The sequence below is a fragment of the Onychostoma macrolepis genome, chromosome 01 (genome assembly GCF_012432095.1).
Source record: "Onychostoma macrolepis isolate SWU-2019 chromosome 01, ASM1243209v1, whole genome shotgun sequence".
In the NCBI taxonomy this organism is placed as follows: domain Eukaryota; kingdom Metazoa; phylum Chordata; class Actinopteri; order Cypriniformes; family Cyprinidae; genus Onychostoma; species Onychostoma macrolepis.
The window spans coordinates 19,684,010-19,735,900 of record NC_081155.1 but is presented as its reverse complement, the minus strand read 5'-3'; the positions used below and the strand labels follow the sequence as shown (position 1 = coordinate 19,735,900).

The window sequence follows — 51,891 nt, the reverse complement described above, 5'->3', positions numbered from 1 at the left end:
TTTCAGATCGCCAACCACCCTCTCCAAGTTTCCGAGTTCTCCATTCCGACCACCAAGGTCATCACATCGGATCCCGTCCACATCAAGAGCACCTCGCACACGGAGAGGAGCCCGCTTGCTGCCCCCTCTGACCCTGCGTGGGGGAGGTGGAGGTGGAGGAGCAGGAGCGGGCGGTGGGGCGGAGGGTGCCCTCCTGTGGGAATATTTGGAAACACTGGTCCTCTCTCTCTGACGTCTTTCATTTTTCACTAAGGAGAGATAGTCCAAAAGGGGAGAAGAGGAAATATTAAGATATTAATTGACAGAGCACAGTTTTTGCAGAAATGCAATGACATGTTCAATATAGACTTGACTTATTTAGCACAAATAATCTGATGCGGCAGATCTGACATCAATGATGTCAAATGCCGGCTCTTCCGTGTCTTGTGACCAGACAGACAGTATTACTGATGTGTCTTTTGCAATGGCATTTTATAGCCATGGCAGACAGTGTGTTTTTATTGAATAACACATTTTGCCCTGTTTGCTAGACAAAAATTGGAATATAATGCCATGTGGAGTCATAAGGGCTAGTTTTATGGTGTTTTCTTTGTCATTTCTACTTAAATTAATATGACTTTACACCCACATCCACGTGTTGCATTATTCAAAGTCATGACAATATTTAAAGGTTGCTGAGACATTGAAAGAATCGTCTAAACTGAAAGGGCAACATGTGAGAGTGCTGAGGTTTTTAGTTTATCATACTAAAATTTCAGATTTCATCTGATTTATGCATAACTTGGTAAGATTTTTTAAATTAAACAAGTCTATATGCTCACTAAGGGTGTATTTATTTGATCAGAAATACTATAAAACTGTAATATTATAAAGTACTATTACAATTTAAAACAATTATTTTCTATTTTAATGTATTATAAAATGTAATTTATTCCTGTGATGCAAAGCTGAATTTTCAGCAGTCATTAGTCTTCAGTGTCACACGAGTCTTCAGAAAAGAATAATTTCTTATTATTATCAGTGCTCAAAACAGTTGTGCATCTTAGTATGTTTATGTTTATGGAAACCGTAACCATTTTTTATGATTCTTTGAGGAGTAGAAAGTTAAGAAAGAACAGCTTTTATATGAAACAAAAACATTGTAACATTCTAAACATCTTTACTTTCACTTTTGATCACATTTAATGCATTCTTGCACATAAAAAGTATAAATTTCTTATTGAATGGTATTGTACTGTAAAGAATACACTATGTAATACTTAGAGAATTCAGTTCATAAGACACTTGAAGGTTTGTTTTATGAAAGTGAGCATTTCCACACACCATTTCACAAAATAGACATGCTAGTGTAATCCATCTTTATACTCAAGCACATCCAACTCTAGACTTGATTAATAAGAGCAGCAGTCGTGTTTTAGACATTCCTGTCTAACAAAATTAAGACAGAACAATGTCTTCTACTGACAAATAGAGTTACCGAGCTATACAGGTTGTAATAAAACTTGAATTTCTGTCAATTTAATTTTTTTTTTTTCATTTAAATCTTTAATTTAAATTTTACATGTCAAACATTATTTTCGTCCATCTAAATTAATTTGACATGCTCATGCACAAAATCAGGCTTGTTTTTTATAGGTCAATACAGCTGATAGCTTTTATGAGATTTAAAAGCAACCCTTAATTGTTCCCCATGCTCTGCTGATTGTCCTAATCGCAATTTATGGGCTACTTATCTTGTGTGTTTCACCAATTAAAACTGGTTCAAGACTGAGATGTTGGCTTCTGCTCTTCTGCACACATTAACCAGTCTCCCAGGCTAACCAGTTTAAAACGGTCTAAAACCCTTAAACCCTTTTTTTCAGCAGGATAGATACAAAACACATTTAGCTCATCATCGGGTTCCTTAGAGACATGCAGTCGAATTGGACTATAAGACGTTGCAGCACATGAGATGAGTGGCTATTGTCAGCCTGATTTTAAGCTGCTAATGTCCTCTAAAAAGAGACTCCTTCTGACCAAATGCAAACTCATTTCCATGCTAATAATCATCCTCTCAAGTGTGTCCACTGGTTTTCATTAGTCGCTGTCTGATACAGGTCAATTTTAAAGGCTATTGTTGCCAATACACAATGCTAAGCGTTATCGATATGTGCTAGAGGAAAATGTTAGAGAAAAAGTGAGGCTGATGAAGACAGAACTGAGTTTGGCTGTGCACATCATGGTGTATTGAATTTGAGCTGCTTTGTGTTGTTGTTGAGTGATTAGAGTTACAGACACACTGCCCCCTTGTGGCACCAGATAAAACTACTTGCCTGAACAGAAGCGGATTTCGTTGGTAAACCCTGTATCTAGTCTCCATATAGAGGTATGAGGTATTGATCAAGTCTTCAAGAGAGTCTTGAAGATGATCAAACATATGCACTTCTCTTTAGTAATCTAACTATCCCAGGTCTAATCTCTAATGACAAAAAGCTGTTTGCATATAACTGGCATGCTTTTCAAATGCAATAATTCGATAATCACTTATCTGCCATGGCCACTAGATGGAGCACCATCTCTTTTCAGAATCTCACTTATTCAGACTCGAGTTGCCCTCTTAACATCGTGCTGAATGTCTGATAAATTGTCTTGGCCGTTTAAATTTTTGCAGTTTACAAGCCTCCTAAGACTTGCTTTCTCACATATCAAACATTGTAATACATGCTCATCACTACGAGTTAGAAAACAAGCTGTAACGGTTAGTATTTCTGAGGAACAATAGATGGGGTTTTGCGTCAGCAGTGACTTGGGGGATTCACTTTCTAAATCATCTTCATGGGAAAAAAGCATAGTCTTCCTGTTATTGAAGTTCAAGCAGATGTTTAAAACTCGTCGGGTGCAAAAGTCTTACCACAAACACTTGAACATGACCTGTGTGGATTTATTGGGTCCTTCACATGCTTCAGGACTTTGTGAGCGTTTGGTGGACATGAGCACCCAGATGGGATTCTTGGCCAACAAAAAACAAAACAAAACAAAAAACCGCAAATGTATCCTTGCATAGAAATTTTACCAAGTTCAAATGAAGTAGAATGGTTTAATAGTTAATCTCCCTAAAACGTCTTCGAAATGAAACACTAGTCATTTGATCCTGAAATGCAGTCAATCATCTTATTCCAAAGCACCAGCTTTTCCAAGCATTTCTAATCTTAAAAAGGAATTAGTTGAAAGCATTAGTTGGTAAATATATAACTAAAAAGAGGCGACGCTAATAATATTTTTCGGTATTTAAAACAGTAGCTCTTCCGGTAAGACGCTAGAGCGAATGCTTCATCGCTGTTTTTTAATGTCTCAGCTCAGCTGAGGGAATAATCACCTTAATGCTCTCTCTCTCACCTTCAGCGCAGGAAAGTCGATTCGTTCAAGTGAACGGGTTCGCTCTCTCTGTCTGCGTCCCAATGTGCATATTATCCATCCTGAATTCATGATATTAGTAATTTTCAATACTATTTAGGGCAGATATGGTGGACAGTATGCACATTGGGACGCAGGGAATCTCTCAAAGCGTTGAAAAGTCTGATTGAATGGCTCGGGCGATTCATTTAATAAACGAACAATTCACAAAAATGATTCACCCATTCAAGTCCCGGCCTGTACTATGCTGACTATTGTGTTTTCAGTTCATTTATGTACTAGTGAGATTACGGCAAGACTGTTTTTGAGTGAGCAAAAAAATACACCAGATTAAATCTGCTAAAGAAATGTATACATTTTAAGACTGAATATCTATATTGTTAATAACTAAAACCATTCCCCTTTGACTGTGATTTAACTAGGCTAGAAAATAAATTCCTTATGTCCTCTTTTTAAAACACTGGGATTTTGGAAGCAATAGATGTGGCTTCATAAAATGGGAAGAGGTGTTCTTACAATGATGAATGTCTTACTCATAATTATCTGTAAATGCCTCATGTCGCATACATCACAAACCTCAATTCATTTTTATTGGTCTAAAAATAGCTCCTTTTATATTCAGTCTGTCTGGCAAAAAATTAGTCATCAGGACCTGTGAATACATTGCCAGGTCAAAAGTTTAACAGATTTCTTCTGTCACTCAAAGCATGTGTATTTCTTCTTTTAAACACCTTAAACTCCATTTATTCAAGTCCAGAGTTGAAAATTTGCCTGACAAACCTGTCTTACTTTTGTACTTCCCATAGCCTGACAGAACAGAACAAACAGTCCTTGCTGACAGTAATGCAATAACAACAAACAGGGTGTAAAGCAGTGGTCATGTGATAAAATGTGTAAAGATATTGAAATGCATAGAACAAGAGCATCAGGAGGAGTAATCGTGCAACAATTCGGCTTCATGGTCAAATTACGACAGCATTTTGATTTCTGTGTATGGAGGGTTTCCCTTCTTTTGGAGCGTGAAAAAGTACCGAGGGAGACAATGCAGAATTAGGACACTTCCTCCGGTGGAGGATGCAAGAGGGAGCACTGAAGGGAAACAGAGGCTGGTTTTGTCTGAGCCCAGTACCGGCATCCAAACAACACAAAGCCTGCCTAACCAGCCATTCACTTTAACTAGGCCTCTGTGCATAGCTAATGCACTGAGAACAGCCTCCCTCAAATGGCACACAACAGACGATGGGGGAAGTGGGGTGAGGGGAATGTGAAGGAGTTATTAAAAACGCTTCTGAGAGCAGAACGTTTCATCATGTGATCAGCTGTGCCGTTCATGCTTCATGTCTACCTTGTATTCTTTATTTAATAACAGGAAAAGGAAGCAATAAACTGCCTTATCTGAGAACTATTTGGGCTTCTGTCTTTCCTTGAACTCTGAAGGATGTGGTACAGTTTTTAGTTATATTATACTAAACACTGCTGTTTCAAATGTGTGGGGTTGAGAAGATATTTTTAATGCTTTTAAAAGAAGTTTCTTTGGCTTAACAAAATGGCATGGCATTTCAATCAACTTAATCTAATCAACATTAGAAACATTAATATTGTGAAATTACACACACAGTGAATATATATATATATATATATATATATATATATATAAAATATTACACTAATCTATAATAGAGAATCATTAATAATCATAAGAGTCATTATTTATAGATCAGTGCAATATTACCATTTCTACTGTTGATTATATAAATGCAATATATATATATATACACACACACACACACACACACAGTTTCACATGATCGTTTGGAAAAAAATCTAATATGCTGATTTGCTTGTGCTGATAAATATTTTTGTGGCAAACTGTAATACATTTTTAAAAAGACTCTTTGATGTATAGTTCAGAAGAACTAAAATAGTTCAGAAAAAAAATATTTTGTAATATAAATGCCTTAGTTGTCCATTTTGACAAATGAATGTGTCTTTGATGAATAAAAGTATTAATTTAATTAAGAAAACTCGTTTTCAAAGAGCTCTGTCAAGATGACTTTTTCAAGAGAAAGTGATGAACTTGGTTTGCTTACTTAGAGTTAAGATGAAATTTCATATAAATATAACAACACCGTAACATGCCAGAAAGTGTCATGCACTAATTTCACAAGTCTTATTCCTCAAAGTGCATATGTGACATTGTGATAACCCAAAGGCCAGAAACATGCTCTCACAAGTACACAAACAATGCTTGGCCATCACATTCCAACTGCAGAGTTCCCTTTACTGTACATCTGTACAGTAAATTATCAGAGTTTACAATTTGTTGGCATTATACATGTTTATGAACAAACTTGCTTAGCAAGATTCTCTTTAAACGGTTGGTTCACCTTAACAGTAGTAGACTTAAGAGAGAAAACCGACTGTAGAAGCAGACAACCAAGTACTTCAGAGTAGAGCTGGGAATCGATTCCTCGATTCCGAGTCGTTGGGAATCGAGAGTCGATTCCAAAGGTTGTAATCGATCCCATCAAGAGGAATCGACTCATTCAGAGCTTTTTTCAGTTCAACAAAGCTTATCTATGGGTGCCTCTCAAATGGAAGGCTGCACACATTTAAATTCACGAAAATAAACTGAAAGAAAACGAGTCGGTACTGAGATCCTCTGAATTTGAGGATGCAGCCTTCTGTTTGAGAAGCACCATTCGCCTCCCTCATGCTCGATAAAAGCCGTAATTACAAGAGTTGTGGGATAAAAGATTATATAAATATATATTTATATATTTTTTTATATATAAGAGATCAATTTCATTTTTATATGTGTATTACCCTTTGCCTCATGCTCGCTAAAAGTGATTAGAAGTCGTTTCCACGAAAAGGTTCTTTCGGATAGTTTTAATGAACCAGTTAAAAAAAAAAAAAAGATTCAGGGGTTATTTTACGAGCATGCACATTCCTTAGTGTACGATTTTGTATTTAAGTTGGCCATATTACAGAAATATTATGTGCTAACTCTAGAATCATAGGCCTATCTTAATTATTCTCTGTTTAGTAACCATGGTAATTTTAGTCAGATGAAGTCATTGTTTACAAATAAACTCTTGATGACGGCACTTCCGGGTTCTTCGGCTGAATAGCGCTTCATTCATATTTCCGTGAGGATCGGCAAGCCGCGGATCAGCACTAAATTGAGATTTTATACGCAAATTATGATAATTTACTGTAGGCTATTTTAGAGATGGACAAACACAAACATAAGCGGCTGATTTTACGTTTTAAAGCACAACCGTTTTTTGTTGTTTAAAGAGATGAGTTATAGCCAAAGTTGCTCAATGCGTCACAAACTTGAAGGTTAAAAGTGCTAATAAAATGTTTTCATGGCAAGCTCAATGTTTCCTTGTTTATATCTTAATAAAATATTTGAGCCTATATTGACTCTCTTACAGTTTTTAATGGTTCTTCCTATCTTATAGTAAATAAGTGTCCGTGACATCAGATATTAAAAATCCAATTATTCATGTATCCACACCCTCATTGTGTGTGTGTGTGTTATAATCTGTGTACGGGATGAATTTAGATTCAGTTATTAACACTCGATCATTGTACCCATATAGGCCTGCATAACTATCGCATATTAAATCACTCAGAGCTGTAAATCTGTGCAATAGATACGTGAGCACTTTTAATGAGTAAAAGAGACTTTCTCTGTGATTAATGTTTTTAAATTATTTATTAAAGACTATAACAACTATCTAAAATCAGTATGCCTAATGTAGTACAGTGATTCCTGGTTATTTTTAAAGGATTGAGCAACAAAACCAGTAATTTAATTTGTGCATATAGCCTATATATAAAAGTATAATTAAAAATGTTGCAGAGAAAATGAACATTTATTGCTTAAATACGCTCTAAGGCACATTAATAATATTTGCTGTAGGTCAGATTTAATAACAGCTGTTTTAGTAAACAAAAACCATTTAAAATAGGCCTATATGAAATAAATAAATAAATATATAGTTTCAACAAGGTTTTTATTCCCATTATCCACACATAAAACCCCAGTTCACGCTGATTGACTATTTGGTATTATTGTCTTATTTGTCACCGCAGTTCTTTAAAATAAAACCATTTGCGGGCTTGTCCTATGTCTTACTGAACTACAGTGAATTATCATCATATCCTAAGTTTTTATCCACCGATCTTAAAATAAAGAATATAGGCTAGATATAAATATACATTATACAAAACAGCTAAATCTCAAACAGTGGATCATTTTTATCAACATCGCCCAGCTAAAACTGCTCAATGTTTAAGTATGTCTGATTCGTGTACAGTGAAAAGTGCAATAATATCTGACTTCATTTAACGTGCAACCCACCTGTTAAGATTGAGGACCACTATTTACGTTCATCACACAGAAACATAATTAATATTTCAGGCTATTTATAGCATAGGTATGACTATATCATGGCCACGGATTAAGAATTTGTTCCCCAGACTGAATTCGTGAGCCTCTCATATTACACAGCTCTGTTCTGCCTGAAGTACTCGGAGATGCCGCCACCAAACGTTTGATAGGAACTTAATCTAACTAATTTGTCATGGGTTTTTAAAAAAACACATTTGTTAATTGATTCTAACTAAAATCGCTGTTGTTAGCACTTAATATCTCTGTAGTACAGCCAAACAGTGTAGATCATTCATAAAAACATATATAAAAGAATGCTAATGCGCAAACGTCTACACCAATAAGCTCTGCTATATTATAAACCAATGAAATTGAAGGTGGGCGGAGTGACACGTGTTGCCCCACCTTAATGTGTCGCCCCGTCCCATCGTCCAGGGTGCACGGATACCTTTTATAGCATCCCTAGTGGTAAGACTGAGAATGCAATATACACTTGTGCTGCTTATGACAGTACAACAATCAATGAACTCAAACTTGCATAGTTGGAAGTCTGTGTGTTTACGTACTTGGAGTATGTTTCAGGCCTAAGAAATAGTAGAAATTGAAAACAGGTATTGGAACGAGATCGTAACAAGACACAAACAATGAGAGGAAGGGAGAAAGATCTCACCCAAACATTTATTTAACTATTTACAGGTTTGCAGAAATATCAATCCGAGTAGAGATATTGGTCGTCTACAAAAAAGGCTGCTACAGAAAACTGAAAATGATTTCAATGTCAGAAGGAACTGAATGGAGAACAATTCAACAATGTTGGCAACTCAACATAGCAATAAATCACAGCTGTAACAGAAACTATGTACACATTTAGTATTTTATCATTCAAGAAGATATACTGACTTTTCGTAAGGGATAAATTAATCCTTTTTTAGGATTATATTACACAATTACACATGTAACATATGATACCGTAGCTTAAAAAACATGGAAGTGATGTCATGGTGATAAACAGGAAGTGATCTGCGTAGCTACACATTGTTGAATTGCATTTTCGTAAGAATGCGATGAAAAAATGAAAAAGAAAATAAGCTCTGAGGTCTCAATTTAAGATTGTAATATAGAAATGTGAGGTCATGAGGAGTTACTGAGGACTCTTTGTCAATATTTAGGTTTCATGGACAGGCTCATGGAAGGCACGCTAATGGTAACCAAAGAGAGGTAAGGCCAGGCCTCTGTCGTACTAAAACGGATTGTGCTTCTTTATGTTTTAATCCATTTGTGTATTCACATCATTTGAACAACTTTTTGAACAGACAAATATATTCATGAGTAAACGAGGGTGCTTGTCTCCTCAAACACTCCACGTTTGCAATGTAGTTTATATTTAGCGTCGAAGAATTATCACATGTTTAGTTCAGTCAGTTGCGGCTCCTGTTAAGGCCATCATGTGATCAGCTAGAGGGCAGAGATATGCAGAAGACGAGCAAGATCACTTCAGTTCACTACTGACCTCAAATCAGTCCGACTGGCTACAATAACTCTATTGTTTCTCTCAGTGGAAAAAAAAGCTGTGAAGGTTAATGATTGTCAAGATTGTGTGTGGCTAGTCATTTTAAAATACTTTCAGGGGAACTGTCAAATTCATTGTAGGTAGAAGTCTCTTTTTCGATTCTTCATTAAAGTGCTTAAAGGGTGTCAAATGTACATAGGAAGGAGGTGGTTTTGCCAGGGTTTGGCACAGGGCTTACGATGAGGAACACAGCAAATCCACAGCACTCAGAAATCACACACATCTTCAGGAGGGACCAGAGAGAGGTGAGGATAACACATGCGAGCGAAGTTTGTTCACACAGGAGAGGTACCTGATCGAGCCCAGCTGTCCTGGTAAGTGTCCTCCCTTAGGAGGTACGGTCGGGCTGGGGAGGGAGGGAGAGGCATAGGGGACTGGTGAAGGAGAGAGCTGTTGGGGCTTGTGATGTCGCCTTCAGCAACATATGTCAGGTCCGTGCCGCTCTCCTCTTCCTCCAGTGCCTGCACCCCTCCGTCGCTCCTCCAGTCTGTGATCCCGGACGAGCCCCCTTTTTGCGAGTGTGGGATTGGGGATAGTGAGGAACTAAACGGCGGTGGATTTCGGCTTGCTGCGTTTCTGAGAGCACTATTGGGAGGCATCAGGGCACGTCTAGGCGCTGTGCGTTCCACCGCTGAATCTAAGCTCTGCGATTGGTGGCTGGCACTGAGCGCAGAGCCGTTCTCCTTGGATCGGGGCCGGGTCTTGTGGGAGACAGGGGTGGAGCTGAGGTTGTTGCCGTCTGCTTCCGTGTCGAGGCGCAGGAAGTCAGGAAGGACGAGGTCGGATTTGTTCAGCAAACCCCGCTGGTCGTCAGCTCTGTTGCTCTGTGCTTTGGATATGAGCTCGAAGAATTCTAGTTGAACAACAGACACAATTTTAAACCGTTTTATTTGTTGGAATGTAAAAAGCACATTTGACATGTTAGATAGGAAACATTCTCGCAAGACATCAGCAACAGATTAACTGCAGCTGCCAGTTCAAAGTGTGCTTGTGTTAGCATTAGCTACGTCAGCCAGTGTTGCTACAGAGACTGTTAGCATAAGATATAGCCAAGAACAACTAGCGCTTAACTAGGAGAGAGAAAGAAAGAGAGATTATTCAAGAAAGTGAAAGGGGAATTTTTTTTTTTTTTTTTTTTACCTTCAGCTTCATCTATATTAAGTTTTTTCTGTTTGCACTTTTCCACTTGGGCCCTGGTTTTCACAGCCGAAGCCTTCCCTGCCGCTTTGTCCTCCCCCTGGGTAGCGACAATGAGAATGGGGCACATTAAGGGTGCGTGGATGAGAAGCGCCTCTTCTTCAAGGCTTTCTCTGGGGCGCAGGGCTAAAACTACAGGGGCCTCATGGGGCACTGGGTGGGCCTCTAGTCACTATCACTAAAACTAGTGTACATACTCATTGTACTTGTGCAGTCAATCTCCATTTAGCACAGCATGTAACTGCAGAAAAACCACCACCAGCACAGCATGCCACCACAACATCCAACATCAATGAACATCCACGCTCCACTTTCTTGTTTTTCCACAATTTCTCTCAACATATCACACAGCTATCAGAAACTATTAAGACGAGAGAATCTGTACAAGGGATGAACCCAAGGAACTTGGATAGAGTCTGCTATCCCCTCACAACGTTGTAGTGTGTTGAAGGAAAGGAAGTTGTAAAGAGTTGGGGTTGCTGTGATCCGAGAAGTAGGGTTAGATCATCCACAGGCCCAGAAATGCACAGATACACACAGCCTTCAGACCGGAGAAAAGAATAGGGGAGCCAGCCATGCACAGACACCCCACACACAGGCCAAAAAACACAAAGAAAGAAAGAGAAAGGAGGAGATGAAAATGTACGATCTTTGAGATCGAGGTCTTACTGTGGCAGACTGGCTTCGTGTAGACAGAGGTGGACCGTGACTTTTAGTTGAGACCAGCTTTTGTTTGTCTGTTTAGAGAGGGAGAGTGTTAACTCATTCTGTTCAAGTTTAAGAGCGAGTAACTATGTAAAAGACAAGGCATTCATAACCCATTTTACTTTCAGAATACAAAGTGTACTTTGATGTGTAAGCTAACATACTAAAGTATATGAACTTCATTTTAATTTCTACTATAGTGTGTGATTCGATATTACATTTAAAATCAATACATTTTAAATGTATGCAATTGCACCTTCATCACAAATGTGTAATTACATATATACAAATATAAGATTTAAGTATTAATGTTTTAGTTTACCATAAATGCACTTTTAACCATATTTCAAAAACAATAGAAGTAATTCTAAAATGTATAATAAATTTAAACTATAATCCATTTTAATGTAATTGCAGTTAACATGCATTTAAGTGCCTAAAACGCTGCTCTTGGCCTCTATGCTATTATTTCACAGTGCGTGAAATCAAAGAATCAGAATGGATGATGTGAATGATGTCTGTCCTGTATGTGTCTGTGTGTGCATCTTGCCTTTTCCTGGAACGTGGTCTCCTGCTTCCAGAACCACCCTTAGTCCATCTAGATTAGATATAGGAAGCCCAAGATCCAGCGGCTCTTTCTCTCCACTCTACCCACACAAAAACAACATATCTAATTAATAACTATTTCATAAAATCACAAAATGGATATATTTTATGGTACAATAGTTCATATTCCTCCATCTCCCCATCAAAATCAAACCAGCCAAACAGGCAAGATGATGGAAACATACTTTATGTGAAACCTGATAACCCAACATGGTTCATTACCCACAAACACATCGTCATCATATTTTTAGTGAGAATTACTAAAAACAATAATGTGCATAAAACATTTTCTAAGATACATGCCATTACATCCAGTGAACTAGATATATCCAAGATATTAGATACTACATTATCCGTACGCAAACCCTCTCTCTTTTTAAAAAAAATAAGCATGCTTGACTCACTATCCTGGCCACCAGGTCTCCTAAGTTCAGGCCATATTTGGCCACCACTGGCCTCAGCACTTCTGTAACTGGCTTAGTGGGTTTTGCTTTAAGCCCAACAGAACGGTTTATGGGCACCAGATCCAGTCTATGAGGGAGAGATGGAGAAAGAGAGACAGGTTAAGGAAAATAAACTTTACAAAACTGAATCCTGATGACTTTAATAATGAATGACTTCAGTTAGGTTTAAAAAAATTAAAAGAAAAAGATGAATATATAAAAGACTGACAAAAATGATAGATGAACGTATGGATAGACAGAGATAAAAACAGATAAATTGGTGTGTACCGGAATAGCGTACGTTTCTCCAGCCGAAGATCTCTGGAGCACAGTGTCATGCAGTCCTGGTCCAACACTAAAGGCTTTACACAAGGACAGTACATGCTATTATAGTCCATTACAACACTGCAGTATCAAATGATGCAGATGCGCACACATGTGCACACACACAACACACGTAAATGCAGCACTCAGCACAAACACACACATACTGAAACCGCTTTGTAACCTTTCGAGGTGGACAAGACAAAATTAAAAGCAAAAGTGAAGGTACCTTTATTGCTGGTTATTATTATAGTATACAGTATCTGAACTGCACTATGATAGGCAGGTTACCTTTTCTCCTCCTACTAGGAACAAATCCACAGCAGCCAGATTAATGCCGAGCTTCTCACACAAGCCTAAGAGCACCTCTCTGATGGAGACGCCAGGCCTGATGGGTACTGGGCAGCATGAGCCATCTGGAAGGTTAATGTTACAGTGACGCACGGCACGCTCAGACAATGCCATGGAGTTCCGCGACGTCTCACCCTGTAAGACAGAGGATTATAAAAGAATTAACAATGCAAATAAATTAAATAATCACGAAAAATTTAATTGAGTTATATTAAATTGGAGATAAATTTCTTTAGAATGTAAAAAATACATAAAATAAATAATAATAATAATAACTACATGTTATAACATCATGTAACACTTTAGTATAGGGACCAATTCTCACTATTAAGTAGTTACTTATTAGCATGCCTATTATTAACATATTGGCTGTTTATGAGTACGTACAAAGCACATTTTCTGCATGACCATATTCTACATCCCTAATCCAACCCAATATCTAAACATAACAACTCCCTTACTAAATATTAATAAGCAGCAAACTAGGAGTTTATTGAGGCAAAAGTCGTAGTTAATGGTTTGTTAATAGCGAGAATTGGACCATAAAATAAAGTGTGACCAATACGATACATAATATTTGGTACAACAAAATCCTAATACTCCTAGACAGATCAACATCAGGCTTGAGTCAAATGGTCTTGACCCACCTCATTTTTTCCAGAACCAGAGGTGGCAAGTTCCAAACTCGCACCAGACGACAAAGAGCCCTGTGATTCTCTCCGTCCATTACTACCTGTAAAGCCTGTGGTGAAAGACAAACACCATTTGTAACTGAAAAATTGGAAAATGCAGGGAATTGGAGAAACTGGAGGAAATATTCAAGGAGTTGAGAAGCACAGAAACAAAAATGCAGACATGAAAAGTATGAAAAGAGTTCATGAGCATCATAAGTGCACAATCAAAGTAAAAAAAATAAAAAAGGTCAGTATCAGTACAGAATCAGCACTGATGTTCCCCACTCACTGTACTCTCCAAGTTCCTTCTTCTTTGATCCTTTTCCAAAACTTCTATTTCTGGACCAGGAGAAGAAAATGCTTTTCTTTTTATCGCCATGTTCGTCTCTACTGTCTTCATTCAGTGATCTTCCCGATTTACTCTTCTTGTCATCAAGGACCTTCAAAAAATCTTAGATTATTTTCCATACTCAAAAACAAAGGCAATTCTACAAAGAGACAATTCTAAACTCTCTCTAGTGGAGCCATTGATATGCAGAGTAAAAATGAGATGCATAGCTGGTCAGGAATTTACTGCGTTTAATTAGATCTGACTGGAAGGCATGGTGGGATGTCTGTCTTTCTTTGAAAGCTTATGTGATAACTATGCTAACACTTGACTATGTAAACGAGAATAGAATGCTGACAATAGCTCAACTTCACACCTCAAAAGCAACAAGATAATCGCATTTAAATACTTTTAAGTGTGAAACTATTCCCAAATACCTTTAAAGGACAGTAAAAGTGAGACATTTTAGCCAAATGATTTGAAATCTTTGGTACAACTTCCAAATAAATTTAATAAATACCATCTACAAACATTATTACATTCCGCAATGCTGAACAGGTCATCAATTCATAATTCATAAATGTTCATACATAATCACAAATGAATGTACATAAAGTACTGAAGGTGTTAGTAAACCTTCCACTGAGAGATAATTGGGGATGTCGTCCTTTGAAGTGCTTCACAAATTATTTGATTTTGTGATTACATTTCAAAGGAAGTCAATGTGTCAACGGAAAATAGACCGTCATTTTCTAATGAAGGGCGTAGAACAAAGTAAACACAATTGTGTGTGTTACCTTTTTAGGTGTAGAGAGGTTGGAGCGGTCAGAGCTTGTACTATGTTTGGATGTGGGGCTACTAGGGACCTGGTAGGGGTCTGGAAGAGGACGTCCCTCCACCTCTGCAAGCATACATTCTTGATACAGGTAGGACTTTAGGAAGCGTGTGTAACTGTCAAACTTCATCAGGTTAAAGATCTATTGAGGGAATAAAGAAGAGTGTCTCTGTTAAACCAGCTGCTCACAAGACTGGCATAAATCTTGATACTGGTCCAGCGTAGCCGTATTTTTATGTTTGCCAACTAGCATAGCTTTTTTGTCTTGCTGGTAAAGCAGCTTAAGCAAAACCGCTGGGGGCACCAGCATTTCACGCTGGGACCAGCATCCTTAACAACAACATATGCTGATGACCACCAATGTGGGTCTTATCAGCTGGGATAACAAACACTTCCGTTCAAGTTGAAAGGAGGTCAGTCTTTTTTTCTTTTCTTTTGTGAAAGAAACAAATACTTTTATTCAGGAAGGGTGTATTAAGTAATCTAAAGTTACGGTAAAAACATATAAAGTGTTACAAAAGATTTCTTTTAAACCTTCCATTAAAAAAAAAATACAAATAAAAAAAAACTTTCCATTCATTAAAAAAAGTTCTCAACTAACTTCTGTTTTGAACATTAATAATAAATGTTACTTAAGCACTGAATCAGCAATATTAGAATGATTTCTGAAGGATCATGTGACTGTAGTAATGGCTACGGAAAATTTTTATTTGCAATCACAGGAATAAATTACATTTTACAATATATTAAAATAGAACACAGTAATAGTATTTCACAATATTACTGGTTTTACTATATTATTGATCAAACAAATGCAGCCTAGTTCATCATAAGAGACATTTCAAAAATATTAAAACACTTTCTGAACAAAATGTGAACTGTAATCTGCACTGTTTTTATGGCACCAGATTCACAGTTTTTAACGACAGAAATCCAGAAAGATGGGGCTAGGGAAAAAAGGACAGATTTTTATTACACCACTGAACAGCTACAGTGTCTGTCATTGTAAAATGTGGCCAACATAATGTTTATGCGAGTTTGTGATTTACAGAGACCCTGGATAAGGAGGTGACAGCCAGACAGGAGCCTCTAAATGCGGCAACGTGATTCTCCGCCTTAAAAGACACTTTATAAGAGCACATTCTCTGCTGCTACATGCACAAAGGTTGCCCGCAGGTTTCCTCACGGTTATCATGGGGTTGGAGTCTACAGGATGCTACACAATAAAGTATTTTCTCACAGAGCTGAATTCAAAATACTTTATTATTTCACGTCTTGCCTACAGCCCTCAAAGACGGTGTTGTGATGGTAAAGCCTTACAGACATGCAGTAGAGGGCACACAGTCATTTTAAAAACAGCAATTATTTAGAAGTACACAGATCAGTTTTTATATTGTATGTTGTCATAAAAAATACAATAACAAACCATTTGATTATTTTATATTAATTAGTCTAGGAAAGTAGAACCACATAAAAAGACATGTTAAGGCATGTAAAGAAACTTTCCAACATTTCAAAATCTCTAGGATGGGCCTGACACCGATGCAGCCTGAGGTGCATTTGGAAATGTTTAGGCTCTGTTAATTCTGTGCTAAAGTTTTTTTATTCAGAAATACAGTGCCGTAGCCCCATTTCCTGTCTTACCTGTAGCTGTTGCTCTTTAAACATGTCTGGCCTTGGAGCGTTGAGAATGTCGTCAGCCAGCTGAGCCTGACTATCAATGTTGACGGGTGTGGTGGCCTTACTCGACAGGAAGCTGTTGTAGATCTCTCTGGCCCTCTGGGACAGCTGGAGGCCAAAAGTTATGACAAAGTCACAATCAAACGGCAAATGAAAAACATTGTTTATTTCATCCTGTCCACGCAAAGGGTGTATTTACTACACTAAATGAACTGCTATGGACAAAAAAAAAAAAATCTAATAAACAGCCTATAAAAATTCACAGCATTTGTTTTTTGATAAAGAAATTGAATTAATTAATCAATTAAACTTTAAAAATACAACTGGTAAATATGTAGACTTCATACCTGTTTCTTGTCTGTTTCAGGAACATGACTGAAATATTCACATGCTTGCCAAAATAAAATATTCTCCTCACTGAACTCCTTCTTCAGAAACTCCTGCAGGATGAAGAGAAAAAGAAATAAATTAAACATTATTGGTTATTCTATTGATAATTCCTTTACACACGTGTTGTTTTTCACCTTTCAACTAGAAAATTAAACTACTCACTCACTGGCTGAACTAAATTCTCTAGGCATTCTTTGCTTTACAGATAGCGAAATCCTTTCCAAACATTTCCTGGTGGTTTTGTTTGAGACCTTGAATTCGTTGAGTTCCTCATGCAACCTTGCTGAGAAAGCCTTTACAACTTATGCAAGTTCTGATATAAAAGTATCTGAGTTCTTCACATTTTCAATTCAAATCCACAACGTTTGACTTGTACTCTCGGCCAATATCGATCAAGGATTCTGTAACAGTGCGGCTACTGTGCAAAAGGATGACTTGGACCGATCCAACGTACCGAGAAATATCGGACACCGACAGGATCCTGCAGCAGCCGCTCGAAGCAGACGGCCCATGATGCAACGCGCCGTTCAGTGTGGCGTCTATGGCACTGCACACTAGGTAGGCTGGCATTGCTGTTCAGACTGTTATCACTACCGCAGCCTTTCAGGTCCACGCTGTTCAGCTCTAAACACACAAAATGAGATAACAAGGTTACGATTATTCACACCAAACAGAGTGTCACAATTATTTTTGTTAAAGTAGACATTTATAGTAACATGAAGCTTTTTATTGATTCCCTTTCTCAAGTTGCATGTGACAAACTTACACAATAATCCCCCCAAAACATCAACTCTTTCAAATCACGAAATGCCCAACAGGATCTGAATTATGTAATTCTGATGCCTGAATGAGGAGGGTGTTCTAAATTAAAGCAATACTCTTAAAATAGACCCGCTTTTGAAAATGAACAACTAAAATGTCAGAGGTAGAGCAACAGAAGATACTCAGATTCACTGGCAAATTCAAGATGTTTCGCTACTTATTAAAATGCCGTTATAAGTCCTTAACCTGATTTCGTAATCTATCTGATACTTCTTTTGCAGCTGTTAGATGCTCTCTGTTTAGTTTCTGGGTGATTCTGATTGGTTAGTGAGTTCTTGTAATCAAATACTATCGATTAAAGTTACAAAGCAAATCCTTCTTTAAAGGCACAGTTCACCCAAAAATAAAAATTAGTCATTATTTACTCGCCCACACATTGTTCCAAATTCACATGCTGTTATTTTATCTGTGGAATACAAGAGTATTTGAAAAATCAAACTGTTCATAGTAAACAGGAGCCGTCAAGCTGCATAAAAGTAAATAAAAGAGGTTCATATGACTGTATTCCATGTTACAATGAACTGTTGTAATTAAGGCAAAAGCAACATAACATAAAATTCCTTAAAGAAATTCTCAAAACCACGAAAGGCTATGCAAGACATAAACAGCTTTAGCATAGCTGAATATAAAACGAAAGCACTCAGAAAGCACCTCTGAAAGAACCTCGGCAGACCGTGGGTCACTATCAGCACAAGCTCTTACCTGGGTAAAGCTGGTACGAGCCTGTGTGATGCCACTTCACCAGGTATTTCATGCCAATTGGACGCCAGGCTTTGACATCCATCACCCCACATTACAAACACACACTGCCACGGAGCAGAGAGTGAACAGCCATCAAACTGTCTATAGAGCTAACGTACATGCTGGCCGCAATCATCATAAGCAACTAGAGACTAACTAAACACAGAGACAGCGATGAGACTACATGCATGCATAGAGGTAAACAGATAGAGTGGCCTGTGCACAAAGCTCTGAACGGGTAGATGATAAATTATTGAAAGTAGAGAGGGGAGGGAAACTTAGACGGTAGAGGTAACAAGAACCTGCAATATTAATGCTGGACCAGCACAGACACCCAGAAGCACCATAACCCGAGACAAACTGCACACACAAACAGATGGGATGATTTCATTTTGACTGCGCTGCATAAAATGCACACTGGTCCTGTTGTAATAGGGGTAATATGACAAAATAAGAGTATCCATGATGAAAATGCAGAAAGTGTGTCTGTGTGCTTGTGTATATGTATATGTATGTATAGACCATCTAACACTTGCACTCTATATTCTATTTCTATTCTAACTACTTGTTTTTCATTTTTACTCAACAAAAATGACCCTCTAACACGTGTTCTCTTTTCTTTTTCTGTTCTTTTGACATGTTTTTTTTATTTATTATAAAATTAATAATAATAATAAAAATACAATATATTTCTGGGGAGTCACACCACATTTCACAACATGGCCTACCCTTGTCTTGTGATAAAAATGTCAAATTATGTGATAATTTAAGAGACTGACCTTGACACATAGTCATGAGGGTCTGAATAGGTCCTCTGATATAATTTCCTGTTTCATGATTTTTTATTTCCCTGCATGATCGTTGGCCACACCATATGATTTTGATCAGACAGACTTCTTTTTTTTTTTTTTCAAATATTAATGTATGCAGTAATGCAATTTTTTCTCTAATATTACATTAATATATGCCATACTTAATGTAAGATAACATGATATTTGCTTAATTTCTACTTAATATTTGCCATAACTAAGGTTTTCTTTTCAAGAATTTCATATTTAATTCATTTTGATATCAATCACCCTGACATTTTTTTACTCAATGCCCCCCCCCCCCCAGAAATTAAAAACAAAAACAAGTTCATCATAGAGGAGGTGCATTAAAGTCATTGTATTTATGATTTTCATTTTGAATAAATAAACGGCTCCGGGCATAAAAAATAAGCATTATGTCACTGATCCCTAGATGCAGACGTACTGTAAACGAACTAGTCTTACACAAGGAGAGGTCCAGACTCTAAAACTCACACCAAGACGTCTACAAGAACACAGCTCAAGTCTAAAGCCAGCAGAATAATTAAGAAAATGAAAGTTGCTGAGATTTGCACTTTGATCTATGGGTGTTACTGATGTTACAAGTGGTCCCTAACTCACTCTCTCTGCTTTCACAGGCAGATTTACGACATCCCGCCATGCCGTTAATTGATCCTGGAACAGATTTTCCTGGTTTCTAGGGGATAAAGCTGGCCCCGGCATCTGAACACTGATCCAGCCGGGCTGATCTCAATTCAGATCCTCTCATGGTCGTTGTGTTTGAAGGGCAACTTGATGAGGCCACAAACTATCGTCTGCCCATTCGCAATCACAGACATTAAAAACAATACAACAGGATGGTAAAAGAAACAGCCCGCTGAATAAGTTGGTAACACTTTATTCCGATAGTCCACCTTAAACATCCTGCTAACAACAAGCATCTACATGTCAAATACCAGTCATTAGAGTATTAGTGGAAGTATCTGCCTACACTTAATTTTGACGGTCCCTCAACAGACATTTTACTGACTTTAACTGTGCGAATACTTCAAATGATTTTACTAACCCTAACCATAACCTAACAGTCTACTAATACTCTAATGAGAGTTAGTTGACATGTAGCTGCAAATGAATGATAGTTAGTTGACATGTAGTTGCAAAGTTACTTATAGATAGCAGAATGTCCAAAGTGGACTATCGAAATAAAGTGCAAGCATAGGCTCCTCACAGTTTTGCATACATTTGTCCCTCCATGCCTTTTGTTATGCATAAGGCTGAACGATCTATAGCTCTGACTGGCAACGTTAAGCAAACATTCACAGAAACCCTGGCACATTCACACATGTTAATTGAGCCATTGAGGGGGAGAGGGGAGGTAGTTAGGGCTTGTCCACTCCTAGTGCAGTTGGATTTGAAATCCAGAGATTTAGGTCAAAACAATAACTCACTCTGCCCTGATGAATCAGACAACATATTACTTTCTGTACAATCACTGTGAATAGTTTTGTATAAAAAGAGGAAGTTGGGCGGAATGTTTAAAGATGCACGTAATGAAACCAGAATTTGTTTTGTCACATCATAACATTATGCAAGAGTAAATTTGTGATTTCAGAGGAAAACTGATCACAAATAATGTTTCAACTGACCTCAAAAAGAACCAAATTACATTGTTTACTCCCACAAAATGAGCTGGAGACTTTAAAATGCTAGTCTATATTCTTCCAACAAGCACTTATAGAGCAAAAACTGCTGTGTAAGAGCTGGATTTGGGGGGGATGGATAGATGGACGTAGAGGGAACAGAAAGCCTATCTTATCAAGAGATCAGGCAAATAAAAGACAGCCAAAATGGTGTTTGCTTTCTCCTTAAAATAGGTAGAGCTCTATCCATTTCAGATCTACATATATAAACTACATTAACATTGAAAACACAGCATAGAAAACAACAAGCCTGATACAAGATATCAGAAATGAGACTGGAGTGAAAATGGAGAAGAATAGGAAAAGAACACAAGAAGGTGAAAGTAATGTATACACAAGGAATGTAGAAGTAATTAGATCACAAAGACATGGAGTACAATAGAAATAAAAATAAAGAATGAAACTGTGAACAGTGGAACAGAAATACGACAAAAAACAGACATTTCAACAAGAGGTATCACAGGATGTGATTTGAGGTTTTAATATCGAAACATTGATTAATTACTCACCGCCATCGGAGACAGCCGCAGACTGCAAGAGAACACAGAAAGACATGTGTGAGTGACTCTCTTCAACACAAACGCACACTGAAGTCTGCAGTATAGCAGGGTACTCTGGTGGCATGATACACACACCAGCTCTTCCTGTTTTACTGGTACAGTCTTTCACACACACGCCTCACTCACTCACAGATAATGAGATGCATCAGGTACATTCCAGCAATCTTGATATTACTGACCCCGCCCACTGTGACACATTAGTCCCGCCCAGTTTTTGATTTGCCTGAGCATGTCATTCAGTGGTTTAGTAAGGGATTAAGAAAGAGACTGAAACCTTTTTATCCCAAATGACAAATATTGAGTCATAGAAATTGTACAAAATGAAAAAAGAAAAAAAAAAAGATAGTCTTGACTGCATAACATTTTTATTTCAATTTCATCTGTGATTTATTCAGAGTGATGATCCATTTATTGCAGGGTCAAATGATGCATGCCACAATCATAACAGTGGAATTCAGGTGAGTGGATGTGTTTGTATGGGATGGGTGCCAAATGAGTGATTTCCTTTAAATGTAAGGCTCAAAGGTCAGTAAGTGATGAAATTCCCAGGGTGTGAGCTTACATAGCGTAGTTTTTCTACAAATAGCACTTTTACCGCTGAAAAGACTGAGAACAAATATAACTTCTTTTTAGTATACACCACCGTCCAAAAGGTTTGGGTGAAGAAATTCATATTTTTATTCAGAAAGGATGCATTATAATTAATCAAAAGTGACAGTAAAAACATTTAGAATGTTTCAAAAGATTTCTATTTTAAAAATGACTCTTCAAAAACAACCTCAAGCTTTTGTATGCAATATATAAAAAATGACCTTAGCCTTCTCCAAATTAAATGCTCTATTCTTGCAACAAGAATTTTGATTCAATATAGGCCTAGAAATTATTATTACAAGCAATTAAAAGACAGTTAAAGGGGGAGTCTGATCATTCACAATGCAGAAACAGTCATGGGGGAAAGAAATAAAAAATAACCACATGTCTGGCGGCTGGTACCAGCATGGATAAACAGAAAGACGGATGGAGTTTCCATTGAACAGTCTATACAAAAACAAACATTCTGGAACTACAGCAATATCTTTCCCAACACAACCTTGTATTTAAGCCCTAACGGCCCCTGATGTTATTCAATACTACATTTGGAAAACTGAAAAAGTTTTATGGAGCACTCTGTATAATAATAATTTGGCTCGGACTCTGTCCTTGGTCAACATGTTTGAGATGACATCAGCCTATTACTTCATTACATCGGTCCAGTGACATCAGGGACACACTCTACTACACTGTCCTACATCAACTACCGTATATTACAAATCACCAACGACTGTAAGGTGTAAATCATTGACTGCCGAGGCTTGCTAAAGACTAGATACCTTTACTATATAAACACAGTGGTGTTAAAAGTTAGTATAGTTTCACACTATATAGTTTATCACCTAACCTTCTTTTACTTTTATGTCAGTCCATGATCCATCTCTCACATTAAGGTCCTATATACCTCATTCAGTCATGTATTTGAATTCATTGTAAAACTAAGAGCCTGTTAATGGTTGAAATATTTTTTGAACCATTTACATTTGCACGACTCAAATTTTTAACACAATTTTAAAAGTAATAAAAGTAAAACCCATTTTTTATACCAGTTTAAATAACCCAAAGCCACTGTCCAAACAGTTCATTTTTATGTGGTAAATTTTATGAAAATCATTAAAATGATCAGGATTACTAACTAACAAACAACCATTTTTTCCTCCTAATAAAAAAGTTTTGTAACTAGGACCAAAGGTGGTATTTCTGATTTTGTTATACCTTCCTTCAACTTGGAAATCTGTCAGTGATGTTACCGTCAGTGGTTCTTCTGGTTCCCGTTATCTCTAAATAGGAGAAACACCACTGACAAATTTAGTGTGACCTTGAGTGAAATGAGAAAGAAGAATAAAGAATAAATCAAACAGTCAGTTTCACACTGAACTGAAACATTTAATTTTTGAAACATTGCAGATTAGAAAGCCACAGCAACTATAGATTAAGCAACTTTGGGAAAGAGCTACTTCTATTCTAACCTGTTAAGACCATATACTTATTCATTATCTGGAAACACCATATGATCAAACCAAAAAGTAGGCTATAAGTCTAGCACTTGGAAGACTATGAGTGCAGATGGAGTCAGAGTGATGCTGAACGACCAGGATATTGATCATTCTTCAAAACCCTTCTGAATGAAATGTCTTGAAGTCATTATATGACTCACAGAGAAAGCAAAGCGCTTAGACATACTCTTCTCTCATCGTCTTGCCCCCTCTAACCCCTTCTGTTTCCCTCCTTCCTCTTCTCATTCCAGTGGGTTCCCTGCATTTTTTGGCAGTGGAGCGGCTTGTAACCACATATTGAAATATAAGTGGCCTTTTCCAAGCCCCCATATTCCAACCTCTCCACCCCTCACATTCCTGACTCTTTCTACCCCAAATCTCTTTCTGTCGTCTTAATGTAACATAGAAGACTATGGCACACAGAAGCTGCTTTATAGGTAACAGGGTCGATGGTGCTCTTTGTGTACTATTGATGAGGTTGATCTGAAACAAAATCTGTTTTTGTAAGATTAAAATGTATTTATCACCCGGGTTGATGTAGTTTTTTCTGACTTTCTCATGATGTCAGCATAGAATGCAACTACATTACGAAAGTCGAAAAGAACCTGAGGCTAGAATGACAACCAATCTACAACTGAATTCTTTCCCATGTGGTGACAAATGCATTTACAGAAATGTATGCAGCATTTATGGAAACGAACTGAACAACTAGGTGTTAATGAAGTATTTAAAAGTGTTTCAGAGTTGTGTCTCTCTTTTACATGTATGGGGCAAGAAATCACAGGGAACGAAGTATGTTTCGACTCATCAGTGTTGCCAGATCTAAAAAACAACAAGCAAATAAAAACAAGCCCACTTAAATTTAAACTTAAATCCAAACACTTAATCTTGGAAATAAGCCACATATCAAAATATTGAGACCTGCACCTGCCTACTTTATTAACTCCATTTACTGGACCGCAATTATGAGTCAAGTCCAGACAACAAGCCCTAAAGACACTTAATAAACGTCGCTAATAATAAATGAAAATGGCAACACTTCAAGTGCGCACTCTTTCAAACATCAAATATGATGATTCTGTTAATAGAGGTTTAGTTAAAAACAAGTCTTTAGTCACTGTAATAAAAAACAAAACAAAAAAAAAACAAGACAAAATAAACTAAAAACCAAACAAATAATACATTTAAAAAGTCTGACACAAAGAACAGTTTATATAATTTGGGTTTCCCTTATTCAATTTTCGTATTCAGCCCATATCATGTAAAAGTCTTAATGAAACAAAAGTCAGATTGTCCAAAAAAAAAAAAACTGATGCAGGGACTTCAATGTTAGGGTGAATTTTCCTTTCATAGCGGCTTTAATATTTGCAGGGCTTGAAAATATTGATAAATAATTCATGTTAGGTCACCACTTGATGTCCAATGTCAAATCTGGGTCCTGACGCAAAAAAACAAAAAAACAGTTGAGAACCACTGCACTGAGCTATGCACACCACAGACTAACAGCTTAGCTAAAAATAGTATATTTAAGAAAAATAAATGATTTTATTTTTTTTTTTAGATATGTTATCAAAGCATCAGGAACATGCAAGCTCCATCACGTCTTGCTTTCATCTCAACATCTCTTCCAGTCTGATGACCCTGGTATGACTTAATGTGTTTTCCTTCTCTTCCCCTCTGCTGTGCATTCTCTAACAGAGCATAGCCTGTGGAGAGATCCATACATACCTCAGGGTTTACATATACTTGCAGCTGGTTGGCCTCTGATCTCACATGCATACAACCAGATGTGTGGATGTATGAGTTTTGTGCTGTTTGAGGCACATTCCTGATGTTACTGCTGAGCTGCACCAGAAAACATTATCAAATCATTTTTGGCTGAACTACTCCTTTAAAGACACAGGCCACAAGGTGCAGAACTAAATACATACATACAGAACATCCATTGTTGTTTGTCCAAGTGCATTTGTTTACACAATGCTATGGATATCACACAAACATTACCTCTGTGCTATGTTTGCAAGGGTGAAATATTCAAATGTGCATTAGCTGACACAGGGATGACTTTATGACAGGGTGTGAAAGCACAGCTAGCACTCACTCACAAAGCCAAGACGTTTATATGCATATAACCTCACAGGTCTGTATTAAAGGGATAGTTCACCCAAAAATGAAAATTACCCCATTCATACCCCATTACCACTTCTTTCAGATGAATACAATCTTAGATATATAAAAAAAATGACCTGGTTCTTCCAAGGTTTATAATGTCAGTGAATGGTGGTTGAGATTTTGAAGCCCAAAAAAGCGCACAAATCCCTCATAAAAAGTACTCCACATTGGCTCCAGGGTTAATAAAGGCCTCCTGAAGCAAATCGACGTGTAAGAATAATCAGGGGTGCAAACTCGTCAGGGGTGAAAAAGGTGTGTTCAAGTCATGTCAGATACATTTACGAGTTGAACGCACATGAACGCCACCACAAAGTCGTTATTACGAGTGGGAAACTCGAAATTTTCTTTAAAGGGATCCCTGGGTATTGTATGGCTTAATATGATGTAAATTATGTCTCTTACTGAAATATGTAGTAGAAAACCCATTAAAGATTTGTTATTTTAAAAAAAATCACATCGTTTTATACATATTTTGAACTATGGGGGGCGCCATTTTTCTGACGACGTAAAATGGTTGCACTCCGTGAGCTATTAGCGCTATTTGTTGCTATTTTTACCACAACACAACTCGGAATAGACAACTAGGAAAATAAAATACTGATATGATGACCACAGCTACTGAAAGAGCTTACAGGTGGCAATGGATATAAGTATAGGTTTAAACCAAATGCTGTACCATGGATTTTTCCCCACAAGGAGTCTAAACGCCCCGGATATCGAGGGAAGTCCGCGCTGAGGAACTCCTCTAGCGGCCGCACGTCGGCATGTTTACATCCTAACTGATGGCATCTAGCCTTTCTTGTTTCAGCCGTTTCTAAGCTCTTTCAGTAGCTGTGGTCTACTAAAAGACTCAAAGGCATCAGGGCTAAAGTGGAGAGAAGAAAGAAGCGGGTCTTTAGGAACTGTTATTCGTCCACAGGCATCTTCCCATGCTTTTCTCCTTTTCTTATCGCTAGGAAAGCAGTGAAGTCTTACATTAAATCGCTTATTTTGTTGCCCTTCGACTGAAAATTACAACCAAAAGCCTCACAATGTGGTATTGTATCAGTATTTTATTTTCTGAGTTGTTGCGGTAATAAGCGCCAGTAGCTCACTGAGTGCAACCATTTGACATCAACACAGAATGTACTGTGCACGTAAAATAATGGCGCCCCCCATAGTCCAAAAATGATGTCGATTTTTTCAAATAACAAACATTTTCATGGGTTTTTTACTACATATTTAAATAAGAGACATCATTTACGTTATATTAAGCTATAGTCTTAATACCCGGGGATCCCTTTAAGCCCAGAGTTTCCGATTTGGCGGCGTGTCCGTGAAAAAACGTGTCGGATGCAATGGACGCAGCCAAAGACTATATGCAATGTCGGTAAAGTTGTCGAAATGAATAAAATGATTATTTTTTTGTAATGTACAATAAAACTATATAAGTTACATAGCCTACACACAATATTATTATATAATTATAATAGAATATATAATTATTCAGTTTACATCACCTTCATAAATTAAATAAAAACAGAAAAAAAGAAAAAAAACACACTGATGCACATTCTTCATTCGGTCATAAGCTGCTTGCCGTTAGCTTGTTCCTACACGTTTTACGTAGCCTCTGGAAATATGGATAGCTGCCTGCAGCGTCTAAAAGTTAGGCTTCAGGAGTGAGATTGGTTGGTTGAGGGAAAGGACATTAAGGTAAGCCAATCAGAGGCTGAGCAGGGTGGGTCCATTCCTTTGCCAACAGGGGGAAAAAAACGCTACAGGTGACGTGACACAGATGACACCCATTAAATTTTTTTTTACAGATCTACACGATTCACGTGAATGACCTATTTCAAGGTGAAAACAGCGAATTTCACCGAAAGGTGACAAGTTTGCACCCCTGAATAATATCAATATTGAATCAAAACTTGGTTCTCGCGAGACTATCATATTCTCACCAGAGCTTATGCTACGCCTATGTCCTGCGTACTTTTATGATGGATGGACACACTTTTTTGGGGCTTAAAAACCCCAACCCCCCATTCACTGCCATTATAAAGGAAGTCATATACAACCAGGATGGCTTAAGGGTGAGTAAATCACGGGGCATTTTCATTTTTGGGAGAACTATCCCTTTAAATAAGTATGGGATATTTGTAGAATATTACAAGCTAAATATTAAAATCAACAAGAAACAGTAATCATAATAGATTTTACAGTATTTACGTAATGTGATGTATTTCTGAATGAATCAAGACATTCAGAGGGAGTGCAAATTGAAGTTGAACACTTTGTACAACTCATGCAACAATTATATTACCTGGAACATTCACTGTTCAAACGTTTGGGGTTTATTAATATTTTGAACTTTCTATTAATCCGATAATACAGAAAAATGTATCACGGTTTCCACAAAAATATTAGGCAGCACAACTATTTTCAACATTGACGATAATAATATAAATATTTTCTTGAGCACCAAATCAGCATATTAGATTGATTTCTGAAGGATCATGTGACACTGAAGACTGGAGTAATGATGCAGAAAATTCAGCTTTGCATCACAGGTATAAATTCTATTTTAAAATGTATGAAAACAAATGTATAAAAAACTAGATATTAAGAAAACAGTTTATAATAGTTTTAAAAGTGCTTTCATCTCAAATGCAAAGTCCAAATTATAAAATAAAAGAGAGGGCAGAAATATAACTGGAAAAAAAATAAAAATAAAAAATTACTGAACTGGATAAAAAAAAAAGAATAAAATAAAAAATAAGCATGTGCTCACAGAAAGAGAAGAAAACTGAAGGGAAATGAGGGATGTCCGTTCTCTGTAATGTTGGTCAAAAAACATATTTGATGACCGCTCTCCCTCCCACATACACACATTCCAGTTAGGTGTTTGAGAAGTAACAGACAAGGTTTTTCCAAACCTAACACACTGTGGTTTGAGAAGAAGCAGGAAACTGAGACTAACAGCTAACGGACAAACAGATCCCAGTGTTTATATTTGAATCTGAAATAAATAGTCCCTCGCATTGAGTGCTAAAGTCCCTAGCATAGAAAGAGTAAGTTGTGTGTCTTCAAACTGTGAAGCGGTATGAATACATATCCAATTCTCGCCTATTTGCTTTGGCTTAACAAATGCTCAAGCTAGCTTACAGCACAAACTCTTAAGGACAGACAGACGAGCTGTTCTATCTGACAAAATACCCATGTCTAATCAATCAGCACACACATTTGTCATGAAGACATAGTTTTAGTGGAACAAACAGTGCTAGTAGTCCAGGTGTGCTCAGTCTCTGCCCCCTTTCAGAGACCATGAGGATGTTTACAGAGCTATTGAAATGGGAACTAACAAAAGAGATGTCTCACAACGACTCGTGGAGAGACAACGCACATAAGAGACAGTAGACAGAAAAAGAGAAAAACGTTTCATCACTCATAGATCCAACTCACCGTATGAAAGTAGCAAACCCTTTTAAACGACAGTCTCTTTTTGAGACTCATGGTCTTTTTCGGATGTGTGTCCATTGATACAGCGCAGCTCCTAACATGTAGAGACCCAGTGCTTTGACTGGCGAATCCATCCCGCTCTTACGCCTAGACTGCGCTCACTTCATTCCTCCACAGCAAGAGCTGACATGCTCTCCGAGCGCGAGACAGACACTCAGTCTTACTGACGAGGAAGTTCCCTTCTGATTCTGTGCTGTTACTACAGCAACCTCGACCCTCTGCAGAAAGCGCCTTTGGTTGCGAGCGAGAAATTCAGATGGAGAAGAAAACGATGGGATTCTCCTGTTCCTTGACCTGTGTAGTAACTATAAAAACAGATGTCAGACTTTTCTCTTGGTGATCTTTTTCAACACCGACTAGCGCCTCTCACTTAGAGGAATCAAGAAATGCTTACTGAACCGCTTCACCATCCCTGGCTCTGCCACAACTCAAATAAATCCTCCATTCAAGACAAAAGAAAGCACTCACTCCGGGCCTCCAACGGCATAGCCCTGCGCTGCCACTTCAAATAAGCATCTGTCTTAATTTCCTAAAGTCTAAAAACACAGCCGGGGAACTCAGCAGCAAAGCTGTAAAAATCCAAGAGGATGGACAGGCCTCTGGATCGTCCGGCTGAAAGGCGTGTTTTTGGAGGAAAGTGAGGCAGTTGGAGAATGACGTAAAGTGAGTGACCATGCCGTGAGAGTGGACATTAATGAAAGGCAGGTTCTGGAGCAGGTCATATCAGCACAGAGAGAGAAAGCAATAAAAATACCCCAGAGCTGGAGGTACAAAGGCAGTGTTTGATACAAACCTCATGAGCTCGGTTCAAAAATATGAGCGTCGCAATTGGCAATTTCCTGAGTAGATGGGTGAAAAAGAAAGATCTTAAAAATACTTGGCAGACATACTTCAGAGAACAAAAATATTAGAGGACCATTAAAATTATGCTTTTTGGCTGGTGGTGAAAGATCTTTAAGGGAGGTTTGGGAGCTTTATTTTTAGTATTTTTTTGTGGGTATATGGTAGAGCTGCACGATTAATCATTAAAGATCGCAATCAAACACCCAAGCGATCCCATTTTTAAATGACAACGATTCACACGTGTCTATTAAACCTTTGAAAAATCAGCCTGGAACATTCAAATCTGTGTTCACGCTGCCGCTAAAACAGAGCAGACAGACAGTTACCATGTTTGGGTAAGAAACAGCTTCACAGTCTTTTCAACTAGCTACACAGTATTATTTTTGTCTTACAGTAATTCATATCATCACAGAAATACTGGGATGAACGTTTTCAGATATGAAGTTCAGGTTTAAACACTGATGTTGTATTGTAGCGATCAAATAGTGAATCACTGAATCATTAATTCAAACCACTTTTTCATTATTTTAATTTTAAAAATTGGTTTATTAAATATATTTTAAATACATATATATTTAAATGGTTAATTATTCGTTCAAATTCATTAAATGCTTTTAAACAGACTGCAGCAATAATATTTTGTCACATTATTTTGCTTAGTTCAGAATCGTGGGAGAATCGTGAAAATCGTGGGAGAAAAAAAAAAAAAAAAAAGTGCAATTCTCAATTATCCAGAATTGTGAAGCATTAGTATATGGCCCTTTGTAAATCTAACAAAGAAAAAGAATTAATAATAATTAATAAACAAAAAAAACAGGTTTCAGTCATTTATATAAGTCAATTCCAACAAACTAATTTAACGTATTGTAAAAACAGAAAAACTAGTGTTGATTTCTTTGAACAAGTTGTCAATCAGCTCATTTCACATTTGTGAAAGATAAAGTTTGAGCAGAGAACAGAAATATGACAGTGTTTCAGATCACCCCTGACAGCTCTGCAAGTTCATATTCAAATGCATGGCTCAGCCCAGATCTCCACTCCAGGGCTGTGGCACACATTTCAGACGGGGATTAACTCTCTGAATCAGGGGAAGTCCTGGTGCTCTCAAGAGAAAACCAAATCTCAAGTCATTTGAATGCAGATCCACATTCCTGTTGGTTCTCATGACTGTCCTCTCTGCCTGTTCCCAGTGGGCATGAAGGCATTAACACTAACAGTGGTTCTCTCTTTCCTCTCGAACCAAGAGCAATGGAGCTTATGTGAGCTAAGCGAGCTGGCAAACAGATGCAACTCTATACAGAAAGACATCTCATCTCGGAATGTTAATGGCCGATAAGAAACCAAGGATATAATGTAATAATATCATATTATTAAATATTACAATACACATATACAATGTCAAATTGATCTAGTACTCTGAAACCAGCGCAAGACAACTACAATAAAGTCTGTCAGCACAGTATATAATGTATGACAAGACTTATTAACACTGCAACACATGAAAAGAGAGATACATAGAAGAGTGATAAGTAGAATAAACAGTAGCATGGATGAAGGTGACACCGTTGAACAATACATTATGTAAATATACTTATTATTTACATAATGTAAATTATACAGAGAGAAGGAAGGAGCATAGGATGTCAGTCCTAGCTGATTTCTTCAATAAAAGACCAACTTGTCTCAATACTGCCATCTGTTGTATCTTCCAACACAGGCACAAACACACTCACTCACACACAAAATGTTAATCTTATGAATTAAAAATAAATACATATATAAATAAAAACCCTTTAAAATATATTAAAAAATGTTTGCATATTCATTAAAAGGATTGAATGATATTTAGCGTAATTTAGAACTGAATTTTTCTTGGAAATAGTAAAGAGGAAAAAAAAAAAAATCTAATACATTTCTATTCTAATTTTCAGGCAAAATGCTTTTCTCCCCAAAAAAAGGGTGGAATACAGAATTACTAATCAGCATGACCATAAATTACTACATGCATACATTTCAATCCCGAATGAGTTCACTCACAAAGTATTTGTTTCACTTTAACTTTTCGATTTGCGTTCTTCTTTTCTAAAGGGAAGTGCAGCTTTACTTCATATGAAATATTTGTTGTCTAAAGCCTGCACAATTTCAAGAATAAAAATTATAACACACTCATGCAAGTCACGAGACACGTGAGACTGAAGACGAAGTTGCTTTAAATTCATAGCGAAGCACAAAAAACCTCCAACGATGCTCAAAGAAAATAAAAAAAAAAAGGATGACAGATACAGAAATCTTTCATCAGGAGCTCATAAGAATTCAATAACACCTGATTGGACAAATCAGGTCACATGATTAGGATATGCAAGATGATTCGTGATCAAACCATAAAAGGTAAATTACATAATTACCTATATAAATATATTTCCTCTTGCTAATTTTGGCATAAAATTAGATCATTCAAAAATATATTTAAAGCATAAAACATGAAAATAAATGGCATCAAATGAGTATCTAAGATGCAAATTTACTTGATAACCCGTCCATCAGCACAGTTTTTAAACTAATTTGAGGTTTCAACAGACATGGACCTGCATTCCAAAGCAAGATCACACAAGTACTTGTACAAGCGGTGCTAAAATCCAAACAGCGCTTTGTGATCACAACCACACTCTTAAATATTAACAGCAGACACAGACTCCAGCGCTAGAAAACTGTCGGTGTGCATCCACGACCCCCACCTAAAACACTCTGCCTCTAAACACAACACGACTTGACAGATCAAACAAGCACACTAGCCGGTTCAAATGTTCATGTACAGGTACTCACTCCATCAGTACTGACGCTCAAAGTTGGCTCCATGTATGGCAGTGTTAGGCTCCACAGTCGGCCGTTAAATGACTCCACGCTCTGTAAACACATCCATCCACTGGCTGCGTCCAATACAGCGTGTGTGAGTCCGTATTCACAGTCTGTCCCTGTCACTATCTCTGCGTCTTGTGTTGTTTGATTCTCTCTCTCTCTCTCTCTGTCTTTCCACCCACTCCGCTGTAATTCCTATTCCGCCCACAGAGCCCAGGGCTCACAGACAGAGATGCAGAGACACGCTCGCAAGTGGGAGTGAGTGAGTGAGTGTGTGTGCTTGTGTGTTCACACTCATATACTTCAAAGAGGCGTGAGAAACAGTCACACACACACGCACTGAAATGTAAGTGCTTCACAGTGGGATTCTTCATGTTATTTACACAATGCCTTGTGTCACCTACTTAGTATGCCTGGAGCACAGCATCTGCTTAAAGAAGGGAGCGTGAAAGAATCAGAATGAGTGTGTGTGTGTTTGAACAATTAAGGGGATTCAGCTTCCTGGCATGTGTTTATTTCAGTGTGTGTATAATTGCAGTCAATGTGTACCATAAAAAGTATCAGGAACATCGAATGGTCCTTCTCATTGTGTTTGTGAGTGGACTTGTCTTGTTTGACAGGCACTATTAAACCTAAACGTGGTATGAAAGGCTACATTCTTCAACAAGTCCAAACTCTGTTCTCTCCATAAGCAGTGTTTAAGAATCCATGGGGTCTGTTTTTTGAGCCTGGGAGCGAAGTAGAATCTTCACTATAATAAATCACTCAGAATTTGTGACTGAAGTGAACACATGTGGCTTCTGTAGGCAGCAGCCTCAGAGAGTTAAAAATGCATTGTATTGCTCCTGCTTTTGATTATAAAATGAGATAATACATTCACTTGGACACATAGATAATAGACAGACATTGTAACGCATGCATATAGAAATACAACCAGAAACAAACATGTGATTCTGAGAAACTATTCAAAATAAAGCAGTCACAAGAATGAGAGTTGAGACATATTTCTTCTGGGTTGCACAATGATTAGGATTCCTTGTTTTCTAATCAAGCTTTTCAACTACAGGAAGTTATTTTCCAGTGCTGTGTCATTAATATTTATTTAGCCTTGCGGTGCACAACAAAAACAGTATTTAGGTTCTAATTTTCAGAATTATCCTTTTTTGCTCTATGATTCTAATTTAAAGGATTCAAATAATTACTAAACAGCATCTGCTCTTATGATGATAACCATCAAGTTGTTTTCACACATGCTCGACTTCATGTATGCTGCAATCTTCTCAAGACTCTCAAAGTGATTCTGAAGAAATCGACGGCTTTTGCAATCATTCAGCGCATTGCCTTTAACATACAGCGCAGATCCAATTACTCATACATGATCAAGTCCACAAATATGAACCAACTTATCCGTCAACAAGCAAAGCCTGCATACAACATATACTATAATGCCAATTTTATTGCAAACATGCAACCTAAAAACATTACTTAGATGATCATGATTGTTCAAATCAGTTTAATTCAGTAAACTGGTCAATTTATTCAAAAAGCCTGAGATGATGTAAATGTCATTCATAACCCTTGTTACTTATGCACTGTAATAAGTTGAAACACATATTCATGAGAAAATGTACTGTAGCACATCAGAAATAATTTGAAGTATAAAAAGTTGTCCCTACTGTTTATTAGTGGTTCTCAACCAGGGGGCCAGGGACCATTAGGGGGCCTAAGCAAACTGATGATTTAAAACAAGACCAAATAAGCATTAAAATAAGCTAAAACATCTAAAAAGGAAAACATTTCCTTGTCAGAAACGCTTTTCTTTGAAGAACCATGGTTATTATTTTTTGGGGAAAACGGGGTGTAGCCTATTTTTAAAAGTGTGATTTCTAGATCTGGAAATCATCATATTTATTTATTCTTTCTGGTCCTCGAATCTGATTGGCTGAGAGGAGTGCGATATTATAGTGACAACAGAACTCCAACCGTTTCAACATTTGTATCACTCCGCTTGCGGTATTTCACGGGGGACACCCAAATCCACTATAATTTTTGTGTCACGCAGGTCAAGAGGTTTTTAGGTGAGTATGTACTTGTTTAGACTTCAAATATGTGGTTTGTTCATAAAGATAATGATACATTTGAATAAAGAAGTTTTTTGTAAGTAAATTTGCTTTGACATTTTCGGAGATGTGAGTGCAAGGGTGTCGGCAGCCATTGTTTCTTATATATTAACACAGATGTATGCATTTATTGTCATGCCAATCTTCAAAATATTGTATTAGGTTTTTAAAAAATATTTCATCTTTATTTCTGATCCGGTAAATCACAAAGTACTGGAAAAGCCACATAAATCAATTGCTTAAAAAAAGTGGGAACCTTGAAAAAAACCTTTTCTTAAAATCTAATGAAAGTTAATTTATAGAAACTAGGAGTGTCTGGCCTTCGAATATTGTTGTGAACGATGGGGGCCTTGGAGTCAAATAATAATAATAATAATAATAATAAAATAAAAATGTCCCTGCTCTAAATGGCTTTTTTTTTTTAAAAAGGGTTTGATGACATACTGAAACAAAATTATTTGTCTCTGATGTAAGACTATGAAGATCAAAATTCATTTATTTTCTAATCATTCACCATAAGGCAAAGCAAGGCAAGGCAAGTTTATTTATTTATATAGCACATTCCATACACAATGGTTATTCAAAGTGCTTTACGTAAAAAGGAAGTAAAATAGTCATACATTTTTTTTTTTTAAATCAAAACAATAAAAACAAGGAATTTTAAAAATAAGACCAAATATGTGTATTTCAAGTTTACTTCAGCAGTCTGTGTTTATGAAGAAGTCAGTCTCCGGAGTGCCATTCAGCTTAAATCATCCATGTAAAAAGAGTTTGTATTTAAAAATAAATCGTATTCGTGACTTTCAACGACAGTCACGATCAGTTTTGAACGGGGGCTGGAATCTGTTGGCTCAGTGAGCAAACTGAAGGCTAGAAAGGCTGGCGTGATGTCACACAGTGTCTGTGGGCATGAAGAGAAATGACATCTCGCCGGGTAAACTCACGCTGACAAAATAACTGCATAGCTCGCTTTCTCTTACATGATAGGCCAGCCAGAGGAAATATGTGTGTGCCTTTCCTGATGTTGTTTGTGTATGTTCATCTCAGAGCTTGAGAGTGTGTGTCACAGCATTTAAGGACAGTATTCAATTAGCATGTAATTTAAGAGTGTGTATGCACGTTCATGCCTCACTGCAGAGAGTGTGCGAGTTCGTAGCAGAATCCCTGCTAACGAGAAGAATGCTACTCAATGCTCATTAGCACACACACACACACACACACACTCTCACACTAATTACTGTGCTGCTTCACAAAGCCAGCTCTGTTCACACACAAGTGCCGCCACCCTGCATATGTGCAGCTCTGAGAAAAGAGACGAAGCTACCGGAAGACGAGGTAAAGAGATGAGAGGAAACCGAAGAGAGAGAGACTACAAGAAAATAATGGAAGCATGAGGAAAAAAATATAAATATAAAACAGTCGCATTTAACCTTCTTTTTAATCTATAGCATTATTACAGTTTCTGTATTAACTATCAAGGCTTTTCTTAGCATTTGTACAGTGCAGACGATAAACATCCTGCTTTTAAGAGCTTAAGTTAAGACAGTTGTTTTCTCTCTTCTTCACTCAATACAACCCACTTTATGCAATCAGGCGAGTGTTTGTTCCAGCCACTAACTGGAGGAAGTGTTTCATACTTTTATCTTATGCCTGATCAACAGTGTGACTGTCCCGTCAGAGTGGCACGGAGACTCATTTTCATGTTATGTGACTCAGCTGGTAAAGCTGAATTTGATCATGAAATAAACGCTTAAACAAGTCCAAAAGAGTAACAGTTTTCTGGGATCGGTTACTTATTATTGACTGATCATTTATAATAGTGGACAAAGGTATAGGAGTAGGAGGGGCCACATTAATCCTATTTTGTATTTTTTTCAAATACAAACTGTATTATAAATTGTTAAAGTTTTAACTAGATTTTTACATATGCATATGGAAGAGGTTTTATCCAAAGCTACCTATAATGCATTTACATAGCACTGGCAATGACAAATTCATGGGTTTAATTCCCAGGGAATACATAAACTAATTATAAAATATCTTGAATGCAATGTCAGTGGTTTTGCACAAAAGCATCTGGCAATTGCATAAATGTAAATGTGTCTTTTCTGAACCCAAGATTTTAGTGATGATATAACTATGGCCCCTCATTAAGTGTTTAAGTCAATGTGATTTGTTTTGGCTGTTTTATTGCTGGTCACGTCTACCCATCAACCTCCATGATTTAGGAGTGGAGAGGAATAAGTTAAATACTTAGGGGTTAAATTCATGGGTTCAGAACAAAGATTTTCTGGGTAGAAATCCATTCCTTGTACTCAGTCTATACCAAGGAGGACTTTAGTTTGATAATGGATGACTTTGTGAATGTTAAGCACAGATTGATGTTCCTTTAAAATAAGTTAAAATGAAAGTGTGTAATTTCTAAACCACTAACCTTTTCAAAATAATGATTTTTCAGACAGGTTGCCAAATCACTACTATGTGTCAAGCGATGTTTTCATAACACCACAGATCCACAGTGTTTACACTTTTCACCAAAAAAAACAAAAAACAATTTCACACACACTTCAGCTTTAATGTTCCAAATTAAGCCTCTAATTACTAAAAAAAAATAGATAAAACTATAATAACCGCTGGCATGCTGGCTATCAGGACAGACTGAGATGTGATGTCAGTTTTTTTTTGTGCCCCCAAGCTCTTCCATCTGAAAATTACACCATCCATGTTTCACCATCTCCTCCGTTGCCATGGCGATCTGCCGTCACCACATGACACGTGGATGTACTCTGTCTCTTTGACTGCTGGGTCTAAAATTAAACTCATGTGTGTGAGTGTGACCACGGCCATTAATACACTAGAATATCCTCACTGCGGTGTTAGATCTGCTCTACAGGCACACAGCTGTCGTTTCGTGAATAAGGGCCCTAGAGTTCATGCAATCCAGAGGGCTGTTTGCTTCAGTGTGCATGCATGTCTCTGAATTACTGCGTAGATCACTCATTCCTTATATAATCATTCCCAACCCTCCGAGTGATAGGATCGGAATGCTGAGAAGTGAGAATGCAAGAGAGACAGATACTAAAATGTAGGGACACCTTCCTGAGGAGAAAAAGAAGAGCATTTGGGGAACCTTACCTCAAGGTCATCAAGTGAGCGAGCCATACTGAGACGCTTGGAACGTCCAAAAGATCGTCTGCCGGAGGAACGCTGAGGAAAGCCCATAGTGATGCCTTTAAATCTTCCACCCTGTGAGAAACCGAGAGAAAGACATTAGTAAGTAACATAAACAAGACCAAAATTTTACAAAGCAGAACTCCTTATGATACAATGTGTATTGCGACTCATTAAACGTTCCATCGTCCTCGCACTGGCAAACCACGTGTAACCATGTGTCTCCCCAGAAATGTCTGGGAATTAGTAGAAGAGTTTTTTGCCGAGTATAGCCAGCAAATAGTTTGGAATAATTCAGATTTTATTAGGATTTTATTACAGTAAAAACAGTAATATTGTAAAATATTATTACAGTTTAAAATAACTATTTTCTATTTTGAATATATTTTAAAAAGTAATTTATTTGATGGCAACACAGTCTTCAGTGTCACATGATCCTTCAAAAATATTTTATGCCGCTTTGATGCTTAATTATTAATAATGGTTCAATGTTGAAAAAGCTTTTACTGCTTAATATATTTGCAAAAACTGAGATACATTTTATTTCAGGATTCTTTGATAAATACTAGTGTTGTAGTCAAGACCACCTAAACCAAGATCAAGTCAAGACCAGAGTGTGTTGAGACCAAAACATGACCAAGACCAAGTCAGGGAGAGATTGAGTCAAGACCAAGATGAAGACAGCACTATTCAAATTCATCTGGCTACTACTGACTGAGAAATGTCTTGATAAAATAATAAAAGCTCAATGACACTATAATTACAATTGCATAAATGTCATTAGATTAAAGTTTTAAATATAAAACTTTTGTAAATAGAAATGTGAAAAATAAAGCAACACTTTTAAATATTAAATACCAGCATATTAGCAAATCAGCATATTGGAATGATTTCTAAAAGATCCTGTGACTGAAGAGCAATGGCTGCTGAAAATTCTACTTTGCCATCATAAATAAATTACATCGTAAAACATATGCAAATATTATTTTGAATTATTATTTATTATTAAAGTTTATTTTAAATCACTTTTAAGTTCACTCATGATCATTTGCATTCATCCTTAGTTCTGCGCACAAAACACAAGAGAGTCTGGTGGACAGTCTCAATCCCAGCTCATAATCATATCAGTGTCCATCTACCAAAACTGTCTCCTGAGAAATAGAAGAGATAAGCCCTTTGTCTCCCTCTCCCTATTTTTGAAAAGGACAACAACATTTCCCGTCCACTCCATGTGTGAAAACCACAGAGGACCCAGTAAACAACTCTCCTCTCGCCGTTTGATTTCATTATGAGAGGAACATTTGGCGATGATCATGAACAGACACACGAGCACATATTTCCCCATGTGTGTGTTTGTGAGTGTAAAAATGAACCGCATATAGGATACTTTTGTCACTAAAGTGGTTTTTAAAGTGGATTTCCTAACACAAGGTTTTTAAGCTAAATATGACATTTGTGCCACTAGTATAGCACTGCACAATATTGCCAAAATAACAAGACAGGTGCTGTGGGTGGTTGCTAGGGTGTTTCTAGGTTGGCTCTAAGTCTCTATAATATTCTGGTTCCTAGAAATGACTTGTGTTCTTTTTTCAGTGTAAAGGTACTGTCACATTAGCAAATTTAAGCAAAATTTAATATGCAAAATAGGTCAACTGTCAATAGTGCATCGAAGTATAAAGCATAGCTCACACAGAATACAGCAAATTTGTATGACCAACTTGAACCTATAACATACATTGGGAAATATTTTACATTCACATGAAATTCCAGACGACAGATGAAATGACTGGATTTTGCCCATAAAAGGGCACCTTAAAGTGAAAACCCAAAAGTGAAAATCATTTACTAACCTTCATACCAACCCAGATGTCATGAAATTCATACTTTCTGTAGATGAATACAAATATTTTTAGATATCTGTCCATATGATGGAAGTAGACAAAACCCATGTAAAATGCTTAAAAACCACATAAATGACCCCAGTTGATGAATTAATGTTTACTGAAGTGAATTATGTTTGTGTAAGAAAAGCATAAATACTAAAGAAAAATTAAGATAAACACTTTTAACATAAACCATTGCTTCCAACAAACAAGCCAGAATACATTGATTCATCAAATTAGGTCGAATGGATTAACGTCATGTTCACTTTGCAAAACGTCAACTCTGGGAATCCTCTTGCAAAGTCTTGTATATCTGGGATGGCATGAAGGTAAGTAAATGATGAGAGAATTTTCATTTACAAGTGGAGTATCGCTTTAAAGAGATTTTTTTGCCCATTCTCTAGTGTCCCAGGTGCAAGTAGTATGTCTGATTGCTATTAAACCGTAAGCACTCAAACAAGGCCTCATAGCACCAATATGTACACACTCTACACATTTAACTGGTATAAAAGAAACAAATACATCAGCACTAACCCTGATGCAGTCAGAAAGATCATCAGTGACGCTGGACAGAGAAACAGAAGGACGGATGTAGAAAGATGGGAGAACCAGCAGTCAAGCGGTCAGACAGACATGGCTGATTAGAGGGATCATTTTCATAAGCTAAAGTTTAGAGGCTGATTGTGCAGATGACAAGAGCAGTGTAATCAAATGGCCTCCTGTGTTGCCTAGAAACGCAGCGAACTCGGTGTCTTCAGCCTCATCATTATGACACATCAAGTGATAGCAAACATATGCACACAGAAACAAATATACCAAGACAAGTGACTACATGCACATGGAAGTCAGGGCAGTACATACTTCAGCTATGCACATATGTGTCCGCATTTAAAAGGATAGTTAAACCAAAAATTATGATTCTGTCATCATTAACTCACACTCATGTCATCCCAAACCTGTTTGATGTTCTTTCTTCTGCAAACACAAAACAATACATTTGAAGAATGTTGGTAATCACACAGTTTTGGTGACCACTGACTTTCAATATAGGAAATTTCAAAGATTTCTCAAAATATTTTCTTTGTAAAGTTCCCTTACAGAAAAAGCACATGAACTGCACATGCGCAAGCACATGTTAAAATCACATGTGAAACACACATGAAACACGTGGTTTTGGAATATTTTCATGGTCTAAATGTGTGAGAAACATGTGAACACATGAACAAATATGGACAATATGTGATCACATGGCTTTCACACATTTATACCATGAAAATGTTCCAAAACCACACGTTTCATGCGTCTTTCACATATTTCACATGTGATTTTTAACGTGATTGCACATGCAGTTCATGTGTTTTTTCTGTATAGAACGACAGTGAGCGGGCCTACACAATGACAGAATATTTCTTTAAGGCTAACAAGACATGACATTTACATAATATCTCTCTCAATCACACACACTCACAATGTGAATTTCAAGGTAAGCATGTAAAGACACGATCTCACACACACACACACACTCAGTCACATACCATAAAAAGAAAGCTCATAGAATCAGGAGAGAACAAAAAATGTGTGCTATGAAAACAGATGAACACGGGTTCCTTAAAGAAAAGATATGAACATTAAGAACTGTAATGAAATTTAAAAAAAAAGAATAAAAAATGAAAAAGAATAAAAAAAAATTCAAAGAACAAAGGTTTGCTCTTGTAGTGCAGCGAATGATCGTAAACTCTGCATTCATTCCTGGTGTCTGGATAGTAGACCCATATTGGGTTTCATTAAAAACACTATCGGTCATGTAACAGAGGAACGGGTTAGCCAGACATGAGTGACCGCCTCTTGATCACCCCAGTGGTTTCCATGGCAATTGAGCACCACAGCGTTGTGAATTAATCTAAAGAAATATCATGGACTAAACTACGTTCCTTGGGTGAATCTTGCGGGTGGTTGCTGAAAAGCAGCATAGAGCTGTCAACCTTGGTTTTGGAGAACAACACTAAATGGTCCAGATGTTAGCGGGAGCTGTTCTGTTTTGTGTGCAGCACTTGAATCCTAGGAGGAAAAAAATGTTTTATTTATATACTTCAAAAGACTAATGATGAAGGGAAAGGCGCAGAAACATGAGACTCATATGACTATGCTTACATCAGCACAGTCTAAAGCTTTTTTTAGGCTGCCAAAGAGCGAATGGTACGTACATACATGCTGAAAGGTCTCAAAGTACATTCTGTCCTCGTTTTTATATCATTTCGTATGACAGTTTCACCTATTGATTTATTCACTCCATAACTACTATTTACACTTTCCTTCTCTAGCTCTCTCTCCCCTCTTAGGGTGCAGTTGGGTCAGTCTTGGGACTGAGATAACATCATGGATTCCTGTGGGGAGCAGGGACGTAATGTGCACTGCATAGACCTCTTAGACTTATCAGGGAGGAGCTATCTTTGAGGAGCTTTCTTTCCTGTTTACTTCATCCATGTCGGAATGACAAATCATACCAAGAAATGTCACTATAAAAACATCTATCTGTTTCATACCCATGGCAAAACTGTCTTGTTCTCTGTAGGACTGTGAAGCAGATCTGCAAATATCTATTATAGAATAATCCATCACACTATAAGATTATAACACAGCCACTGCAAAAATGTATTCATATAACCAACTGTTACAACTGTAAACATCTCAATACTCAAAACAATACCCAGTATGGATAATAACTGATATGACGACTGTTCTATACTGCTTTCCTCAAGTCTGGTCTTGTTCTAGCACATAATCAAGCGTCATTGTAGGTAAGCACTTTGCAAATAATATGAACATGAAATACTGAGTTTTTCTTGTATACAGTACATACAGAGGGACAATGTTTCCAATTGCTTTTAGCCAACTAGGTGATTTTTAGTGGATGTATGAAGTTAGCTGCATTTATTACATTAGCTATGGATGACAACAAGAAAGTGTCTAAACACTTTTCATCTTTACATTGAACAATATATCTATTGTATAATCACTTGAAACAAAAAAGTGCAATAAATGTAAATAATAAGTTAAATAAAATAAATGAAAAGATATGAAACGTAAATAAAATAATAAAATGAAGCTTTTCGTCTTTACTTCGAACAATTTATCGATTGTATAATCATTTGAAGCAAAACATGTTTGTGCAATAGATGTAAATATTAAGTGAAATAAAGTATATGAAAAAAATATTTAAAATTTTAATAAAATAAAAAGTGAAGCCAACTGGTTAGACATTTTGGTAACACTAAGTTAGGGAACAGATATTCAACATTAGCCTACCTAGGAAAGAAATACTATGGAAGTCAATGGGGACCATCAACTGTTTGATTAACAGCATTTTTCGAAATATCTTCTTTTATGTTCAACATAAGAAAAAAATTCATAGAGTTTCTCAAAAATTTTTAATATAAAGTGTTACCAATATTTTGCTTTATAATCTGAAGCCATTCAAATCACCTTTAAATCTCTAATGAAAAATCATTTGAATTGGAAAAGAGTCATAATACTATACTGCAACAAGTATTTGACCTGTAACTGAAGCACAGACAGTGGAACAGTGCCGCCTATTGGTGAATAAGAGATCAACTTGTGACCCCATGTGGATGCCAAGAAAATGTTAAGTTTCGTCTCTTTCATGATTTCACAAACAGACAAGAAAGTTTAAACTAATATAATGAAAAGAACCCTATGCTTTGGGATTGTGCAGCTAATGCAGTAAAGAAAATTACAACTTCAAAACGCCTTCCTATCATTAATTAACATAATTTATCAGCCTTATTCAGGTTGACTGTACACTATTAAAACTCATGCTGCCATGATACCTCACACCTCTTCATCAGTCATGGCTGCTGCCACCTGTGTGAGACAGATGTGGCATGGTCTCTATGTCAACAGCCCTCAACTAGAATGCTCCCATATCAATAACACCGCCTGGAATCACCTTAGCAACTACATTTATGCATGCAGTTTTTATAACCTCAATAAATGAGAGACTGCATGGAGTATTTGTATTTTTAAATATTAATTTGTCACACTATTCAAATTAATTAGTGGAAAAGTAAACAAATGCTACAGCATCCAAAAATACCACATTTCCTTATACAGACATTCAAACATAAAATTGAAGTTGATGTCCACATTATATAAGCAGTGCTAGAATGAAACAAGTAGAGAATGAACTGAAAAACAATTCCTTCAAGCAGTGAACACAGACCATTGATGTCTGATATGCCTTACTGTTTTTAGCAGACCCTGAAGCTATTGTCACAGATGATGCAGATAACGGCTACAAAACTATTCTGGGAAATCCAATCAGTGTTGTCTGTTTTGTTGCTTTAGGCCTGTGGACATCTTTGGGCCTGTTTGGGCCTGTTGGCTCCTGTGGAGCAGTTCTGGGGATTTAATTTATCTGAGAAACTGTGTTTTTAGAGGGCTTAGTACTTCAAAAATAGTCCAGCCAATAGTCTGAAGAATATTGTAATTTCATCCTCATGTCAATCCAAACCTGTATGACTTTAATTTCATATGTAGAACACAAAGTATCATATGGCTTCTGAAAACTTGGAATACGTTTTGTGAGCCATACAAAAAAGATGGTTCTTTATAGGTTCTTTACGCATAGTAACAGTTTTATTTAGAACCATATCATCCCGACGAACCTTTTTGAAATGCTTCTTTGTGTCAGAGTTTTGAAAATGCAAGTGCGACCATCTCTGTTCAGTTGAGGGTACTGCCCAAATTGTGAAGGGCTCACACTATTATGGCTTTAGAAACTTCATTGCTTTTACTTAAAAAAAAAATGAAAGAGACAAATAATGGTGAACCAAAAGGTTTCTACTATTGTTACAGACCGAAGAACGCCTAATCTGATACCCTTTAGAACCACATTTCTTGAGAGTGTAGTTTTAGGGCAATTTACTTTCATCATTGTTGAATGTTTAACAGCCCCTGGTCCCTACACTGCTTTCGTTTAATGGAAGAGAGCGTATCAACTTTCTACTAAACTTCTCCTTTGGTGTTCCACAGAGGAAAGAACATCATATGGGTTTGGAGCAACATGTATTGATGACAGAATTTTCATATTTGGTGAACCATTTCTAAAATTATCCTGATCAGATTCATTTCAGTGGTTTGACATCTCCTGCTCAAAACTTGAGCTGCTGGAGGCCCATCAAAGGCAGTGAGATCAGAGCAAAAGCTCACAGCCATTTGAACAGAAAGTTTTCCACTGGGAGATTGATTTGAACCCAGCTTTGTATCTCAATCTTCTCATCTCAGGGTCAGTTTTAACATGTTCCCTCCGAGCGAGGAGCAGCAGCTGAAGCAGCAAATGGGAATGGGAGGTATTTTCAGCCTGGCTACGCATGTCACCTACCTGACAGAATTCTTTTTGACAATGAAGTGTTTGTGCAGTTTTACTGAGTGACAATGCAAAACTATAAGAGCAACAGCACATTTTAAACAAAATGAGTTTGAATATCAGTGAACTTTTTTTTTTTTTTTTTTTGCAGAAACTCTGTGGTGGAAATTCCTAGTGCAATTGAAAACAGCAAAGTAAAGGATCATGCCGTGCCTGATAATAAGAACAAGGAAAAACTGATATCCATTCCAAGCACATTAGTTTTTGCCTGCAAGGACATTTTGCACAGACAACAGTTGTTTGAACAACACATTCCCCGGCTCATTAACCAGTGTACTGCACTTGTTTCAAATTTAAAATCATTACTTACTAATTATTCCTAGTCCTGAGGATCACTTACTGTTGTAATTCTGAATGCATTTCAATTTGTGGTCAACTCCTCTGGAATGAGGTAGCCTTACTGATTGTGAAGTTGTTCACAGACTTTAAAACAGAAGCTGAATCGGGGCCTTAAAAAATTCTCTTACCTTTTTCTCTGAATCTTTCATTCTTCTGCAATCGTTCGATTGCTGCTGATGCTCTCGTAGGTTCTTCTCCCCAAACAGCTTCTTAGCCCACTCGTCCTTCTGCGCATGGAGCCGGTGAGGCTGCGAGGCGATCTCGCCTGCAGCACGGTACCGGTCGGCTGGAATCTTACTCATGGGTGGTGGCAGGGTGCTACAGTTAGCACTGGACCATCCGTCTGTGGACTCTGCATAAGACTCCTGATCACTGCTGTGCCCCTGACGCCAGTCTCTCAGGACGTGAACTGGCAGCCAACGCTGGCCTGATGCCCCAGTCACCTTCTTGCCATGGGCGGAATAGTGAGAGCGTGAAGGAAGGCCTGACACATCCAGCCGTGAGGAGGAGTTTATTTGCCTGCCAGAAAGCATAGGTGGGTCTCCGTGGGAATGTGGATGGGGCTGAGGGTGGTCTACAAACTGGTCAGGGCGGTAGCCATTACGATGTGAGATCGGCGGAGGCGGTGGTGGTGGAAGACCTCCAAGGACACTTTGGCTACGAGGTCCTGGTGGGTTTTCCCATAGTCCTGTAGGAACATGGCGACTAGGGTTTGCGCCCAAGTCAACCAAGAGGACTCGATTGTTTTTCTCCTCTGGCAAGAAGTTGCCGATGCCACTGTCACTGTTGCTGCTTGTGCTGTTGTTCTGCTGAGCATCTAGATCACCATCGAGGAAAGCTCGAGCTCGCATACCCTCTATAGATTCTCCCATGTCACGGTAAAGCACTGACACGAACTGTAGAAGCGGCTGGGATGTCGGTGGGAACTCCAAGCAGCCACCGGTATCTGGGTCTGGAGTGCAGTCAAAGCCAAAGCGTCGGGCTACACCTTGGTGGACCTTATGATGACAGAGTTCAGGGTCTACAATAAAGACGTGACAAGACGTACGCAAGCCTTGCTCCTCCTCACCGTGCCGAATCATGGCGTGGTCATTTGTGGCTTGCATGGTGACAAGGCCAAAGAAGCGGCGGTCGTCTGGACACACGGCACTGAATGCTAACTTCTCTGCAGGGTAAGTGGCTAGAACAGTGCCTCGATCATTGCACAGCTGTACACAATCATGCATGACTTTGAGCAGGACCAAGGAGTGTACTTTTTGTTCTGCGCGCAGACGTCGCATACAGCCACGAATCGCCTGCAGGCTGTCACTTTCCAAATTGGCACTTGTTGAAGCTAATTCAATAGATCCCAAGTATCCCACAACCATCCCAACGTTGAGTATACCCGCAGAGTCTGCATTTTGCAACAGGACAAATTCATCTTGCTGTTCAAACATATCAACGAACACAGAGTCATCATTGAGCACTTTGCCCATCTCCTCTTCAGTGAGCAAGTTGGGATTGCTCCGTCGGGTGCCGGCGTTACTGTACGAGAAGTCTGGCTCTGAGAGAGCCCTGGTTTTAGAAGCAGAGGCACAAGCTACTGCCTTCTCCGAGCTGCTGGATGAGTGGCTGGAATTTTCAAAGATCATGTTAAAGATTCCACCAGACTGCATTTCTGCTACTACACGTTCTGCACGGTTTATGCCAAGTGTCTTTGAGTCTATCTTTGGCCGCAGCCAGTGGCTCTTGTGGTCATGGAACCCCAATTCTTCATCGCTTGAACATGAATCTAGATGTGCATTGTTATGACTGCCTTCAGCGATGACCAAGTGTAGGACACCTGTACAGCGGCCAATCAGCTTGACAACATCCTCGTGAGACGCTTTGGACACATTGATGTCGTTCACGCTTAGTATCTGATCTCCAGAGCGAAGGCCCATGTAGTCAGCCGGACTACCCTTCAGGATGCAATTCAGCACACATGGAGACTGACCAGATAGTGTGAAGCCATAGCCTGTTCTTCCCCTCGCAACCTCCACTCCTCTTATGCGCGCAGGTGGCTGGGCATTCACACGCCTCCTGCCTTGCTCTGATTGTCTGAACATCCTTCTTTCAGTCCCTGTTTTACTCTCTTCTGACGAGGGCTCACAAAAGCAGAGATGTCGAGTTTACTGATATCATCCTTCCAGCTCCAGAGCCCAAGTCTAAGGCACTAACGTGGTGCATGACTGAATATTCATACAATACCTTCACAAAGGAGAGAGGGAAAAAGTTAATTAATACATTGACAAATTAATCATCACATTAAGAGAAAATTATATGGAAATGGTGAGCAGGTAATTTCAGTTATTAAAATATGCATTTCAAGTTGATTAAATTATTAGGGATTCATTAAAACATTGAGAATTGCAGTAACTGTTACTGCTTAGTCATGATTAATGCATTTAGAATAGGCTTTTTTTTCCCATCCAGGTCTACTTAAAAATCCCCAAATTTTCAAACGTTTATATTTTTATTTTTTAGTGTGGATTCAAAACTGAAATGTCCAGGTGGTGGACTGATAAACAAATAAATATATATGGACTACAAGGATTCAATTTATAAGAACTTGAAACATGTGTTTTCAAAATATCTTTTTGTCATGCAGTCATTTGGCACTGACCCACATAACGTAATGTTATATTTATATAAAATATAAAGATATATAACTTACAACATGCTAACCAAATAAAAAATACAAGTCTTACTGGACATTTATAAGCAAGCGTATATATGAAATATGCATTTTAAAGGCGGGGACAGTGTTTTTGAAAAGTGGCGTGGAGTTAGCATTTTATAATAATAAACATGAAACTGATAGGATAGAAAACTGACAGGATACACAAACTCACAAATGTAATAGTGATTGTCATCGATATCTTTTCCTTAGTTTCCTAAAAGACTCTCTTAAAGTTACAGTTGCGAAGAAGACTCATCCACTCTTGCTATCGGTGCCGCCTTCTTTTTCCCATTGTTGGAATGCCCACGCGTCAACATGTGTAACCATGACAATGGAACTGTCTCTAGACATTTCTCATCGCTCATTGGTTTCCACGGCTGTCAATCATCTCCACAACGACCCAAACCTAGTTTGACGGAGACTTGCCAACTGACCACAAAAGTTATGCTACAGGTGTCCTCCTTCCATCTCAACACGAGCGAAAAACGACTAAAAGTAAAACACCACCGTACACATCTTAATACTTACTACTTTCTAGATGAATTTAATATTTAATATCGATAGAGAGCCGAGCTGCCTCGGTGTTGGTTTTCGCCAGGAACAGCTGGGCAGTGAGTAACATCTAACGGTATTGAATTATCGGCATCAGTAGCCAGATACTGACTAGAATAACATATATTTGATACACAACTCGTTAACAGCTATAAAAAGATAATCTTATATAGATCCGCATGCAATTAAATAACAGTATATTGTGTCTACAAAAGTTTTAATATCCGCAGAAAGTACAAGAAATTCCCATGGCTACATTGCTAACATTAGCCGCACTTCCCAAAAACTTTCCTGTGAGGAAGAAATAAAGAAATCGTTGCATTACAGTACAGATAATACTGAGTTATAGATCATAGTTATATATTAGGCAATTAAGTGTTCTTACTTGTGACGGATGTGTCCCAACCTGATGTGAAGTTTAATGACATGGTAACCTTAGTGCTGCATAAGGAGTAAACAAAAGGAGAGGGCAGCTGGTGTGTGGACAGCAGAAGCAGGAGGAGGAGGAAACTACATCTCAGTTTTTTTTCTTTTCTTCTTCAAGGACAGCACCGGTAAAGGGGTTTTCCTTTACGTGACATTGGATTTAGGGCTATAATTCAGTTTATCCACAGTGTTATGTAGACGTGGTTTAAGAGTTATTTGAATGGCATTAAGAAATATACCTTACCCTGCCAAGTTCACACTATTACCATTTAAAGTAATTTAACAATTTTTCTTGTTTTTTAAATAGCTCTGTAGAAAGTGACAGATTTTTCCACCCAAGGTGTTTCCATAACACATAAAAGATGGGATTATCAAGAGAGATATGGTTTATTTTTAAGATTATTAGTAGCAAATAATTTAGTTAATAATCAACAGCTGCTGCTGTTGAACTGACATAAACATAGATATAAAATTCAATTTCACACACAAACACACTCACAAGCCCTGGGCTTGGAATCCCCCATTTGTTCTGCTCAGAAAGTTAATAACCTGCACTTCTCAGAGGATTACCAGCATAAACTCAAAAACATCCAAATCCATTATCAAGCACATCATAAATCATCCTCCCTTGGAGTAGAAAATGTTCAAAGCATATGGGTAAATGTAAAAAAAATAAATAGGAATCACAATATTTCAGGGCTCTTCAACTACTTTTAAGAGCCATATTCTCTGAAGGACTGTTATTCTAAATTTAACGTGCATATCAAATACCCAACTGTCACATTACAAAAATTATAATGATAATAAAAAAGCTTATATTTTCCCCCTTAAAACTCCCATTCTGTGTAAAATAAAGCTGAAAATAATTGACTGGCTGGATTTAAATTGAGTCACTAGTTGACAAGCCCCATAATGTGTGATAAATGAAAAATGCAATTAAACAAACTGAACATTTTACATCTTTTATCCATTTCTATACATTAAAATAAAAACTTTATTTTTTTTGTCCTTTTTACCAGCTATAGTTCGCATAAATTAGATAATTAAATAGCTAACAAAGTAAAAAGGTTCCTTTTATTTAAAAAAAAAAAAAAAAAAAAAGCTCTGGTGCTTGACCATCATGGCATCTTACTGTGATATTTATAGGACATGCTGCTGCTCTAGCTAAAAAAAAAAAAATTCATGTTCTGCATCTCAGATAAAACAAGCTGAAGTAAACATTGATTTGAGATCTAACAGGATCACTACTACAACAGGGGGAGGTATAAAGAATAATCTAAATTTGACTGAAAAGAACAATATAATTCAAGGGGAGTGGCTTAAAATCATTCCCATCTGAGATGCATTAACTAGTCAGGATTCTTCCCTCTCTTTCCCAAATGAAGCTTCCAAGCACAAACTATAGAGGATAAAAGGTATTTACCATCTGATATTTATAAAATTGTGATAGGTGCAGAAGTAACATTAATTCCGCTGTTTTTCACGTTTGGTCCAACCATATTGGTGGTCTTTATGAAAGGCATTCAAGTTATTCCAGCTGTACGTGACCCCTAACACTACTGTCTTACTTAGCCCAACAAAACTGGGATTTAAAGATCTTCAAAAGCCGCTAAAGATGTGTTTCAAAGGACACAGTATGTAGATTTGCCTATTATGTAAATCCATTATTTTGAATGGCTCTATAAACTGTAGATTTGCAAGAAATGGGGAGATATTTACGATGAATTTAAGATGAATCTGACAATACACTTCAGAGAAGTAAAGGCTTTTCACTGAGCAGTGAAAATATCAAGTATTAATTGCTATGTATATGTTCTGCTTCACTAAGACAAAGCAAACATTTCATCGAATAATAAACATATATAGGTGCATCTCAATAAATTAGAATGTCGTGGAAAAGTTCATTTATTTCAGTAATTCAACTCAAATTGTGAAACTCGTGTATTAAAGGTCCCATGGCATGAAAATGTCACTTTATGAGGTTTTTTAACATTAATATGAGTTCCCCTAGCCTGCCTATGGTCCCCCAGTGGCTAGAAATGGCGATAGGTGTAAACCGAGCCCTGGGTATCCTGCTTCGCCTTTGAGAAAATGAAAGCTCAGATGGCCCAATCTGGAATCTTTTTTTTCCTCGAGAGACATCATGGCTTGCACACGAGCTCAGTGTTTGGATGTACAAATGAACACCGAAGTATTTTTTTTAGTTCCTTCATCCAAGCCTATGGCTAGCATTAGCTACATGATAATAACTGTAACAGCATACA

At 37.5% G+C, this 51,891-nt stretch overlaps 1 protein-coding gene across 3 annotated transcripts; it reads right to left on the bottom strand.

The window, feature by feature from the left end:
* Positions 1-8,443: 8,443 nt before the first annotated feature.
* Positions 8,444-51,488, bottom strand: rgs12b (regulator of G protein signaling 12b). 3 transcript variants are annotated; one of them, XM_058777257.1, is made up of 17 exons: positions 48,822-51,486; positions 46,077-48,177; positions 38,245-38,355; positions 21,483-21,504; positions 17,356-17,525; positions 16,859-16,951; positions 16,476-16,619; positions 14,794-14,973; positions 13,958-14,108; positions 13,642-13,736; positions 12,935-13,129; positions 12,608-12,681; positions 12,281-12,407; positions 11,821-11,917; positions 11,235-11,302; positions 10,509-10,605; positions 8,444-10,221 (listed from the first exon to the last, which is right to left on the bottom strand). In XM_058777257.1, the coding sequence occupies exons 2-17, from the start codon at positions 48,033-48,035 to the stop codon at positions 9,644-9,646; spliced, it is 4,161 nt and encodes a 1,386-aa protein (XP_058633240.1). In that variant the 5' UTR covers positions 48,036-48,177; positions 48,822-51,486; the 3' UTR covers positions 8,444-9,643. The 3 variants fall into 3 exon arrangements, with proteins under 3 accessions (XP_058633240.1, XP_058633244.1, XP_058633253.1); XM_058777261.1 differs by having other exon boundaries at positions 49,587-51,486; XM_058777270.1 differs by lacking the exon at positions 10,509-10,605 and having other exon boundaries at positions 10,016-10,221; positions 48,822-51,488.
* Between the last annotated feature and the right edge of the window lie 403 nt (positions 51,489-51,891).

What these genes read in the sequence shown, in the direction of transcription:
- rgs12b (XM_058777257.1), bottom strand. Translation starts at nt 48,035, where the DNA reads ATGTTCAGACAATCAGAGCAAGGCAGGAGGCGTGTGAATGCCCAGCCA. An exon ending in TGCGGCTGTCTCCGATGGCG is followed by an intron (nt 17,526 to 21,482) that starts GTGAGTAATTAA and finishes TTGTGTGTTTAG; the next exon opens with AGCTGAACAGCGTGGACCTG. An exon ending in CACGAAGCCAGTCTGCCACA is followed by an intron (nt 10,606 to 11,234) that starts GTAAGACCTCGA and finishes GTCGCTACCCAG; the next exon opens with GGGGAGGACAAAGCGGCAGG.